General features: G+C 45.9%; 1 pseudogene; it reads left to right on the top strand.

The window, feature by feature from the left end:
* The first annotated feature begins 12,209 nt into the window (after positions 1-12,209).
* Positions 12,210-55,375, top strand: LOC123481185 (annotated as a pseudogene).
* The last annotated feature ends 14,131 nt before the right edge of the window (positions 55,376-69,506 follow it).

Below are 69,506 nucleotides of genomic sequence, written 5' to 3' on the forward strand. Positions count from 1 at the left end.
TAGCCATAACCCCTGCTAGCACCAACACCTAGCCATAACCCTGTTAGCACCAACACCTAAAGCCAACCTGCTAGCACCAACACCTAGCCCTGTTGGTACCAACACCTAGCCATAAACCTGCTAGCACCAACACCTAGCCATAACCCTGCTAGCACCAACACTCAGCCCTGTTAGTACCAACACCTAGCCATAACCCTGTTAGCACCAACACCTAGCCATAAGCCCTGCTAGTACCAACACCTAGCCATAACCTCGTAGCACAACACCTAGCCATAACCCCTGTTAGCACCAACACCTAGCCAAACCCTGCTAGTACCAACACCTAGCCATAACCCTGTTAGCACCAACACCTAGCCAAACCCTGCTAGTACCAACACCTAACATAACCCTGTTAGCACCAACACCTAGCCATAACCCTGTTAGTACCAACACCTAGCACCTGTTAGCACCAACACCTAGCCATAACCCTGTTAGTACCAACACCTAGCCATAACCCTGTTAGCACCAACACCTAGCCATAGCACCCTGTTAGTACCAACACCCTAGCCATAACCCTGCTAGTACCAACACCTAGCCATAACCCTGCTAGTACCAACACCTAGCCATAACCCTGTTAGCACCAACACTCTTGCCAAACCTGTTAGCACCAACACTAGCCATAACCTGTTAGTACCAACACCTAGCCATAACCCTGTTAGGACCAACACTAGCCATAACCCTGTTAGCAAAACACCTAGCCATAACCCTGTTGTGCACCAACACCCTGTAACCCTGGTTAGCACCAACACCTAGCCATACCCTGTACTGCCAGCACTAAGCCTGCCAGACCCTGCTACGACCAACACCTAGCCATAACCCTGTTAGTACCAACACCTAGCCGTAACCCTGCTAGTACCAACACCTAGCCACATAACCCTGTTAGTACCAACACCTAGCTCTTAACCCTGTTAGTACCAACACCTAGCCAGTAGCCCTGCTAGTACCAACACCTAGCCATAACCCTGTTAGTACCAACACCTAGCCACTAACCCTGTTAGTACCAACACCTAGCCATAACCCTGGCTAGCACCAACACCTAGCCATAACCCTGTTAGTACCAACACCTAGCCATAACCCTGTTAGCACCAACACCTAGCATAACCCTGCTAGCACCAACACCTAGCCATAACCCCTGTTAGTACCAACACCTAGTGTAGACCAAATAGCCCTGTTAGTACCAACACCTAGCCATAACCCTGTTAGCACCAACACCTAGCCATAACCCTGCTAGCACCAACACCTAGCCATAACCCTGTTAGCACCAACACCTAGCCATAACCCTGCTAGTACCAACACCTAGCCATAACCCTGTTAGTACCAACACCTAGCCATAACCCTGTTAGTACCAACACTCTAGCCATAACGCTAGCACACACGGCACTAGCCATAACCCTGTTAGTACCAAACACCCCATAGCCTGCTAGTACCAACACCTAGCCATAACCCTGTTAGTACCAACACCTAGCATAAACCTGTTTAGTACCAACACCTAGCCATAACCCTGTTAGTGCACCAACACCTAGCCATAACCCTGTTAGTACCAACACCTAGCCATAAGCCTGTTAGTACCAACACCTAGCCATAACCCTGTTAGTACCAACACCTAGCCATAACCCTGTTAGTACCAACACCTAGCCATAACCCTGTTAGTACCAACACCTAGTCTTACCCTGTTAGCACCAACACCCAGCCTGTAACCCTGGTAGCCAACACCTAGCCACTGTTAGTACCAACACTAGCCTGTTAGACCCTGCCCTATAGCACCAACACCTAACCCTGTTAGGTACCAAACACCTAGCCATAACCCTGTTAGTGCCCAAACCTAGCCCTGTTAGTACCAACATAGCCCCTTGTAGTACCAACACCTAGCCCTAGTTAGTACCAACACCTAGCCATAACCCCTGTTAGTACCAACACCTAGCCCTGTTAGTACCAAACACCTAGCCATAACCCTGTTAGCACCAACACCCTAGCCCAACCCTGTTAGTACCAACACCTAAGCCCTGTTAGTACCAACACCTAGCCATAACCCTGTTAGTACCAGCACCTAGCCATAACCCTGTTAGTACCAACACCTAGCCATAACCCTGCTAGTACCAACACCTAGCCCTGTTAGTACCAACACCTAGCCCTGCTAGTACCAACACCTAGCCATAACCCTGTTAGTACCAACACCTAGCCATAACCCTGTTAGTACCAACACCTAAGCCATAACCCTGTTAGTACCAACACCTAGCCATAACCCTGTTAGTACCAACACCTGGCCATAACCCTGTTAGCACCAACACCTAGCCATACCTGTTAGCCTGACCCTGTTGGTACTAAACACCTAGCCATAACCCTGTTAGTACCAACACCTAGCCATAACCCTGTGTGCCAACACCTACCATAACCCTGTTAGTACCAACACCTAGCCACAACTTAGTGCCAACACCACCATAACCCTGTTAGTACTAACACCTAGCCCTGTTAGTACCAACACTAGCCGTAACCCTGTTAGTCAACACCTAGCCATAACCCTGTTAGTACCAACACCTAGCCACAACCTGTTAGTACCAACACCTACAACCCTGTTAGCACCTAGCAAGCCTGTTAGTACCAACACCTAGCCATAACCCTGTTAGTACCAACACCTAGCCAACCTGTGGTACTAACACCTAGCCCTGTTAGCACCAACACCTAGCCATAACCCTGTTAGTACCAACACCCTAGCCACAACCCTGTGTAGCCAACACCTAGCCATAACCCTGTTGTTCCAACACTACTAGAATACTTCCCTGTTAGTACCAAACACCTAGCCATAACCTTAGTACCAACACCTAGCCATAACCCTGTTAGTACCAACACCTAGCCATAACCCTGTTGGTAGCACTCCATACCTAGCCTCAAGCCTGTTAGTACCAACACCTAGCCCTGTTAGTACCAGCCACCTAGCCAACCCTGTTAGTACCAACACCTAGCCGTAACCCTGTAGTACCAATACCATAAGCCCTGTTAGTACCAGCACCTAGCCATAACCCTGTTAGTACCAACACCTAGCACCCTGTTAGTACCAACACCTAGCCATAACCCTGTTAGCACCAACACCTAGTATACCACCCTGTTAGTACCAACACTCTTAGCCCTGTTAGTACCAACACTGAACCCTGTTAGTACCAACACCTAGCCATAACCCTGTTAGTACCAACACCTAGCCATAACCCTGTTAGTACCAACACCTAGCCCTGTTAGTACCACACCTAGCCGTTGTACCAACACCTAGCCATAACCCTGTTAGTACCAACACCTAGCCATAACCCTGTTAGTACCAACACCTAGCCATAACCCTGTTAGAACCAACACTAGCCATAACCCTGTTAGTACCAACACCTAGCCATAACCCTGTTAGTACCAACACCTAGCCCTGTTAGTACCAACACCTAGCCATAACCCTGTTAGTACCAACACCTAGCCATAACCCTGTTAGTACCAACACCTAGCCCTGTTAGTCCCAACACCTGATAGCCATAACCCTGTTAGTACCAACACCTAGCCATAACCCTGTTAAATACCAACACCTAGCCATAACCCTGTTAGTACCAACACCTAGCCATAACCCTGTTAGCACCAACACCTAGCCATAACCTGTTAGTACCAACACCTAGCCATAACCCTGTTAGTACCAACACCTAGCCATAACCCTGTTAGTACCAACACCTAGCCATAACCCTGTTAGTACCAACACCTAGCCATAACCCTGTTAGTACCAACACCTAGCCATAACCCTGTTAGTACCAACACCTAGCCCTGTTAGTACCAACACCTAGCCATAACCCTGTTAGCACCAACACTAGCCCTAACCCTGTTAGTAACAGCCCTGTTAGTACCAACACCTAGCCATAACCCTGTTAGTACCAACACCTAGCCATAACCCTGTTAGTACCAACACCTAGCCATAACCCTGTTAGTACCAACACCTAGCCATAACCCTGTTAGCACCAACACCCTAGCCCTGTTGGTACCAACCCTAGCCCTGAGAAGCCCTGTTAGTACCAACACCTAGCCATAACCCTGTTAGTACCAACACCTGAGCCATAACCCTGTTAGTACCAACACCTAGCCATAACCCTGTTAGCACCAACACCTAGCCATAACCCTGTTAGTACCAACACCTAGCCATAACCCTGTTAGTACCAACACCTAGCCCTGTTAGTACAACACTCAGCCATAACCCTGTTAGTACCAACACCTAGCCATAACCCTGTTAGTACCAACACTAGCCATAACCCTGTTAGTACCAACACCTAGCCATAACCCTGTTAGTACCAACACCTAGCCATAACCCTGTTAGTACCAACACCTAGCCATAACCCTGTTAGTACCAACACCTAGAACCCTGTTAGCACCAACACCTAGCCATAACCCTGTTAGTACCAACACTAGCCATAACCCTGTTAGACAACACGCCCTGTTGTACCAACACCTAGCCATAACCCTGTTAGTACCAACACCTAGCAAACCCTTAACCTGTTAGTACCAACACCTAGCCTAGCCCCTGTTAGTACCAACCCTAGCCATAGCCCTGTTAGTACCAACACCTAGCCATAACCCTGTTAGAGCCCTAACACCTAGCCATAACCCTGTTAGTACCAACACCTAGCCATAACCCCTGTTAGTACCAACACCTAGCCATAACCCTGTTAGGCCAACACCTAGCCATAACCCTGTTAGTACCAACACCTAGCCATAACCCTGTTAGTACCAACACCTAGCCATAACCCTGTTAGTACCAACACCTAGCCATAACCCTGTTAGTACCAACACCTAGCCATAACCCTGTTAGTACCAACACCTAGCCATAACCCTGTTAGTACCAACACCTAGCCATAACCCTGTTAGTACCAACACCTAGCCATAAGCCTGTTAGTACCAACACCTAGCCATAACCCTGTTAGTACCAACACCTAGCCATAACCCTGTTAGTACCAACACCTAGCCATAACCCTGTTAGCACCAACACCTAGCCATAACCCTGTTAGTACCAACACCTAGCCATAACCCTGTTAGCCAACACCTAGCCGACCAACCGCCCAGACCACCTAGCCATAACCCTGTTAGTACCAACACCTAGCCATAACCCTGTTAGTACCAACACCTAGCCCTGTTAGTACCAACACCTAGCCATAACCCTGTTAGTACCAACACCTAGCCATAACCCTGTTAGTACCAACACTAGCCATAACCCTGTTAGTACCAACACCTGCCCGTAGCCATGCCAATAGCCCTGTTAGTACCAACACCTAGCCATAACCCTGTTAGTACCAACACCTAGCCATAACCCTGTTGGTACCAACACACCTAGCCATAACCCTGTTAGCACCAACACCTAGCCATAACCCTGTTAGTACCAACACCTAGCCATAACCCTGTTAGTACCAACACCTAGCCCTGTTAGTACCAACACCTAGCCATAACCCTGTTAGTACCAACACCTAGCCATTAACCCTGTTAGTACCAACACCTAGCCATAACCCTGTTAGTACCAACACCTAGCCATAACCCTGTTAGTACCAACACCTAACCATAACCCTGTTAGTACCAACACCTAGCCATAACCCTGTTAGCACCAACACCTAGCCATAACCCTGTTAGTACCAACACCTAGCCATAACCCTGTTAGTACCAACACCTAGCCATAACCCTGTTAGCACCAACACCTAGCCATAACCCTGTTAGTACCAACACCTAGCCATAACCCTGTTAGTACCAACACCTAGCCATAACCCTGTTAGTACCAACACCTAGCCATAACCCTGTTAGTACCAACACCTAGCCATAACCCTGTTAGTACCAACACCTAGCCATAACCCTGTTAGTACCAACACCTAGCCATAACCCTGTTAGTACCAACACCAGCCATAACCCTGTTAGTACCAACACCTAGCCATAACCCTGTTAGTACCAACACCTAGCCATAACCCTGTTAGACACCTAGCCATAACCCTGTTAGCACTGCAACACCTAGCCATAACCCTGTTAGCACCAACACCTAGCCATAACCCTGTTAGTGCCAACACCTAGCCATAGCCCTGTTAGTACCAACACCTAGCTGTAACCCTGTTAGCACCAACACCTAGCCATAACCCTGTTAGCACCAACACCTAGCCATAACCCTGTTAGTACCAACACCTAGCCATAACCCTGTTAGTACCAACACCTAGCCATAACCCTGTTAGTACCAACACCTAGCCATAACCCTGTTAGTACCAACACCTAGCCATAACCCTGTTAGTACCAACACCTAGCGAACCCTGTTGGTACCAACACCTAGCCATAACCCTGTTAGTACCAACACCTAGCCATAACCCTGTTAGTACCAACACCTAGCCATAACCCTGTTAGTACCAACACCTAGCCATAACCCTGTTAGTCAACACCTAGCATAACCCTGTTAGTACCAACACCTAGCCAGTAACCCCTGTTAGTACCAACACCTAGCCATAACCCTGTTAGTACCAACACCTAGCCATAACCCTGTTAGTACCAACACCCTGCCATAACCCTGTTAGTACCAACACCTAGAACCCTGTTGGTACCAACACCTAGCCATAAACCCTGTTAGCACCAACACCTAGCCATAACCCTGTTAGTACCAACACCTAGCCATAACCCTGTTAGTACCAACACCTAGCCCTGTTAGCACCAAACACCCAGCCCTGTTAGCACCAACACCTAGCCATAACCTGTTAGTACCAACACCTAGCCCTGTTAGTACCAACACCTAGCCGTAACCCTGTTAGTACCAACACCTAGCCATAACCCTGTTAGTACCAACACCTAGCCATAACCCTGTTAGTACCAACACCTAGCCATAACCCTGTTAGTACCAACACCTAGCCCTGTTAGTACCAACACCTAGCCATAACCCTGTTAGCACCAACACCTAGCCATAACCCTGTTAGTACCAACACCTAGCCATAACCCTGTTAGTACCAACACCTAGCCCTGTTAGCACCAACACCTAGCCCTGTTAGCACCAACACCTAGCTATAACCCTGTTAGCACCAACACCTAGCCCTGTTAGCACCAACACCTAGCCATAACCCTGTTAGTACCAACACCTAGCCATAACCCTGTTAGTACCAACACCTAGCCATAACCCTGTTAGTACCAACACCTAGCCATAACCCTGTTAGTACCAACACCTAGCCGTAGCCCTGTTAGTACCAACACCTAGCCCTGTTAGTACCAACACCTAGCCCTGTTAGCACCAACACCTAGCCATAACCCTGTTAGTACCAACACCTAGCCATAACCCTGTTAGTACCAACACCTAGCCGTAACCCTGTTAGTACCAACACCTAGCCGTAACCCTGCTAGCACCAACAACTCCAGCCATAGCCTGCCAGTACCAACACCTAGCCATAACCCTGTTAGCACCAACACCTAGCCATAACCACTGTTAGCACCAACACCTAGCCATAACCCTGTTAGTACCAACACCTAGCCCTGTTAGTACCAACACCTAGCCATAACCCTGTTTAGCACTAACACCTAGCCATAGCCCTGTTAGTACCAACACCTAGCCATAACCCTGTTAGTACCAACACCTAGCCCTGTTAGTACCAACACCCAGCCATAACCCTGTTAGTACCAACACCCTAGCCATAACCCTGTTAGTACCAACACCTAGCCATAACCCTGTTAGTACCAACACCTAGCCCTGTTAGTACCAACACCTAGCCAACCCTGTTAGCACCAACACCTAGCCATAACCCTGTTAGTACCAACACCTAGCCATAACCTGTTAGTACCAACACCTAGCCATAACCCTGTTAGTACCAACACCTAGCCATAACCCTGTTAGTACCAACACCTGTAGCCCTGTTAGTACCAACACCTAGCCATAACCCTGTTAGTACCAACACCCTAGCCATAACCCTGTTAGTACCAACACCTAGCCATAACCCTGTTAGTACCAACACCCTAGCCATGAACCCTGTTAGTACCAACACCTAGCCCTGTTAGTACCAACACCTAGCCATAACCCTGTTAGCACCAACACCTAGCCATAACCCTGTTAGCACCAACACCTAGCCCTGTTAGTACCAACACCTAGCCATAACCCTGTTAGCACCAACACCTAGCCCTGTTAGTACCAACACCTAGCCATAACCCTGTTAGTACCAACACCTAGCCCTGTTAGTACCAACACCTAGCCATAACCCTGCTAGCACCAACACCTAGCCATAACCCTGTTAGCACCAACACCTAGCCCTGTTAGTACCAACACCTAGCCATACCCCTGTTAGTACCAACACCTAGCCATAACCCTGTTAGTACCAACACCTAGCCATAACCCTGTTAGTACCAACACCTAGCCATAACCCTGTTAGTACCAACACCTAGCCATAACCCTGTTAGTACCAACACCTAGCCATAACCCTGTTAGTACCAACACCTAGCCATAACCCTGTTAGTACCAACACCTAGCCCTAACCCTGTTAGTACCAACACCTAGCCATAACCCTGTTAGCACCAACACCTAGCCATAACCCTGTTAGCACCAACACCTAGCCATAACCCTGTTAGCACCAACACCTAGCCATAACCCTGTTAGTACCAACACCTAGCCATAACCCTGTTAGTACCAACACCTAGCCATAACCCTGTTAGTACCAACACCTAGCCCTGTTAGTACCAACACCTAGCCATAACCCTGTTAGCACCAACACCTAGCCCCTGTTACGCCAGCACTAGCCCTGTTAGTACCAACACCTAGCCCTGTTAGCACCAACACCTAGCCCTGTTAGTACCAACACCTAGCCATAACCCTGTTAGTACCAACACCTAGCCATAACCCTGTTAGCACCAACACCTAGCCATAACCCTGTTAGCACCAACACCTAGCCATAACCCTGTTAGTACCAACACCTAGCCCTGTTAGTACCTAACACCTAGCCCTGTTAGTACCAACACCTAGCCCTGTTAGTACCAACACCTAGCCATAACCCCGCTAGCACCAACACCTAGCCAAACCCTGTTAGCACCAACACCTAGCCATAACCCTGTTAGTACCAACACCTAGCCATAACCTGTTAGTACCAACACCTAGCCGTAACCCCTGTTAGTACCAACACCTAGCCGTACCCTGTTAGTACCAACACCTAGCCGTAACCCTGCTAGGTACCAACACCTAGCCCTGTTAGTACCAACACCTAGCATAACCCTGTTAGTACCAACACCTAGCCCTGTTAGTACCAACACCTAGCCATAACCCTGCTAGCACCAACACCTAGCCATAACCCTGCTAGCACCAACACCTAGCCATAACCCTGTTAGCACCAACACCTAGCCATAACCCTGTTAGTACCAACACCTAGCCATAACCCTGTTAGTACCAACACCTAGCCATAACCCTGTTAGTACCAACACCTAGCCGTAACCCTGTTAGTACCAACACCTAGCCGTAACCCTGCTAGTACCAACACCTAGCCCTGTTAGTACCAACACCTAGCCATAACCTTGTTAGTACCAACACCTAGCCCTGTTAGTACCAACACCTAGCCGTAACCCTGTTAGTACCAACACCTAGCCATAACCCTGTTAGTACCACCTAGCCATAACCCTGTTAGTAACCAACACCTAGCCATAACCCTGTTAGCACCAACACCTAGCCATAACCCTGTTAGTACCAACACCTAGCCATAACCCTGTTAGTACCAACACCTAGCCGTAACCCTGCTAGTACCAACACCTAGCCCTGTTAGTACCAACACTAGCCGTAACCCTGTTAGACCAACACCTAGCCCCTGTTAGTACCAACACCTAGCCGTAACCCTGTTAGCACCAACACCTAGCCCTGTTAGTACCAACACCTAGCCATAACCCTGTTAGTACCAACACCTAGCCAAACCCTGTTAGTACCAACACCTAGCCCTGTTAGTACCAACACCTAGCCATAACCCTGTTAGTACCAACACCTAGCCATAACCCTGTTAGTACCAACACCTAGCCATAACCCTGTTAGCACCAACACCTAGCCACACCAGGGATTTTTCTGCCAATGTAATCCTTGAGCTGACCACTTAAAGTGTTTTTTAATTTTAATTTTCAAACAGTGAAAATACTACATTTTGTGGAAGGAAAAACTGAAACGACTAAACCAGATAATAAGTATGTAGAAGAGATAATAGAGGTATATTTTATGTTCTTGAGAACTAACAACCACCAAAAAATAAAAGCTCGACAGTCAGAGACTTGAAAAATCCCAAAACAATGAATTTATCCGGCAGTTACTCAGTGATTTGCCCCAAACATGAGGCGTCGCATTTACGTAGGGCTTTGCGTTTGGGACAGAAAGTGTATTCCTTTGCCATGTTTATTGTTCAGTATTACTTTAGTGTCTTGTTGCATACAGATGCATGATTTCTCCCGTCACAGCCTTTGAACTCTGTAGCTGTTTTAAAAAAAATCACCAATGGCCTCACGGTGACATCACTAACATTTACATTTACATTTTAGTCATTTAGCAGACGCTCTTATACAGAGCCACTTACAGTTAGTGCATACATTATTTTTTTTTCATACCCCCTGTGGGAATCAAACCCACAACCCTGGCGTTGCAAACGCCATGCTCTATCAACTGAGCTACATCCCTGCCGGCCATTCCCTCCCCTACCCTGGACGACGCTGGGCCAATGCGCACCGCCCCATGGGTCTCCCGGTCGCGGCCGGCTACGACAGAGCCTGGATTCGAACCAGGATCTCTGAGTGGCACAGCTAGCACTGCGATGCAGTGCCTTAGACCACTGCGCCACTCGGGAGTCGAAGGGCCTAACAGTTTCCTTCCTGCCCAGCAGCTCAGTTCAGAAGGACGACTGTATCTTTTGATGTGTCTGGGCGGTTTAATACATCACCCACAGGATCATTATTAACTTGGCCGTGCTTTTAAGCTACTCTGGGCAGAAATCGCTCCACCATTTCCTGGTTGCTAAAATTCTAATAGTCCGCCTAATTTCAGTTAATGTGACAAAACAAGCTCAAGTATAGTGAATCATTTTACCGTCAAAATATTATATTTTCAGCTGTTTTGAAGCTGGTGTACAAAACTGAAAGTAAAAGACGCAAAAACAAAACTCAAGAACAGGAAGCAAAGAAATAGCGCCCACACAGTGCATTCGGAAAGTATTCAGACCCCTTGACTTTTTCCACATTTTGTTACGTTACAGCCTTATTCTAAAATGGATTAAATCGTTTTTTTTTCTCCCCTCATCAATCTACACACAACACCCCATAATGACAAAGCAAAACGGGTTCAATCTTGGTTTCATCAGACCCAGAGAATCTTCTTTCTCATGGTCTGAGAGTCCTTTAGGTGCCTTTTGGCAAACTCCAAGTGGGCTGTCATGTGCCTTTTACTGAGGAGTGGCTTTCGTCTGGCCACTCTACCATAAAGGCTTGATTGGTGGAGTGCTGCAGAGATGGTTGTCCTTCTGGAAGGTTCTCCCATCTCCACAGAGGAACTCTGGAGCTCTGTCAGAGTGACCATCGGGTTCTTGGTCACCTCCCTGACCAAGGCCCTTCGTCACCTCCCTGACCAAGGCCCTTCTCCCCCGATTGCTCAGTTTGGCCGGGCGGCCAGCTCTAGGAAGAGTCTTGGTGGTTCCAAACTTCTTCCATTTAAGAATGATGGAGGCCACTGTGTTCTTGGGGACCTTCAATGCTGCAGAAATGTTTTGGTACCGTTCCCCAGATCTGTGCCTCGACACAATCCTGTCTCAGAGCTCTACGGACAATTCCTTCGACCTCATGGCTTGGTTTTTGCTCTGACATGCACTGTCAACTGTGGGACCTTATATAGACAGGTGTGTGCCTTTCCAAATCATGTCCAATCAATTGAAGTTACCACAGGTGGACTCCAAGTTGTAGAAACATCTCAAGGATGATCAATGGAAACAGGATGCACCGGAGCTCAATTTCGAGTCTCATAGCAAAGGGTCTGAATACTTATGTAAATAAGGTATTTCTGTTTTTTATTTGTAATACATTTGCAAAAATGTCTAAAAACCTGTTTTTGCTTTGTCATTATGGGGTATTGTGTAGATTGAGGAAATGTTTTTAGAATAAGGCTGTAACGTAACAAAATGTGGAAAAAGTCAAGGGGTCTGAATACTTTCCGAATTCACTGTATGAGGATTATTAGACACTGGTTCCAAATATCAGGGAAGCTGCCCCCCAGGAGTACTGTGTTGAAGCATTCTGGGAAGCTGCCTCTCAGGAGTACTGTGTTGAAGCATTCAGGGAAGCTGCCTCTCAGGAGAACTGTGTTGAAGCATTCAGGGAAGCTGCCTCTCAGGAGTACTGTGTTGAAGCATTCAGGGAAGCTGCCTCTCAGGAGTACTGTGTTGAAGCATTCAGGGAAGCTGCCTCTCAGGAGTACTGTGTTGAAGCATTCAGGGAAGCTGCCTCTCAGGAGTACTGTGTTGAAGAATTCAGGGAAGCTGCCTCTCAGGAGTACTGTGTTGAAGCATTCAGGGAAGCTGCCTCCCAGGAGTACTGTGTTGAAGCATTCAGGGAAGCTTCCCCTCAGGAGTACTGTGTTGAAGCATTCAGGGAAGCTTCCCCTCAGGAGTACTGTGTTGAATAATTCAGGGAAGCTGCCTCTCAGGAGTACTGTGTTGAAGCATTTTATTCCTGATGCTGTCAGGGCCACATTCCTTTCCAGGGTTAAGGCTGTGAGTTCAGCCTGTGTAATGTGGTAGTCGGTTGGGTTCAAAGTAACGTCTTCTGATTGTATTATACCATATTCTCCCTCCCTCCCCTCTCAGGGCTCTGAATGAAATGTGGAAGTGTCAGAACATGTTGAGAGGTTTGGTCAGAGAACTGCTGGACCTCCATAAACTACCTGCCGTGAGTCACACACACCACGTACAACACACTCACCTCTTCATCACACACACACACCTCTTCATCACACACACACACCTCTTCATCACACACCTCTTCATCACACACACCACGTACAACACACTAGCACACACCTCTTCATCACACACACACCTCTTCATCACACCACGTACAACACACTCACCTCTTCATCACACACACATCTCTTCATCACACACACACCTCTTCATCACACCACGTACAACACTCACACACACCTCTTCATCACACACACACCTCTTCATCACACCACGTGCAACACACACACCTCTTCATCACACACACACCTCTTCATCACACCACGTACAACACACTCACACACACCTCTTCATCACACACACACATACCTCACTCGCACACACCTCTTCATCACACACACACCTCTTCATCCCACCTCTTCATCATGCTACAGAATGGTGTTGTACCTCTTCTAACCTGAAGTCTCCTCTCTGTAGTCTGAAGCCAACACCACTGCCATGTTTGGAAAGCTGATGACCATTAGCAGTGAGTGGGACACACTTCTCCATATACTGAATGGGTTTGGGGCTGGGTGGGGGAGGGGGGGGTACTCCTGGGTTTGGGGCTGGGTGGGAGGGGGAGGGGCGGGGTACTCCTGGGTTTGGGGCTGGGGGGTTGGGGGAGTACTCCTGGGTTTGGGGCTGGGTGGGAGGGAGGGGGGGGGGTACTCCTGGGTTTGGGGCTGGGTGGGAGGGAGGGGGTACTCCTGGGTTTGGGGCTGGGTGGGAGGGAGGGGGTACTCTGGGTTTGGGGCTGGGTGGGAGGGAGGGGGGGCGGGTACTCCTGGGGTTTGGGGCTGGAGGGGGTACTCCTGGGTTTGGGGCTGGGTGGAGGGGGGTACTCCTGGGTTTTGTTCTGATTTGAGATTTCTCTTGTCTTTTCATGTTGCTGTATAATTTCAGTCTATTGCATTAATGTATAAAAATGCCAATGCTTCCCCACTAAAACACAACCCCCGTAGAGAACCTCCCGGATGCTGGCAAGGCCCAGGACTTCATGAAGAGGTTTAATCAGGTGTTAGGAGAGGATGAGAAGCTCCGAGTCCAGCTGGATACTCTCATCAGCCCCGTCTGCTCCTGCAAACAGGCTGAGCTCTGTGTGGTAAGAATATAATACAACTACACCTACACACACACTACAACACACAACACAAACACCTACAACTACACTACCCTACACCACACCACACTACACTACACCAACACTACTCACTACCCCACACTACACACTACACACTACACAAACACACACACTACACATACACATACACTACACACTACACACTACACACTACACCCTACACTACACACTACACACTACATACACTATATATACACACACTGATACGTACACACACCATTGACTTTCAAACCAGTAGATAGTGAGAGCGCTGATGTCATCCACGTTGATAATGTATTAATGTGTTTCAGACTGAGATTACCAGTAGATATTAATAATGTATTTGAGGGAGATTACCAGTAGATATTAATAATGTATTTGAGGGAGATTACCAGTAGATATTAATAATGTATTTGAGGGAGATTACCAGTAGATATTGGTCATGTATTTCAGAGGGAGATTACCAGTAGATATTGATCATGTATTTCAGAGGGAGATTACCAGTAGATATTGATCCTGTATTTCAGAGGGAGATTACCAGTAGATATTGATAATGTATTAATGTGTTTCAGACTGAGATTACCAGTAGATATTGATCATGTATTTCAGAGGGAGATTACCAGTAGATATTGATCCTGTATTTCAGAGGGAGATTACCAGTAGATATTGGTCATGTATTTCAGAGGGAGATTACCAGTAGATATTGATCCTGTATTTCAGAGGGAGATTACCAGTAGATATTGATCATGTATTTCAGAGGGAGATTACCAGTAGATATTAATAATGTATTTCAGAGGGAGATTACCAGTATATATTGATCATGTATTTCAGAGGGAGATTACCAGTAGATATTGATCATGTATTTCAGAGGGAGATTACCAGTAGATATTGATAATGTATTAATGTGTTTCAGACTGAGATTACCAGTAGATATTGATCATGTATTTCAGAGGGAGATTACCAGTAGATATTGATAATGTATTAATGTGTTTCAGACTGAGATTACCAGTAGATATTGATCATGTGTTTCAGACTGAGATTACCAGTAGATATTGATCATGTATTTCAGAGGGAGATTACCAGTAGATATTGATCATGTATTTCAGAGGGAGATTACCAGTAGATATTGATCATGTATTTCAGAGGGAGATTACCAGTAGATATTAATAATGTATTTCAGAGGGAGATTACCAGTATATATTGATCATGTATTTCAGAGGGAGATTACCAGTAGATATTGATCATGTATTTCAGAGGGAGATTACCAGTAGATATTGATAATGTATTAATGTGTTTCAGACTGAGATTACCAGTAGATATTGATCATGTATTTCAGAGGGAGATTACCAGTAGATATTGATAATGTATTAATGTGTTTCAGACTGAGATTACCAGTAGATATTGATCATGTATTTCAGAGGGAGATTACCAGTAGATATTGATCATGTATTTCAGAGGGAGATTACCAGTAGATATTGATCCTGTATTTCAGAGGGAGATTACCAGTAGATATTGATCATGTATTTCAGAGGGAGATTACCAGTAGATATTGATCATGTATTTCAGAGGGAGATTACCAGTAGATATTGATAATGTATTAATGTGTTTCAGACTGAGATTACCAGTAGATATTGATCCTGTATTTCAGAGGGAGATTACCAGTAGATATTGATCCTGTATTTCAGAGGGAGATTACCAGTAGATATTGATCCTGTATTTCAGAGGGAGATTACCAGTAGATATTGATAATGTATTAATGTGTTTCAGACTGAGATTACCAGTACATATTGATCATGTATTTCAGAGGGAGATTACCAGTAGATATTAATAATTTATTTGAGGGAGATTTCCAGTAGATATTGATCATGTATTTCAGAGGGAGATTACCAGTAGATATTGATCCTGTATTTCAGAGGGAGATTACCAGTAGATATTGATCATGTATTTCAGACTGAGATTACCAGTAGATATTGATCATGTATTTCAGAGGGAGATTACCAGTAGTTATTGGTCATGTATTTCAGAGGGAGATTACCAGTAGATATTGATCATGTATTTCAGAGGGAGATTACCAGTAGATATTGATAATGTATTTCAGAGGGAGATTACCAGTAGATATTGATCATGTATTTCAGAGGGAGATTACCAGTAGATATTGATCCTGTATTTCAGAGGGAGATTACCAGTAGATATTGATCCTGTATTTCAGAGGGAGATTACCAGTAGATATTGATCCTGTATTTCAGAGGGAGATTACCAGTAGATATTGATCCTGTATTTCAGAGGGAGATTACCAGTAGATATTGATCCTGTATTTCAGAGGGAGATTACCAATAGATATTGATCCTGTATTTCAGAGGGAGATTACCAGTAGATATTGATAATGTATTAATGTGTTTCAGACTGAGATTACCAGTACATATTGATCATGTATTTCAGAGGGAGATTACCAGTAGATATTAATAATTTATTTGAGGGAGATTTCCAGTAGATATTGATCATGTATTTCAGAGGGAGATTACCAGTAGATATTGATCCTGTATTTCAGAGGGAGATTACCAGTAGATATTGATCATGTATTTCAGAGGGAGATTACCAGTAGATATTGATCCTGTATTTCAGAGGGAGATTACCAGTAGATATTGATAATGTATTTCAGAGGGAGATTACCAGTAGATATTGATCCTGTATTTCAGAGGGAGATTACCAGTAGATATTGATCATGTATTTCAGAGGGAGATTACCAGTAGATATTGATCCTGTATTTCAGAGGGAGATTACCAGTAGATATTGATCATGTATTTCAGAGGGAGATTACCAGTAGATATTGATCATGTATTTCAGACTGAGATTACCAGTAGATATTGATCATGTATTTCAGAGGGAGATTACCAGTAGATATTGATCATGTATTTCAGAGGGAGATTACCAGTACATATTGATCATGTATTTCAGAGGGAGATTACCAGTAGATATTGATCATGTATTTCAGAGGGAGATTACCAGTAGATATTGATCATGTATTTCAGAGGGAGATTACCAGTAGATATTGATCATGTATTTCAGAGGGAGATTACCAGTAGATATTGATCATGTATTTCAGAGGGAGATTACCAGTAGATATTGATCATGTATTTCAGAGGGAGATTACCAGTAGATATTGATCATGTATTTCAGAGGGAGATTACCAGTAGATATTGATCATGTATTTCAGATGGAGATTACCAGTAGATATTGATAATGTATTAATGTGTTTCAGACTGAGATTACCAGTACATATTGATCATGTATTTCAGAGGGAGATTACCAGTAGATATTGATCATGTATTTCAGAGGGAGATTACCAGTAGATATTGATAATGTGTTTCAGACTGAGATTACCAGTAGATATTGATCATGTATTTCAGAGGGAGATTACCAGTAGATATTGATCATGTATTTCAGACTGAGATTACCAGTAGATATTGATCATGTATTTCAGAGGGAGATTACCAGTAGATATTGGTCATGTATTTCAGAGGGAGATTACCAGTAGATATTGATCATGTATTTCAGAGGGAGATTACCAGTAGATATTGATAATGTATTTCAGAGGGAGATTACCAGTAGATATTGATCCTGTATTTCAGAGGGAGATTACCAGTAGATATTGATCATGTATTTCAGAGGGGAGATTACCAGTAGATATTGATCCTGTATTTCAGAGGGAGATTACCAGTAGATATTGATCATGTATTTCAGAGGGAGATTACCAGTAGATATTGATCATGTATTTCAGACTGAGATTACCAGTAGATATTGATCATGTATTTCAGAGGGAGATTACCAGTAGATATTGATAATGTATTAATGTGTTTCAGACTGAGATTACCAGTACATATTGATCATGTATTTCAGAGGGAGATTACCAGTAGATATTGATAATTTATTTGAGGGAGATTTCCAGTAGATATTGATCATGTATTTCAGAGGGAGATTACCAGTAGATATTGATCCTGTATTTCAGAGGGAGATTACCAGTAGATATTGATCATGTATTTCAGACTGAGATTACCAGTAGATATTGATCATGTATTTCAGAGGGAGATTACCAGTAGTTATTGGTCATGTATTTCAGAGGGAGATTACCAGTAGATATTGATCCTGTATTTCAGAGGGAGATTACCAGTAGATATTGGTCATGTATTTCAGAGGGAGATTACCAGTAGATATTGATAATGTATTAATGTGTTTCAGACTGAGATTACCAGTACATATTGATCATGTATTTCAGAGGGAGATTACCAGTAGATATTAATAATTTATTTGAGGGAGATTTCCAGTAGATATTGATCATGTATTTCAGAGGGAGATTACCAGTAGATATTGATCCTGTATTTCAGAGGGAGATTGCCAGTAGATATTGATCCTGTATTTCAGAGGGAGATTACCAGTAGATATTGATCCTGTATTTCAGAGGGAGATTACCAGTAGATATTAATAATTTATTTGAGGGAGATTTCCAGTAGATATTGATCATGTATTTCAGAGGGAGATTACCAGTAGATATTGATCCTGTATTTCAGAGGGAGATTACCAGTAGATATTGATCCTGTATTTCAGAGGGAGATTACCAGTAGATATTGATCCCCTGTATTTCAGAGGGAGATTACCAGTAGATATTGATCCTGTATTTCAGAGGGAGATTACCAGTAGATATTGATCCTGTATTTCAGAGGGAGATTACCAATAGATATTGATCCTGTATTTCAGAGGGAGATTACCAGTAGATATTGATAATGTATTAATGTGTTTCAGACTGGAGATTACCAGTACATATTGATCATGTATTTCAGAGGGAGATTACCAGTAGATATTAATAATTTATTTGAGGGAGATTTCCAGTAGATATTGATCATGTATTTCAGAGGGAGATTACCAGTAGATATTGATCCTGTATTTCAGAGGGAGATTACCAGTAGATATTGATCATGTATTTCCAGAGGGAGATTACCAGTAGATATTGATAATGTATTAATGTGTTTCAGACTGAGATTACCAGTAGATATTGATCCTGTATTTCAGAGGGAGATTACCAGTAGATATTGATCATGTATTTCAGAGGGAGATTACCAGTAGATATTGATCATGTATTTCAGACTGAGATTACCAGTAGATATTGATCATGTATTTCAGAGGGAGATTACCAGTAGATATTGATCATGTATTTCAGACTGAGATTACCAGTAGATATTGATCATGTATTTCAGAGGGAGATTACCAGTAGATATTGGTCATGTATTTCAGAGGGAGATTACCAGTAGATATTGATCATGTATTTCAGAGGGAGATTACCAGTAGATATTGATAATGTATTTCAGAGGGAGATTACCAGTAGATATTGATCCTGTATTTCAGAGGAGATTACCAGTAGATATTGATCATGTATTTCAGAGGGAGATTACCAGTAGATATTGATCCTGTATTTCAGAGGAGATTACCAGTAGATATTGATCATGTATTTCAGAGGGAGATTACCAGTAGATATTGATCATGTATTTCAGACTGAGATTACCAGTAGATATTGATCATGTATTTCAGAGGGAGATTGCCAGTAGATATTGATCATGTATTTCAGAGGGAGATTACCAGTACATATTGATCATGTATTTCAGAGGGAGATTACCAGTAGATATTGATCATGTATTTCAGAGGGAGATTACCAGTAGATATTGATCATGTATTTCAGAGGGAGATTACCAGTAGATATTGATCATGTATTTCAGAGGGAGATTACCAGTAGATATTGATCATGTATTTCAGAGGGAGATTACCAGTAGATATTGATCATGTATTTCCAGAGGGAGATTACCAGTAGATATTGATCATGTATTTCAGAGGGAGATTACCAGTAGATATTGATCATGTATTTCAGATGGAGATTACCAGTAGATATTGATAATGTATTAATGTGTTTCAGACTGAGATTACCAGTACATATTGATCATGTATTTCAGAGGGAGATTACCAGTAGATATTGATCATGTATTTCAGAGGGAGATTACCAGTAGATATTGATCATGTATTTCAGACTGAGATTACCAGTAGATATTGATCATGTATTTCAGAGGGAGATTACCAGTAGATATTGATCATGTATTTCAGACTGAGATTACCAGTAGATATTGATCATGTATTTCAGAGGGAGATTACCAGTAGATATTGGTCATGTATTTCAGAGGGAGATTACCAGTAGATATTGATCATGTATTTCAGAGGAGATTACCAGTAGATATTGATAATGTATTTCAGAGGGAGATTACCAGTAGATATTGATCCTGTATTTCAGAGGGAGATTACCAGTAGATATTGATCATGTATTTCAGAGGGAGATTACCAGTAGATATTGATCCTGTATTTCAGAGGGAGATTACCAGTAGATATTGATCATGTATTTCGGAGGGAGATTACCAGTAGATATTGATCATGTATTTCAGACTGAGATTACCAGTAGATATTGATCATGTATTTCAGAGGGAGATTACCAGTAGATATTGATCATGTATTTCAGAGGGAGATTACCAGTAGATATTGATCATGTATTTCAGAGGGAGATTACCAGTAGATATTGATCATGTATTTCAGAGGGAGATTACCAGTAGATATTGATCATGTATTTCAGAGGGGAGATTACCAGTAGATATTGATCATGTATTTCAGAGGGAGATTACCAGTAGATATTGATCATGTATTTCAGAGGGAGATTACCAGTAGATATTGATCATGTATTTGAGGGAGATTACCAGTAGATATTGATCATGTATTTCAGAGGGAGATTACCAGTAGATATTGATCCTGTATTTCAGAGGGAGATTACCAGTAGATATTGATAATGTATTAATGTGTTTCAGACTGAGATTACCAGTACATATTGATCATGTATTTCAGAGGAGATTACCAGTAGATATTAATAATTTATTTGAGGGAGATTTCCAGTAGATATTGATCATGTATTTCAGAGGGAGATTACCAGTAGATATTGATCCTGTATTTCAGAGGGAGATTACCAGTAGATATTGATCATGTATTTCAGAGGGAGATTACCAGTAGATATTGATAATGTATTAATGTGTTTCAGACTGAGATTACCAGTAGATATTGATCCTGTATTTCAGAGGGAGATTACCAGTAGATATTGATCATGTATTTCAGAGGGAGATTACCAGTAGATATTGATCATGTATTTCAGACTGAGATTACCAGTAGATATTGATCATGTATTTCAGAGGGAGATTACCAGTAGATATTGATCATGTATTTCAGACTGAGATTACCAGTAGATATTGATCATGTATTTCAGAGGGAGATTACCAGTAGATATTGGTCATGTATTTCAGAGGGAGATTACCAGTAGATATTGATCATGTATTTCAGAGGGAGATTACCAGTAGATATTGATAATGTATTTCAGAGGGAGATTACCAGTAGATATTGATCCTGTATTTCAGAGGGAGATTACCAGTAGATATTGATCATGTATTTCAGAGGGAGATTACCAGTAGATATTGATCCTGTATTTCAGAGGGAGATTACCAGTAGATATTGATCATGTATTTCAGAGGGAGATTACCAGTAGATATTGATCATGTATTTCAGACTGAGATTACCAGTAGATATTGATCATGTATTTCAGAGGGAGATTACCAGTAGATATTGATCATGTATTTCAGAGGGAGATTACCAGTACATATTGATCATGTATTTCAGAGGGAGATTACCAGTAGATATTGATCATGTATTTCAGAGGGAGATTACCAGTAGATATTATCATGTATTTCAGAGGGAGATTACCAGTAGATATTGATCATGTATTTCAGAGGGAGATTACCAGTAGATATTGATCATGTATTTCAGAGGGAGATTACCAGTAGATATTGATCATGTATTTCAGAGGGAGATTACCAGTAGATATTGATCATGTATTTCAGAGGGAGATTACCAGTAGATATTGATCATGTATTTCAGATGGAGATTACCAGTAGATATTGATAATGTATTAATGTGTTTCAGACTGAGATTACCAGTACATATTGATCATGTATTTCAGAGGGAGATTACCAGTAGATATTGATCATGTATTTCAGAGGGAGATTACCAGTAGATATTGATCATGTATTTCAGACTGAGATTACCAGTAGATATTGATCATGTATTTCAGAGGGAGATTACCAGTAGATATTGATCATGTATTTCGGACTGAGATTACCAGTAGATATTGATCATGTATTTCAGAGGGAGATTACCAGTAGATATTGGTCATGTATTTCAGAGGGAGATTACCAGTAGATATTGATCATGTATTTCAGAGGGAGATTACCAGTAGATATTGATAATGTATTTCAGAGGGAGATTACCAGTAGATATTGATCCTGTATTTCAGAGGGAGATTACCAGTAGATATTGATCATGTATTTCAGAGGGAGATTACCAGTAGATATTGATCCTGTATTTCAGAGGGAGATTACCAGTAGATATTGATCATGTATTTCAGAGGGAGATTACCAGTAGATATTGATCATGTATTTCAGACTGAGATTACCAGTAGATATTGATCATGTATTTGAGGGAGATTACCAGTAGATATTGATCATGTATTTCAGAGGGAGATTACCAGTAGATATTGATCATGTATTTCAGAGGGAGATTACCAGTAGATATTGATCATGTATTTCAGAGGGAGATTACCAGTAGATATTGATCATGTATTTCAGATGGAGATTACCAGTAGATATTGATAATGTATTAATGTGTTTCAGACTGAGATTACCAGTACATATTGATCATGTATTTCAGAGGGAGATTACCAGTAGATATTGATCATGTATTTCAGAGGGAGATTACCAGTAGATATTGATCATGCTATTTCAGACTGAGATTACCAGTAGATATTGATCATGTATTTCAGAGGGAGATTACCAGTAGATATTGATCATGTATTTCAGACTGAGATTACCAGTAGATATTGATCATGTATTTCAGAGGGAGATTACCAGTAGATATTGGTCATGTATTTCAGAGGGAGATTACCAGTAGATATTGATCATGTATTTCAGAGGGAGATTACCAGTAGATATTGATAATGTATTTCAGAGGGAGATTACCAGTAGATATTGATCCTGTATTTCAGAGGGAGATTACCAGTAGATATTGATCATGTATTTCAGAGGGAGATTACCAGTAGATATTGATCCTGTATTTCAGAGGGAGATTACCAGTAGATATTGATCATGTATTTCAGAGGGGAGATTACCAGTAGATATTGATCATGTATTTCAGACTGAGATTACCAGTAGATATTGATCATGTATTTCAGAGGGAGATTACCAGTAGATATTGATCATGTATTTCAGAGGGAGATTACCAGTAGATATTGATCATGTATTTCAGAGGGAGATTACCAGTAGATATTGATCATGTATTTCAGAGGGAGATTACCAGTAGATATTGATCATGTATTTGAGGGAGATTACCAGTAGATATTGATCATGTATTTCAGAGGGAGATTACCAGTAGATATTGATCATGTATTTCAGAGGGAGATTACCAGTAGATATTGATCATGTATTTCAGAGGGAGATTACCAGTAGATATTGATCATGTATTTCAGAGGGAGATTACCAGTAGATATTGATCATGTATTTCAGATGGAGATTACCAATAGATATTGATCATGTATTTCAGAGGGAGATTACCAGTAGATATTGATCATGTATTTCAGAGGGAGATTACCAGTAGATATTGATCATGTATTTCAGAGGGAGATTACCAGTAGATATTGATCATGTATTTCAGAGGGAGATTACCAGTAGATATTGATCATGTATTTCAGAGGGAGATTACCAGTAGATATTGATCATGTATTTCAGAGGGAGATTACCAGTAGATATTGATCATGTATTTCAGAGGGAGATTACCAGTAGATATTGATCCTGTATTTCAGAGGGAGATTACCAGTAGATATTGATCCTGTATTTCAGAGGGAGATTACCAGTAGATATTGATCCTGTATTTCAGAGAGAGATTACCAGTAGATATTGATCCTGTATTTCAGAGGGAGATTACCAGTAGATATTGATCCTGTATTTCAGAGGGAGATTACCAGTAGATATTGATCCTGTATTTCAGAGGGAGATTACCAGTAGATATTGATAATGTATTAATGTGTTTCAGACTGAGATTACCAGTACATATTGATCATGTATTTCAGAGGGAGATTACCAGTAGATATTAATAATTTATTTGAGGGAGATTTCCAGTAGATATTGATCATGTATTTCAGAGGGAGATTACCAGTAGATATTGATCCTGTATTTCAGAGGGAGATTACCAGTAGATATTGATCCTGTATTTCAGAGGGAGATTACCAGTAGATATTGATCCTGTATTTCAGAGGGAGATTACCAGTAGATATTGATCCTGTATTTCAGAGGGAGATTACCAGTAGATATTGATCCTGTATTTCAGAGGGAGATTACCAGTAGATATTGATAATGTATTAATGTGTTTCAGACTGAGATTACCAGTACATATTGATCATGTATTTCAGAGGGAGATTACCAGTAGATATTAATAATTTATTTGAGGGAGATTTCCAGTAGATATTGATCATGTATTTCAGAGGGAGATTACCAGTAGATATTGATCCTGTATTTCAGAGGGAGATTACCAGTAGATATTGATCATGTATTTCAGAGGGAGATTACCAGTAGATATTGATCATGTATTAATGTATTTCAGAGGGAGATTACCTGTAGATATTGATCCTGTATTTCGAGAGGAGATTACCAGTAGATATTGATCCTGTATTTCAGAGGGAGATTACCAGTAGATATTGATCCTGTATTTCAGAGGGAGATTACCAGTAGATATTGATCCTGTATTTCAGAGGGAGATTACCAGTATATATTGATCATGTATTTCAGAGGGAGATTACCAGTAGATATTGATCATGTATTTCAGAGGGAGATTACCAGTAGATATTGATCATGTATTAATGTATTTCAGAGGGAGATTACCAGTAGATATTGATCATGTATTTCAGAGGGAGATTACCAGTAGATATTGATCCTGTGTTTCAGACTGAGATTACCAGTAGATATTGATCATGTATTTCAGAGGGAGATTACCAGTAGATATTGATCCTGTATTTCAGAGGGAGATTACCAGTAGATATTGATAATGTATTAATGTGTTTCAGATTGAGATTACCAGTACATATTGATCCTGTATTTCAGAGGGAGATTACCAGTAGATATTAATAATTTATTTGAGGGAGATTTCCAGTAGATATTGATCATGTATTTCAGAGGAGATTACCAGTAGATATTGATCCTGTATTTCAGAGGGAGATTACCAGTAGATATTGATCATGTATTTCAGAGGGAGATTACCAGTAGATATTAATAATTTATTTGAGGGAGATTTCCAGTAGATATTGATCATGTATTTCAGAGGGAGATTACCAGTAGATATTGATCCTGTATTTCAGAGGGAGATTACCAGTAGATATTGATCATGTATTTCAGAGGGAGATTACCAGTAGATATTGATAATGTATTAATGTGTTTCAGACTGAGATTACCAGTAGATATTGATCCTGTATTTCAGAGGGGAGATTACCAGTAGATATTGATCATGTATTTCAGAGGGAGATTACCAGTAGATATTGATCATGTATTTCAGACTGAGATTACCAGTAGATATTGATCATGTATTTCAGAGGGAGATTACCAGTAGATATTGATCATGTATTTCAGAGGGAGATTACCAGTAGATATTGATCCTGTATTTCAGAGGGAGATTACCAGTAGATATTGATCATGTATTTCAGAGGGAGATTACCAGTAGATATTGATCATGTATTTCAGACTGAGATTACCAGTAGATATTGATCATGTATTTCAGAGGGAGATTACCAGTAGATATTGATAATGTATTAATGTGTTTCAGACTGAGATTACCAGTACATATTGATCATGTATTTCAGAGGGAGATTACCAGTAGATATTAATAATTTATTTGAGGGAGATTTCCAGTAGATATTGATCATGTATTTCAGAGGGAGATTACCAGTAGATATTGATCCTGTATTTCAGAGGGAGATTACCAGTAGATATTGATCATGTATTTCAGACTGAGATTACCAGTAGATATTGATCATGTATTTCAGAGGGAGATTACCAGTAGTTATTGGTCATGTATTTCAGAGGGAGATTACCAGTAGATATTGATCGTGTATTTCAGAGGGAGATTACCAGTAGATATTGATCATGTATTTCAGAGGAGATTACCAGTAGATATTGATCCTGTATTTCAGAGGGAGATTACCAGTAGATATTGATCATGTATTTCAGAGGGAGATTACCAGTAGATATTGATCCTGTATTTCAGAGGGAGATTACCAGTAGATATTGATCCTGTATTTCAGAGGGAGATTACCAGTAGATATTGATCCTGTATTTCAGAGGGAGATTACCAGTAGATATTGATCCTGTATTTCAGAGGGAGATTACCAGTAGATATTGATCCTGTATTTCAGAGGGAGATTACCAATAGATATTGATCCCTGTATTTCAGAGGGAGATTACCAGTAGATATTGATAATGTATTAATGTGTTTCGGACTGAGATTACCAGTACATATTGATCATGTATTTCAGAGGGAGATTACCAGTAGATATTAATAATTTATTTGAGGGAGATTTCAGTAGATATTGATCATGTATTTCAGAGGGAGATTACCAGTAGATATTGATCCTGTATTTCAGAGGGAGATTACCAGTAGATATTGATCATGTATTTCAGAGGGAGATTACCAGTAGATATTGATAATGTATTAATGTGTTTCAGACTGAGATTACCAGTAGATATTGATCCTGTATTTCAGAGGGAGATTACCAGTAGATATTGATCATGTATTTCAGAGGGAGATTACCAGTAGATATTGATCATGTATTTCAGACTGAGATTACCAGTAGATATTGATCATGTATTTCAGAGGGAGATTACCAGTAGATATTGATCATGTATTTCAGACTGAGATTACCAGTAGATATTGATCATGTATTTCAGAGGGAGATTACCAGTAGATATTGGTCATGTATTTCAGAGGGAGATTACCAGTAGATATTGATCATGTATTTCAGAGGGAGATTACCAGTAGATATTGATAATGTATTTCAGAGGGAGATTACCAGTAGATATTGATCCTGTATTTCAGAGGGAGATTACCAGTAGATATTGATCATGTATTTCAGAGGGAGATTACCAGTAGATATTGATCCTGTATTTCAGAGGGAGATTACCAGTAGATATTGATCATGTATTTCAGAGGGAGATTACCAGTAGATATTGATCATGTATTTCAGACTGAGATTACCAGTAGATATTGATCATGTATTTCAGAGGGAGATTACCAGTAGATATTGATCATGTATTTCAGAGGGAGATTACCAGTACATATTGATCATGTATTTCAGAGGGAGATTACCAGTAGATATTGATCATGTATTTCAGAGGGAGATTACCAGTAGATATTGATCATGTATTTCAGAGGGAGATTACCAGTAGATATTGATCATGTATTTCAGAGGGAGATTACCAGTAGATATTGATCATGTATTTCAGAGGGAGATTACCAGTAGATATTGATCATGTATTTCAGAGGGAGATTACCAGTAGATATTGATCATGTATTTCAGAGGGAGATTACCAGTAGATATTGATCATGTATTTCAGATGGAGATTACCAGTAGATATTGATAATGTATTAATGTGTTTCAGACTGAGATTACCAGTACATATTGATCATGTATTTCAGAGGGAGATTACCAGTAGATATTGATCATGTATTTCAGAGGAGATTACCAGTAGATATTGATCATGTATTTCAGACTGAGATTACCAGTAGATATTGATCATGTATTTCAGAGGGAGATTACCAGTAGATATTGATCATGTATTTCAGACTGAGATTACCAGTAGATATTGATCATGTATTTCAGAGGGAGATTACCAGTAGATATTGGTCATGTATTTCAGAGGGAGATTACCAGTAGATATTGATCATGTATTTCAGAGGGAGATTACCAGTAGATATTGATAATGTATTTCAGAGGGAGATTACCAGTAGATATTGATCCTGTATTTCAGAGGGAGATTACCAGTAGATATTGATCATGTATTTCAGAGGGAGATTACCAGTAGATATTGATCCTGTATTTCAGAGGGAGATTACCAGTAGATATTGATCATGTATTTCAGAGGGAGATTACCAGTAGATATTGATCATGTATTTCAGACTGAGATTACCAGTAGATATTGATCATGTATTTCAGAGGGAGATTACCAGTAGATATTGATCATGTATTTCAGAGGGAGATTACTAGTAGATATTGATCATGTATTTCAGACGGAGATTACCAGTAGATATTGATCATGTATTTCAGAGGGAGATTACCAGTAGATATTGATCATGTATTTCAGACGGAGATTACCAGTAGATATTGATCATGTATTTCAGAGGGAGATTACCAGTAGATATTGGTCATGTATTTCCAGAGGGAGATTACCAGTAGATATTGATCATGTATTTCAGAGGGAGATTACCAGTAGATATTGATAATGTATTTCAGAGGGAGATTACCAGTAGATATTGATCCTGTATTTCAGAGGGAGATTACCAGTAGATATTGATCATGTATTTCAGAGGGAGATTACCAGTAGATATTGATCCTGTATTTCAGAGGGAGATTACCAGTAGATATTGATCATGTATTTCAGAGGGAGATTACCAGTAGATATTGATCATGTATTTCAGACTGAGATTACCAGTAGATATTGATCATGTATTTGGAGGGAGATTACCAGTAGATATTGATCATGTATTTCAGAGGGAGATTACCAGTAGATATTGATCATGTATTTCAGAGGGAGATTACCAGTAGATATTGATCATGTATTTCAGAGGGAGATTACCAGTAGATATTGATCATGTATTTCAGATGGAGATTACCAGTAGATATTGATAATGTATTAATGTGTTTCAGACTGAGATTACCAGTACATATTGATCATGTATTTCAGAGGGAGATTACCAGTAGATATTGATCATGTATTTCAGAGGGAGATTACCAGTAGATATTGATCATGTATTTCAGACTGAGATTACCAGTAGATATTGATCATGTATTTCAGAGGGAGATTACCAGTAGATATTGATCATGTATTTCAGACTGAGATTACCAGTAGATATTGATCATGTATTTCAGAGGGAGATTACCAGTAGATATTGGTCATGTATTTCAGAGGGAGATTACCAGTAGATATTGATCATGTATTTCAGAGGGAGATTACCAGTAGATATTGATAATGTATTTCAGAGGGAGATTACCAGTAGATATTGATCCTGTATTTCAGAGGGAGATTACCAGTAGATATTGATCATGTATTTCAGAGGGAGATTACCAGTAGATATTGATCCTGTATTTCAGAGGGAGATTACCAGTAGATATTGATCATGTATTTCAGAGGGAGATTACCAGTAGATATTGATCATGTATTTCAGACTGAGATTACCAGTAGATATTGATCATGTATTTCAGAGGGAGATTACCAGTAGATATTGATCATGTATTTCAGAGGGAGATTACCAGTAGATATTGATCATGTATTTCAGAGGGAGATTACCAGTAGATATTGATCATGTATTTCAGAGGGAGATTACCAGTAGATATTGATCATGTATTTGAGGGAGATTACCAGTAGATATTGATCATGTATTTCAGAGGGAGATTACCAGTAGATATTGATCATGTATTTCAGAGGGAGATTACCAGTAGATATTGATCATGTATTTCAGAGAGGGAGATTACCAGTAGATATTGATCATGTATTTCAGAGGGAGATTACCAGTAGATATTGATCGTGTATTTCAGATGGAGATTACCAATAGATATTGATCATGTATTTCAGAGGGAGATTACCAGTAGATATTGATCATGTATTTCAGAGGGAGATTACCAGTAGATATTGATCATGTATTTCAGAGGGAGATTACCAGTAGATATTGATCATGTATTTCAGAGGGAGATTACCAGTAGATATTGATCATGTATTTCAGAGGGAGATTACCAGTAGATATTGATCATGTATTTCAGAGGGAGATTACCAGTAGATATTGATCATGTATTTCAGAGGGAGATTACCAGTAGATATTGATCCTGTATTTCAGAGGGAGATTACCAGTAGATATTGATCCTGTATTTCAGAGGGAGATTACCAGTAGATATTGATCCTGTATTTCAGAGAGAGATTACCAGTAGATATTGATCCTGTATTTCAGAGGGAGATTACCAGTAGATATTGATCCTGTATTTTTGGGAGGGAGATTACCAGTAGATATTGATCCTGTATTTCAGAGGGAGATTACCAGTAGATATTGATAATGTATTAATGTGTTTCAGACTGAGATTACCAGTACATATTGATCATGTATTTCAGAGGGAGATTACCAGTAGATATTAATAATTTATTTGAGGGAGATTTCCAGTAGATATTGATCATGTATTTCAGAGGGAGATTACCAGTAGATATTGATCCTGTATTTCAGAGGGAGATTACCAGTAGATATTGATCCTGTATTTCAGGGGGAGATACCAGTAGATATTGATCCCTGTATTTCAGAGGGAGATTACCAGTAGATATTGATCCTGTATTTCAGAGGGAGATTACCAGTAGATATTGATCCTGTATTTCAGAGGGAGATTACCAGTAGATATTGATAATGTATTAATGTGTTTCAGACTGAGATTACCAGTACATATTGATCATGTATTTCAGAGGGAGATTACCAGTAGATATTAATAATTTATTTGAGGGAGATTTCCAGTAGATATTGATCATGTATTTCGAGAGGGAGATTACCAGTAGATATTGATCCTGTATTTCAGAGGGAGATTACCAGTAGATATTGATCATGTATTTCAGAGGGAGATTACCAGTAGATATTGATCATGTATTAATGTATTTCAGAGGGAGATTACCTGTAGATATTGATCCTGTATTTCAGAGGGAGATTACCAGTAGATATTGATCCTGTATTTCAGAGGGAGATTACCAGTAGATATTGATCCTGTATTTCAGAGGGAGATTACCAGTAGATATTGATCCTGTATTTCAGAGGGAGATTACCAGTATATATTGATCATGTATTTCAGAGGGAGATTACCAGTAGATATTGATCATGTATTTCAGAGGGAGATTACCAGTAGATATTGATCATGTATTAATGTATTTCAGAGGGAGATTACCAGTAGATATTGATCATGTATTTCAGAGGGAGATTACCAGTAGATATTGATCCTGTGTTTCAGACTGAGATTACCAGTAGATATTGATCATGTATTTCAGAGGGAGATTACCAGTAGATATTGATCCTGTATTTCAGAGGGAGATTACCAGTAGATATTGATAATGTATTAATGTGTTTCAGATTGAGATTACCAGTACATATTGATCCTGTATTTCAGAGGGAGATTACCAGTAGATATTAATAATTTATTTGAGGGAGATTTCCAGTAGATATTGATCATGTATTTCAGAGGGAGATTACCAGTAGATATTGATCCTGTATTTCAGAGGGAGATTACCAGTAGATATTGATCATGTATTTCAGAGGGAGATTACCAGTAGATATTGATCATGTATTAATGTATTTCAGAGGGAGATTACCAGTAGATATTGATCCTGTATTTCAGAGGGAGATTACCAGTAGATATTGATCCTGTATTTCAGAGGGAGATTACCAGTATATATTGATCATGTATTTCAGAGGGAGATTACCAGTAGATATTGATCATGTATTTCAGAGGGAGATTACCAGTAGATATTGATCATGTATTAATGTATTTCAGAGGGAGATTACCAGTAGATATTGATCATGTATTTCAGAGGGAGATTACCAGTAGATATTGATCCTGTGTTTCAGACTGAGATTACCAGTAGATATTGATCATGTATTTCAGAGGGAGATTACCAGTAGATATTGATCATGTATTTCAGAGGGAGATTACCAGTAGATATTGATAATGTATTTCAGAGGGAGATTACCAGTAGATATTGATCCTGTGTTTCAGACTGAGATTACCAGTAGATATTGATCCTGTATTTCAGAGGGAGATTACCAGTAGATATTGATCCTGTATTTCAGAGGGAGATTACCAGTAGATATTGATCATGTATTTCAGACTGAGATTACCAGTAGATATTGATCCTGTATTTCAGAGGGAGATTACCAGTAGATATTGATCCTGTATTTCAGAGGGAGATTACCAGTAGATATTGATCATGTATTTCAGAGGGAGATTACCAGTAGATATTGATCCTGTATTTCAGAGGGAGATTACCAGTAGATATTGATCCTGTATTTCAGAGGGAGATTACCAGTAGATATTGATCCTGTATTTCAGAGAGAGATTACCAGTAGATATTGATCCTGTATTTCAGAGGGAGATTACCAGTAGATATTGATCCTGTATTTCAGAGGGAGATTACCAGTAGATATTGATCCTGTATTTCAGAGGGAGATTACCAGTAGATATTGATCCTGTATTTCAGAGGGAGATTACCAGTAGATATTGATCATGTATTTCAGACTGAGATTACCAGTAGATATTGATCCTGTATTTCAGAGGGAGATTACCAGTAGATATTGATCCTGTATTTCAGAGGGAGATTACCAGTAGATATTGATCATGTATTTCAGAGGGAGATTACCAGTAGATATTGATCCTGTATTTCAGAGGGAGATTACCAGTAGATATTGATCCTGTATTTCAGAGGGAGATTACCAGTAGATATTGATCCTGTATTTCAGAGGGAGATTACCAGTAGATATTGATCCTGTATTTCAGAGGGAGATTACCAGTAGATATTGATCCTGTATTTCAGAGGGAGATTACCAGTAGATATTGATCCTGTATTTCAGAGGGAGATTACCAGTAGATATTGATCATGTATTTCAGAGGGAGATTACTCGTGAAACTGACGTTCCCTAAGCAGCCCACCAACCCCCTTCCTGGGAGATGGTTAAGTTCCTGTTAGAACGGATCGCTCCGTCCACATCGACTCCGAGGCCATCAGGTAAATAAACAGCCAGTGTGTGTGTGTAGCATGCTGTTATCAGTGGCAGTCGGTCTGATTTTTATGATTTATTATTTAGTGTTGTGAAGTTAACAAATCATGAACCTTGGTTTGAGAAGATTGTTCCCTGGATAATACATTTCATTTCATACCATCAATCCTGTTGGCCCAACTAACCATATAGGGGCCATAACTTTGTAATACATTGATTACCACAGTTTATCTACCTCTGATACGTGGGTGCTTCGGTGATGATGCCGGAGTAGCCATGTTTTGGAGGATATATTCGTCTGGCGCCGCAAACCGTGTCAATATATCCTCCAAACACCGCTTCGAGGGCATTATACAACGGGTTACCAACATATTCAAATAATCATTGACATATTTTCATTAAAAACTGTTATTTTGATGAATTTATTAATACTATTTCATCCTTCCACGAGATATAGTCCCGACACAAATCTAGGGTCTCTACCCAAGCCGGCTGGTCGTTCGTTTTATCGGTTTGTTTGCTTAGAGACGCGACCCAGTCGTTCAGTCTTTTTGTTCTGTGTCTCTCTCTGCTCAGTGCTCTGGTCAAACTGCTGAATAAGATGTTATATAATGTTATGATATGTTATATATGATATGTAATGTTATATCTCTCTCTGCTCGGTGCTCTGGTCAAACTGCTGAATAAGATGTTATATAATGTTATGATATGTTATATATGATATGTAATGTTATATCTCTCTCTGCTCAGTGCTCTGGTCAAACTGCTGAATAAGATGTTATATAATGTTATGATATGTTATATATGATATGTAATGTTATATCTCTCTCTGCTCAGTGCTCTGGTCAAACTGCTGAATAAAGATGTTATATAATGTTATGATATGTTATATATGATATGTAATGTTATATCTCTCTCGCTCGGTGCTCTGGTCAAACTGCTGAATAAGATGTTATATAATGTTATGATATGTTATATATGATATGTAATGTTATATCTCTCTCTGCCCAGTGCTCTGGTCAAGCTGCTGAATAAGTCTATTGAGGGAACAGCTGATGATGATGATGAAGGTGTCACACCAGATACTGCCATCCGCTCTGGACTGGAACTACTGAAGGTATGGATGGATGGAGGGGACTGGTGGATGAAAGGATGAATGAATGGACAGATGAATAACTGGTTCCCTGTCCTCCTCCTCCTCCAGGTTCTGTCGTTCACCCACCCCACAGCTTCCACTCTGCCGAGACCTGTGAGTCTCTGCTCCAGTGTCTGAAGATGGAGGATGACAAGGTGGCTGAAGCTGCCATACAGATCTTCAGGAACACTGGACAGAAAATAGAGACGGAACTACAGCAGATACGATCGTAAGGGAGGGAGGGAGGGGGGGGGGGGGAGAGAGGGAGGGAGGGGGGAGGTAGGCAGAGAGGGGAGGGAGGCAGAGAGGGGGGAGGGTGGCAGAGGGGGAGGGTGGCAGGGAGGGGATATTCAGAAGCACTGGACAGAAAATAGAGACGGAACTACAGCAGATACGATCGTAAGAGAGGGAGGGAGGGAGGGGGGGGGGACAGAGAGGGAGGGAAGGAGGCAGAGGGGGAGGGTGGCAGAGGGGGAGGGTGGCAGGGAGGGAGGGAGGGTGGCAGAGGGGGAGGGTGGGAGGGAGGGAGGGAGGGAGAGGGAGGGAGGCAGAGATGGCTGGAGGGAGGGTGGCAGGGCGGGAGAGGAGGGGATATTCAGAAGCACTGGACAGAAAATAAAGACAGAACTGCAGCAGATAGGATCGGGAGGGATGGATGGCGGGAGGGAGAGGGGAATGGCCTGATGGGTAGTTAATGCGTGGGGTGAAGGGTCCATTTGGGATTGGGCATACTAGTGCAGGATTAAGAATTCCTGGAATGTCATGGAGTTTTCATGGAATTGTCCCTTGTTGAAAGACGTCTTCTGACCTCAATGGGGTTAAAGAGTCCCTGTAGTACGTCTGTGCTAACCTCCTCTCCTTCCTCCAGTACGTCTGTGCTAACCTCCTCTCCTTCCTCCAGTACGTCTGTGCTAACCTCCTCTCCTTCCTCCAGTACGTCTGTGCTAACCTCTCCTTCCTCCAGTACGTCTGTGCTAACCTCCTCTCCTTCCTCCAGTACGTCTGTGCTAACCTCCTCTCCTAACTCCAGTACGTCTGTACTAACCTCCCCTTCCTCCAGTACGTCTGTGCTAACCTCCCCTTCCTCCAGTACGTCTGTGCTAACCTCCTCTCCTTCCTCCAGTACGTCTGTGCTAACCTCCTCTCCTCTCCTTCCTCCAGTACGTCTGTGCTAACCTCCTCTCCTCTCCTTCCTCCAGTACGTCTGTGCTAACTTCCTCTCCTTCCTCCAGTACGTCTGTGCTAACCTCCTCTCCTCTCCTTCCTCCAGTACGTCTGTGCTAACTTCCTCCCCTTCCTCCAGTACGTCTGTGCTAACCTCCCCTTCCTCCAGTACATCTGTGCTAACCTCCTCTCCTCTCCTTCCTCCAGTACGTCTGTGCTAACCTCCTCTCCTTCCTCCAGTACGTCTGTGCTAACCACCTCTCCTTCCTCCAGTACGTCTGTGCTAACCTCCTCTCCTTCCTCCAGTACGTCTGTGCTAACCTCCTCTCCTTCCTCCAGTACGTCTGTGCTAACCTCCTCTCCTTCCTCCAGTACGTCTGTGCTAACCTCCTCTCCTCCCCTTCCTCCAGTACGTCTGTGCTAACCTCCCCTTCCTCCAGTACGTCTGTGCTAACCTCCTCTCCTCTCCTTCCTCCAGTACGTCTGTGCTAACCTCCCCTTCCTCCAGTACGTCTGTGCTAACCTCCTCTCCTCCCCTTCCTCCAGTACGTCTGTGCTAACCTCCCCTTCCTCCAGTACGTCTGTGCTAACCTCCCCTTCCTCCAGTACGTCTGTGCTAACCTCTCCTTCCTCCAGTACGTCTGTGCTAACCTCCTCTCCTTCCTCCAGTACGTCTGTGCTAACCTCCTCTCCTCTCCTTTCCTCCAGTACGTCTGTGCTAACCTCCCCTTCCTCCAGTACGTCTGTGCTAACCTCCCCTTCCTCCAGTACGTCTGTGCTAACCTCCCCTTCCTCCAGTACGTCTGTGCTAACCTCCTCTCCTTCCTCCAGTACGTCTGTGCTAACCTCCCCTTCCTCCAGTACGTCTGTGCTAACCTCTCCTCTCCTCTCCTTCCTCCAGTACGTCTGTGCTAACCTCCCCTTCCTCCAGTACGTCTGTGCTAACCTCTCCTTCCTCCAGTACGTCTGTGCTAACCTCCCCTTCCTCCAGTACGTCTGTGCTAACCTCTCCTCTCCTCTCCTCCAGTACGTCTGTGCTAACCTCTCCTCTCCTTTCCTCCAGTACGTCTGTGCTAACCTCTCCTCTCCTTCCTCCAGTACGTCTGTGCTAACCTCCCCTTCCTCCAGTACGTCTGTGCTAACCTCTCCTCTCCTCTCCTCCAGTACCCTGATTCCAGTCCTCCATCAGAAGGCTAAGCGTGGAACCCCCCACCAGGCTAAACAGGCTGTTCACTGTATCCATGCTATCTTCTGTAACAAGGAGGTCCAGCTGGCGCAGATCTTTGAGGTAACACACCTCACACACCTCTACACACACACACACAGAGAGAGAGACAGAGAGACAGAGAGAGAGAGAGAGAGACTTTGTTGTTAGAAAGTCTTGGATTTCTTCACATTTTGTTTCCTAAATACTCAAGTCAAAGTGGAAGAAAAAATAAAACTAATATACCTTGATTAGATAAGTATTTCCCTGAGTATTAGATAAGTATTCAGCTCCCTGAGTCGATGCGTGTTAGAAACACCTTTGGCAGCCATTACAGCTGGGAGTCTTGTCTAAGTCTCTAAGAGCTTTCCACACCTGGATTGTACAATATTAGCCCATTATTCTTTTCATAATTCTTCAAGCTCTGTCAAGATGTTGGGGATCGTGGCTAGACTGCAGTTTTCAAGTCTTGCCATAGATTTTCAAGCAGATTTAAGTCAAAACCGTAACTTGGCCACTCCGGAACATTCACTGTCTTCTTGGTGAGCAACTCCAGTGTAGATGTGGCCTTGTGTTGTAGGTTATTGTCCTGCTGAAAGGTGAATTCCTCTCCCAGTGTCTGGTGAAAAGTAGACTGAACCAGGTTTTCCTCTAGGATTTAGTCTGTTCTTAGCTCCATCCCATTTCTTTTTTATCCTGAAAAACTCCTCAGTATTTGCCGATGACAAGCATACCCATAACATGATGCAGCCACCACCGTGCTTGAAAAGAAGGAGGCAGTTACTCAGTGATGTGATGTGTTGGATTTGCCCCAAACATGAGACATCGCATTTAGGCCAAAAATACTATATTCCTTTTCCATTTTAGTATTTTTTAATAATACTTTAGTGCCTTGTTGCATACATATCCATGTTTTGGAATATTTGTATTCATTTAAGTCATTATTGTGGAGTCACTACAATGTTGTTGATCCATCCTCAGTTTTCTCTCGTCACAGACATTAAACTCTGTAACTGTTTTAAAATCACCAACGGCCTCGTGGTGACATCACTAACAGTTTCCTTCCTGTCCTGCAGCTCAGTTCAGAAGGACGACTGTATCTTTGATGTGTCTGGGTGGTTTAATACATCACCCACAGGATAATTATTAACTTGACCATGCTTAAAGAGATGTTAAATGTCTGATTTGTTACTGTTACCAATCTACCAATCACTGCCCTTCTTTATGAGACTTTCTAAAAGCTCCCTGGTCTTTGTAGTTGAGTCTGTGCTTGAAATGCAATACTTGACTGAGGGACCTTCCAGATGTTGTATGGATGGGGGACAGAGGAAGGGGTAGTGGACCTTCCAGATGTTGTATGGATGGGGGACAGAGGAAGGGGGACAGAGGAAGGGGTAGTCATACTGAGGGACCTTCCAGATGTTGTATGGATGGGGGACAGAGGAAGGGGTAGTGGACCTTCCAGATGTTGTATGGATGGGGGACAGAGGAAGGGGTAGTGGACCTTCCAGATGTTGTATGGATGGGGGACAGAGGAAGGGGTAGTGGACCTTCCAGATGTTGTATGGATGGGGGGACAGAGGAAGGGGTAGTGGACCTTCCAGATGTTGTATGGATGGGGGACAGAGGAAGGGGTAGTGGACCTTCCAGATGTTGTATGGATGGGGGACAGAGGAAAGGGGGAGTGGACCTTCCAGATGTTGTATGGATGGGGGACAGAGGAAGGGGTAGTGGACCTTCCAGATGTTGTATGGATGGGGGACAGAGGAAGGGGGTAGTGGACCTTCCAGATGTTGTATGGATGGGGGGACAGAGGAAGGGGTAGTGGACCTTCCAGATGTTGTATGGATGGGGGACAGAGGAAGGGGGTAGTGGACCTTCCAGATGTTGTATGGATGGGGGACAGAGGAAGGGGGGACAGAGGAAGGGGGACAGAGGAAGGGGTAGTGGACCTTCCAGATGTTGTATGGATGGGGGACAGAGGAAGGGGTAGTGGACCTTCCAGATGTTGTATGGATGGGGGACAGAGGAAGGGGGACAGAGGATGGGGGACAGAGGAAGGGGGACAGAGGAAGGGGGACAGAGGAAGGGGGACAGAGGAAGGGGGACAGAGGATGGGGGACAGAGGATGGGGGACAGAGGAAGGGGGACAGAGGAAGGGGGACAGAGGAAGGGGGACAGAGGAAGGGGGACAGAGGAAGGGGGAGTCATTCAAAGATCATGTCAACCCCTATTATTTCACACAGAGTGAGTCCATATAACTTTTTGATTTGTGAAAACCAAATTTGACTTCTGAACTAATTTAGGCTTGCTATAACAAACGGGGTGATTACTTATGCTACTATACATTACGGAGTGTTTAGATCAACGACGACAAATTACAATTACATATTTTTTAAATCCCACTTTATGCAACAAAATGTGAAAAACTACCAAGACGTTCTATAGCACTATGTTTCCATGAGACATTGGTAGAATGATTTGAGGTTAGATGTTTTGACAACTCTGGGACCAGGTTAAGGCCAGGTTAATAGACTTATTTCAGTATTTGTAGGAATGTCCCCCATCCCTCTCTCTCTCTCTCTGCCCCCCTCTCTCTCTCTCTCTCTGCCCTTCTCTCTCTCTGCCCCTCTCTCTCTCTCTCTCTCTGCCCCCTCTCTCTCTGCTCTCTCTGCCCTCTCTCTCTGCCCTCTCTCTCTGCCCCCTCTCTCTCTCTCTGCCCCTCTCTCTCTCTCTGCCCTCTCTCTCTCTCTCTCTCTCTCTCTCTGCCCCTCTCTCTCTCTCTCTGCCCCTCTCTCTCTCTCTCTCTCTGCCTCTCTCTCTCTCTCTCTCTCTCTCTCTGCCCCTCTCTCTCTCTCTCTCTGCCCTCTCTCTCTCTCTCTCTCTGCCCCTCTCTCTGCTCTCTCTCTCTGCTCTCTCTCCCTCTCCTCTCTCTCTCTCTCTGCCCCTCTCTCTCTCTCTCTGCTCTCTCTCTCTGCTCTCTCTCTCTCTGCCCTCTCTCTCTCTCTGCTCTCTCTCTGCCCCTCTCTCTCTCTGCTCTCTCTCTCTCTCTCTGCCCCTCTCTCTCTCTCTCTCTCTGCCCTCTCTCTCTCTCTCTCTCTCTCTGCCCTCTCTCTCTCTCTCTCTGCCCCTCTCTCTCTCTCTCTCTCTCTCCCCCTCTCTCTCTGCCTCCCTCTCTCTGCCCTCTCTCCCTCGCTCTCTCTCTCTCTCTCTCTCTCTGCCCTCTCTCTGCCCCTCTTCTCTCTCTCTCTCTCTGCCCTCTCTCTCTTTCTCTCTCTGCCCCTCTCTCTCTCTCTCTCTCTGCCCTCTCTTTCTCTCTCTGCCCTCTTTCTCTCTCTCTCTCTCTGCCCCTCTCTCTCTCTCTGCCCTCTCTCTCTCTCTCTCTCTGCCCTCTCTCTCTTTCTCTCTGCCTCTCTCTCTCTCTCTCTCTCTGCCCTCTCTCTCTCTCTCTCTGCCCTCTCTCTCTCTCTCTGTCCCTCGGTTTCCTCTCTCCCCTCTCCAGCCTCTCTCTCGTAGTCTCAATGCTGACGTCCCAGAACAGTTGATAACCGCCTCTCTCCCCCCCAGCCTCTCTCTCGTAGTCTCAATGCTGACGTCCCAGAACAGTTGATAACCGCCTCTCTCTCCCCCAGCCTCTCTCGTAGTCTCAATGCTGACGTCCCAGAACAGTTGATAACCGCCTCTCTCCCCAGCCTCTCTCTCGTAGTCTCAATGCTGGACGTCCCAGAACAGTTGATAACCGCCTCTCCCCCCAGCCTCTCTCTCGTAGTCTCAATGCTGACGCCCCAGAACAGTTGATAACCGCCTCTCCCCCCCAGCCTCTCTCTCGTAGTCTCAATGCTGACGCTCCCAGAACAGTTGATAACCGCCTCTCCCCCAGCCTCTCTCTCGTAGTCTCAATGCTGACGTCCCAGAACAGTTGATAACCGCCTCTCTCCCCCAGCCTCTCTCTCGTAGTCTCAATGCTGACGTCCCAGAACAGTTGATAACCGCCTCTCCCCCCAGCCTCTCTCTCGTAGTCTCAATGCTGACGTCCCAGAACAGTTGATAACCGCCTCTCTCCCCTCCAGCCTCTCTCTCGTAGTCTCAATGCTGACGTCCCAGAACAGTTGATAACCGCCTCTCTCCCCCCAGCCTCTCTCTCGTAGTCTCAATGCTGACGATCCCAGAACAGTTGATAACCGCCTCTCTCCCCCAGCCTCTCTCTCGTAGTCTCAATGCTGACGTCCCAGAACAGTTGATAACCGCCTCTCCCCCCCCCCAGCCTCTCTCTCGTAGTCTCAATGCTGACGTCCCAGAACAGTTGATAACCGCTCTCTCTCCCCCAGCCTCTCTTCGTAGTCTCAATGCTGACGTCCCAGAACAGTTGATAACCGCCTCTCCCCCAGCCTCTCTCTCGTAGTCTCAATGCTGACGTCCCAGAACAGTTGATAACCGCCTCTCTCCCCCCAGCCTCTCTCTCGTAGTCTCAATGCTGACGTCCCCAGAACAGTTGATAACCGCCTCTCTCCCCCCAGCCTCTCTCTCGTAGTCTCAATGCTGACGTCCCAGAACAGTTGATAACCGCCTCTCTCCCCCCCCAGCCTCTCTCTCGTAGTCTCAATGCTGACGCTCCCAGAACAGTTGATAACCGCCTCTCCCCCAGCCTCTCTCTCGTAGTCTCAATGCTGACGTCCCAGAACAGTTGATAACCGCCTCTCTCCCCCAGCCTCTCTCTCGTAGTCTCAATGCTGACGTCCCAGAACAGTTGATAACCGCCTCTCTCTCCCCCAGCCTCTCTCGTAGTCTCAATGCTGACGTCCCAGAACAGTTGATAACCGCCTCTCCCCCCAGCCTCTCTCTCGTAGTCTCAATGCTGACGTCCCAGAACAGTTGATAACCGCCTCTCCCCCAGCCTCTCTCTCGTAGTCTCAATGCTGACGTCCCAGAACAGTTGATAACCGCCTCTCTCCCCCAGCCTCTCTCTCGTAGTCTCAATGCTGACGTCCCAGAACAGTTGATAACCGCCTCTCCCCCCCAGCCTCTCTCTCGTAGTCTCAATGCTGACGTCCCCAGAACAGTTGATAACCGCCTCTCTCCCCCAGCCTCTCTCTCGTAGTCTCAATGCTGACGTCCCAGAACAGTTGATAACCGCCTCTCTCCCCCAGCCTCTCTCTCGTAGTCTCAATGCTGACGTCCCCAGAACAGTTGATAACCGCCTCTCTCCCCCAGCCTCTCTCTCGTAGTCTCAATGCTGACGTCCCAGAACAGTTGATAACCGCCTCTCTCCCCCCAGCCTCTCTCTCGTAGTCTCAATGCTGACGCCCCAGAACAGTTGATAACCGCCTCTCCCCCCAGCCTCTCTCTCGTAGTCTCAATGCTGACGTCCCAGAACAGTTGATAACCGCCTCTCTCCCCCCAGCCTCTCTCTCTCGTAGTCTCAATGCTGACGTCCCAGAACAGTTGATAACCGCCTCTCTCCCCCAGCCTCTCTCTCGTAGTCTCAATGCTGACGTCCCAGAACAGTTGATAACCGCCTCTCCCCCCAGCCTCTCTCTCGTAGTCTCAATGCTGACGCCCCAGAACAGTTGATAACCGCCTCTCTCCCCCAGCCTCTCTCTCGTAGTCTCAATGCTGACGCCCCAGAACAGTTGATAACCGCCTCTCTCCCCCAGCCCTCTCTCGTAGTCTCAATGCTGACGTCCCAGAACAGTTGATAACCGCCTCTCTCCCCCAGCCTCTCTCTCGTAGTCTCAATGCTGACGTCCCAGAACAGTTGATAACCGCCTCTCCCCCAGCCTCTCTCTCGTAGTCTCAATGCTGACGTCCCAGAACAGTTGATAACCGCCTCTCCCCCAGCCTCTCTCTCGTAGTCTCAATGCTGACGTCCCCAGAACAGTTGATAACCGCCTCTCTCCCCCCAGCCTCTCTCTCGTAGTCTCAATGCTGACGTCCCAGAACAGTTGATAACCGCCTCTCCCCCTCCAGCCTCTCTCTCGTAGTCTCAATGCTGACGTCCCAGAACAGTTGATAACCGCCTCTCTCCCCCAGCCTCTCTCTCGTAGTCTCAATGCTGACGTCCCAGAACAGTTGATAACCGCCTCTCCCCCTCCAGCCTCTCTCTCGTAGTCTCAATGCTGACGTCCCAGAACAGTTGATAACCGCCTCTCTCCCCCCCCAGCCTCTCTCTCGTAGTCTCAATGCTGACGTCCCAGAACAGTTGATAACCGCCTCTCTCCCCCAGCCTCTCTCTCGTAGTCTCAATGCTGACGCCCCAGAACAGTTGATAACCCCGCTGGTCAGCCTGGGTCATATCTCCCTGCTGGCTCCAGATCAGTTTGCCTCCCCATGAAGGCCATCGTGGCCAACTTCATCGTCAAGGACCTGCTCATGAACGACAGGGTGGGTTTGAGAGCGAAGACACACACACTGACACAAAAACACACACACACACTGATCATGAACACATGCACTGACACACATTAAATAAATACATGTATCTCCACACCTATGGTAGTGCTTGAGACCCTTGAACATACACAGTACTGTAAAGAGTGTGTCTCCAGTCTGTAGGGAACAAGAATGGGAAGCTGTGGACATCTGATGAAGAAGTCTCTCCTGAGGTGCTGGCTAAGGTAACAGCACTATATACATATCTCTCCTCCTCTCTCTCTCCTCTCTCCTCTTCCTCTCTCCTCTCCTCTTCCTCTGTCTCTCCTCCTCTTCCTCTCTCTCTCTCTCTGTCTCACTCTCTCCTCTCTCTTTCTCTCTCTCCTCTTCCTCTCTCTCCTCCTCCTCTTCCTCTCTCTCTCTCCTCCTCCTCTTCCTCTCTCTCTCTCCTCTTCCTCCTCTTCCTCTCTCTCTCCCTCCTCTCCCTCTCCAGGAGTAGAATGCTGTTGCTAGTAAGATGTGTAATCTCTCTCTCTCCTCTCTCTCTCTGTCTGTCTGTCTCTCTCTCCTCCTCTTCCTCTCCCTCTCCTCCTCTTCTTCCTCCTCTTCCTCTCTCTCTCCCTCCTCTCCCTCTCCAGGAGTAGAATGCTGTTGCTAGTAAGATGTGTAATCTCTGTCTCTCCCTCTCCAGGTGCAGGCCATTAAGCTGTTGGTGCGTTGGCTCCTGGGCATGAAGAACAACCAGTCTAAATCAGCCAACTCCACCCTCCGACTGCTGTCAGCCATGCTGGTCTCCGAGGGAGACCTCACAGAACAGAAGAAGATCAGGTACGTAGAGGTCAGACGACCTGTCAGCCATGCTGGTCTCCGAGGGAGTCCTCACAGAACAGAAGAAGATCAGGTACGTAGAGGTCAGGAGGTCAGACGACCTGTCAGCCATGCTGGTCTCCGAGGGAGACCTCACAGAACAGAAGAAGATCAGGTACGTAGAGGTCAGAGGTCAGACGACCTGTCAGCCATGCTGGTCTCAGAGGGAGACCTCACAGAACAGAAGAAGATCAGGTACGTAGAGGTCAGAGGTCAGACTACCTGTCAGCCATGCTGGTCTCCAAGGGAGACCTCACAGAACAGAAGAAGATCAGGTACGTAGAGGTCAGAGGTCAGACGACCTGTCAGCCATGCTGGTCTCCGAGGAGACCTCACAGAACAGAAGAAGATCAGGTACGTAGAGGTCAGAGGTCAGACGACCTGTCAGCCATGCTGGTCTCCGAGGGAGACCTCACAGAACAGAAGAAGATCAGGTACGTAGAGGTCAGAGGTCAGACGACCTGTCAGCCATGCTGGTCTCCGAGGGAGACCTCACAGAACAGAAGAAGATCAGGTACGTAGAGGTCAGAGGTCAGACGACCTGTCAGCCATGCTGGTCTCCGAGGGAGACCTCACAGAACAGAAGAAGATCAGGTACGTAGAGGTCAGAGGTCAGACGACCTGTCAGCCATGCTGGTCTCCGAGGGAGACCTCAGAACAGAAGAAGATCAGGTACGTAGAGGTCAGAGGTCAGACGACCTGTCAGCCATGCTGGTTCTCCGAGGGAGACCTCACAGAACAGAAGAAGATCAGGTGCGTAGAGGTCAGAGGTCAGACGACCTGTCAGCCATGCTGGTCTCCGAGGGAGACCTCCAGAACAGAAGAAGATCAGGTACGTAGAGGTCAGAGGTCAGACGACCTGTCAGCCATGCTGGTCTCCGAGGGAGACCTCAGCGAACAGAAGAAGATCAGGTACGTAGAGGGTCAGAGGTCAGACGACCTGTCAGCCATGCTGGTCTCCAGAGGAGAGACCTCACAGAACAGAAGAAGATCAGGTACGTAGAGGTCAGAGGTCAGACGACCTGTCAGCCATGCTGGTCTCCGAGGGAGACCTCACAGAACAGAAGAAGATCAGGTACGTAGAGGGTCAGAGGTCAGGCGACCTGTCAGCCATGCTGGTCTCAGAGGGAGACCTCACAGAACAGAAGAAGATCAGGTACGTAGAGGTCAGAGGTCGGACGACCTGTCAGCCATGCTGGTCTCCGAGGGAGACCTCACAGGAACAGAAGAAGATCAGGTACGAGAGGTCAGAGGTCAGACGCACCTGTCAGCCATGCTGGTCTCCGAGGGGAGACCTCACAGAACAGAACAGAAGGGTTAGAGGTCAGGCTAACTGGGTTACAAAATACTCCTTGATGCTCATTACTCACATCGTCCTCCTCCTCCTCCTCCTCTTCCTCCTCCAGCAAGTCAGACATGTCTCGTCTGCGTCTGGCAGCAGGAGGCGCCATCATGAAGCTGGCCCAGGAACCAGTTTACCATGACATCATCACACCAGAACAGTTCCAGCTCTGTGGACTGGTCATCAACGTAAGACCGTGTGTGGGAGGAGTGTCGGTGTGGGGATTTTTGAGGAGATGCTTCTGTGTTCTTGTGTCCTTTGTTTTGTTGAACTGTCCCTCTCGTCCTCCTCCTGCAGGATGAGTGTTATCAGGTCCGTCAGATATTTGCCCAGAAGTTACACCTGGCCCTGGTGAAGTTGCTCCTTCCACTGGAGTACCTGGCGGTGTTCTCTCTGTGTGCTAAAGACCCCGTCAAGGAGAGGAGGGCCCACGCCAGGCAGTGTCTGCTCAAGAACATCAGCATCAGACGAGAGTACATCAAGAACAACCCCCTGGCCCACGGTGAGTGGACCAGGCCGTAGCACAACCCCCCTGGCCCACGGTTAGTGGACCAGGCCGTAGCACAACCCCCCTGGCCCACGGTGAGTGGACCAGGCCGTAGAACAACCCCCGTAACACAACTGGTTACTGGACCAGAATGTTATATGGTCAGATAACACAACCGCTTAGTGGACCGTAACACAACCGCTTAGTGGACCGTAACACAACCGCTTAGTGGGCCGTAGTCAGGACCGTAACACAACCGCTCAGTGGACCGTAGTCAGGGACCGTAACACAACCGCTTAGTGGACCGTAGTCAGGACCGTAACACAACCGCTTAGTGGACCGTAGTCAGGACCGTAACACAACCGCTTAGTGGACCGTAGTCAGGACCGTAACACAACCGCTTAGTGGACCGTAGTCAGGACCGTAACACAACCGCTTAGTGGACCGTGAGTCAGGACCGTAACACAACCGTTTAGTGGACCGTAGTCAGGGACCGTAACACTAACCGCTTAGTGGACCGTGAGTCAAGACCGTAACACAACCGCTTAGTGGGCCGTAGTCAAGACCGTAACACAACCGGCTTAGTGGACCGTGACTCAGGACCGTAACACAACCGCCAGTGGACCGTAGTCAGGACCGTAACACAACCGCTTAGTGGACCGTAGTCAGGACCGTAACACAACCGCTTAGTGGACCGTACTCAGGACCGGTAACACAACACTAGTGGACCGTAGTCAGGACCGAACACAACCGCTTAGTGGACCGTAGTCAAGACCGTAACACAACCGCTTAGTGGACCGTAACACAACCGCTTAGTGGACCGTAACACAACCAGCTTAGTGGACCGTGGTCAGGGACCGTAACACAACCGGCTTAGTGGACCATAGTCAGGACCGTAACACAACCGCTTAGTGGACCGTAGTCAGGACCGTTAACACAACCGCTAGTGGACCGTAGTCAGGACCGTTAATACAACCGCTTAGTGGACCGTAGTCAGGACCGTAACACAACCGCTTAGTGGACCGTAGTCAGGACCGTAACACAACCGCTTAGTGGACCCGTAGTCAAGACTGTAACACAACCGCTTAGTGGGCCGTAGTCAAGACCGGTAACACAACCGCTTAGTGGGCCGTAGTCAAGACCGTAACACAACCGCTTAGTGGACCGTAGTCAGGACCGTAACACAACCAGCTTAGTGGACCGTAACACCACCGCTTAGTGGGCCGTTAGTCAGGACCGCTTAGTGGGCCGTAGTCAGGACCGTAACACAACCGCTTAGTGGACCGTAGTCAGGACCGTAACACAACCGCTAGTGGACCGTACTCAGGACAGTAACACAACCGCTTAGTGGGCCGTAGTCAGACCGTAACACAACCGCTAGTGGACCGTAGTCAGGACCGTAACACAACCGCTTAGTGGACCGTAGTCAGACCGTAACACAACCGTGGCTTAGTGGACCGTAGTCAGGACCGTAACACAACCGCTTAGTGGACCGTAGTCAGGACCGTAACACAACCGCTTAGTGGACCGTAGTCAGGACCGTAACACAACCGCTTAGTGGACCGTAGTCAGGACCGTAACACAACCGCTTAGTGGACCGTAGTCAGGACCGTAACACAACCGCTTAGTGGACCGTAGTCAAGACCGTAACACAACCGCTTAGTGGACCGTAACACAACCGCTTAGTGGACCGTGCTAACACAACCGCTTAGTGGACCGTAGTGGACCGTAACACAACCGCTTAGTGGACCGTAGTCAGGACCGTAACACAACCGCTTAGTGGACCGTAGTCAGGACCGTAATACAACCGCTTAGTGGACCGTAGTCAGGACCGTAACACAACCGCTTAGTGGACCGTGAAGTCAGGACCGTAACACAACCGCTTAGTGGACCGTAGTCAGACCGTAACACAACCGCTTAGTGGACCGTAGTCAAGACCAGTAAACCGCTTAGTGGACCGTGAACACAACCGCTTAGTGGACCGTAACACAACCGCTTAGTGGACCGTAGTCAGGACCGTAACACAACCGCTTAGTGGGCCGAGTCAGGACCGTAACACAACCGCTAGTGGACCGTAGTCAGGACCGTAACACAACCGCTTAGTGGACCGTAGTCAGGACCGTAACACAACCGCTTAGTGGACCGTAGTCAGGACCGTAATACAACCGCTAGTGGACCGTGAGTCAGGACCGTAGCACAACCGGCTAGTGGACCGTAGTCAGGACCGTAACACAACCGCTTAGTGGACCGTAGTCAGGACCGTAACACAACCGCTAGTGGACCGTGAGTCAGGACCGTAACACAACGCCAGTGGACCGTAGTCAAGACCGTAACACAACCGCTTAGTGGACAGTAAACAACAGCTTAGTGGACCGTAACACAACCGCTTAGTGGACCGTAGTCAGGACCGTAACACAACCGCTTAGTGGACCGTAGTCAGGACCGTAACACAACCGCTTAGTGGGCCGTAGTCAAGACCGTAACACAACCGCTTAGTGGACCGTAACACAACCGCTTAGTGGACCGTAACACAACCGCTTAGTGGACCGTAGTCAAGACTGTAACACAACCGCTTAGTGGGCCGTAGTCAAGACCGTGTAACACAACCGCTAGTGGGCCGTAGTCAAGACCGTAACACAACCGCTTAGTGGACCGTAGTCAGGACCGTAACACAACCGCTTAGTGGACCGTAACACCACCGCTTAGTGGGCCGTAGTCAGGACCGCTTAGTGGGCCGTAGTCAGGACCGTAACACAACCGCTTAGTGGACCGTAGTCAGGACCGTAACACAACCGCTTAGTGGACCGTAGTCAGGACCGTAACACAACTGCTTAGTGGACCATCTCAGGACCGTAACACAACCGCTTAGTGGGCCGTACTCAGGACCGTAACACAACCGCTTAGTGGACCGTAGTCAGGACCGTAACACAACCGCTTAGTGGACCGTAGTCAGGACCGTAACACAACCGCTTAGTGGACCGTAGTCAGGACCGTAACACAACCGCTTAGTGGACCGTAGTCAGACCGTAACACAACCGCTTAGTGGACCGTAGTCAGGACCAGAACACAACCGCTTAGTGGACCGTGAGTCAGGACCGTAACACAACCGCTTAGTGGACCGTACTCAGGACCGTAACATAACCGCTTAGTGGACCGTAACACAACCGCTTAGTGGACCGTAACACAACCGCTTAGTGGGCCGTAGTCAGGACCGTAACACAACCGCTTAGTGGACCGTAGTCAGGACCGTAACACAACCGCTTTATGGACCGTAAGTCAGGACCGTAACACAACCGCTTAGTGGACCGTAGTGGGACCGTAACACAACCGGCTTAGTGGACCGTAGTCAGGGACCGTAACACAACCGCTTAGTGGACCGTAGTCAGGACCGTAACACAACCGCTAGTGGACCGTAGTCAGGACCGTAACCAACCCAGCTTAGTGGACCGTAGTCAGGACCGTAACACAACCGCTTAGTGGACCGTAGTCAAGACCGTAACACAACCGCTTAGTGGGCCGTAGTCAAGACCGTAACACAACCGCTTAGTGGGCCGTAGTCAAGACCGTAACACAACCGCTTAGTGGACCGTAGTCAGGACCGTAACACAACCGCTTAGTGGACCGTAACACCACCGCTTAGTGGGCCGTAGTCAGGACCGCTTAGTGGGCCGTAGTCATGACCGTAACACAACCGCTTAGTGGACCGTAGTCAGGACCGTAACACAACCGCTTAGTGGACCGTAGTCAGGACCGTAACACAACCGCTTAGTGGACCGTAGTCAAGACCGTAACACAACCGCTTAGTGGGCCGTAGTCAAGACCGTAACACAACCGCTTAGTGGGCCGTAGTCAAGACCGTAACACAACCGCTTAGTGGACCGTAGTCAGGACCGTAACACAACCGCTTAGTGGACCGTAACACCACCGCTTAGTGGGCCGTAGTCAGGACCGCTTAGTGGGCCGTAGTCAGGACCGTAACACAACCGCTTAGTGGACCGTAGTCAGGACCGTAACACAACCGCTTAGTGGACCGTAGTCAGGACCGTAACACAACCGCTTAGTGGACCGTACTCAGGACCGTAACACAACCGCTTAGTGGGCCGTAGTCAGGACCGTAACACAACCGCTTAGTGGACCGTAGTCAGGACCGTAACACAACCGCTTAGTGGACCGTAGTCAGGACCGTAACACAACCGCTTAGTGGACCGTAGTCGGGACCGTAACACAACCGCTTAGTGGACCGTAGTCAGGACCGTAACACAACCGCTTAGTGGACCGTACTCAGGACCGTAACACAACCGCTTAGTGGACCGTAGTCAGGACCGTAACACAACCGCTTAGTGGACCGTAGTCAAGACCGTAACACAACCGCTTAGTGGACCGTAACACAACCGCTTAGTGGACCGTAACACAACCGCTTAGTGGACCGTAGTCAGGACCGTAACACAACCGCTTAGTGGACCGTAGTCAGGACCGTAACACAACCGGCTTAGTGGACCGTAGTCAGGACCGTAACACAACCGGCTTAGTGGGACCGTGAGTCAGGACCGTAACACAACCGCTTAGTGGACCGTAGTCAGGACCGTAACACAACCGCTTAGTGGACCGTAGTCAGGACCGTAACACAACCGCTTAGTGGACCGTGAGTCAGACCGTAACACAACCGCTTAGTGGACCGTGAGTCAAGCGGACTGTAACACAACCGCTTAGTGGGCCGTAGTCAAGACCGTAACACAACCGCTTAGTGGGCCGTAGTCAAGACCGTAACACAACCGCTTAGTGGACCGTAGTCAGGACCGTACACAACCGCAGTGGACCGTAACACCACCGCTTAGTGGGCCGTAGTCAGGACCGGCTTAGTGGGCCGTAGTCAGGACCGTAACACAACCGCTTAGTGGACCGTGAGTCAGGACCGTAACACAACCGCAGTGGACCGTAGTCAGGACCGTAACACAACCGCTTAGTGGACCGTACTCAGGACCGTAACACAACCGCTTTAGTGGGCCGTAGTCAGGACCGTAACACAACCGCTTAGTGGACCGTAGTCAGGACCGTAACACAACCGCTTAGTGGACCGTAGTCAGGGACCGTAACACAACCGCTTAGTGGACCGTAGTAGGACCGTAACACAACCGCTTAGTGGACCGTAGTCAGGACCGTAACACAACCGCTTAGTGGACCCGTAAGTCAGGACCGTGAACACAACCGCTTAGTGGACCGTACTCAGGACCGTAACACAACCGCTTAGTGGACCGCAGTCAGGACCGTAACATAACCGCTTAGTGGGCCGTAGTCAGGACCGCTTAGTGGGCCGTAGTCAGGACCGTAACACAACCGCTTAGTGGACCGTAGTCAGGACCGTAACACAACCACTTAGTGGGCCGTAGTCAAGACCGTAACACAACCTCTTAGTGGACCGTAGTCAGGACCGTAACACAACCGCTTAGTGGACCGTACTCAGGACCGTAACACAACCGCTTAGTGGACCGTAGTCAGGACCGTAACATAACCGCTTAGTGGGCCGTATTCAGGACCGTAACACAACCGCTTAGTGGACCGTAGTCAGGACCGTAACACAACCGCTAGTGGACCGTAGTCAGGGACCGTAACACACCCGCTTAGTGGACCGTAGTCAGGACCGTAACACAACCGCTAGTGGACCGTACTCGGGACCGTAACACAACCGCTTTAGTGGACCGTGAGTCAGGACCGTAACATAACCGCTTAGTGGGCCGGAGTCAGGACCGTAACATAACCGCTTAGTGGGCCGATAGTCAGGACCGTAACACAACCGCTTAGTGGACCGTACTAACACAACCGCTTAGTGGACCGTGAAGTCAAGACCGTACACACAACCGCAGTGGACCGTAGTCAGGACCGTAACACAACCGCTTAGTGGACCGTAGTCAGGACCGTAACACAACCGCTAGTGGACCGTGATAGTCAGGACCGTAACACAACCGCTTAGTGGACCGTAACAGTACAGCTTAGTGGACCGTAGTCGCGACAGTAACACCGCGTGAGTCAGGACCGTAACACAACCGCTAGTGGACCCGTAGTAGGACCGTAACACAACCGCTTAGTGGACCGTAGGTCAAGACCGTGAACACAACCGCTAGTGGACCGTAGTCAGGGACCGTATACACAACCACTTAGTGGGCCGTGAGTCAGGACCGTAACACAACCGCTTAGTGGACCGTGAAGTCAGGACCGCTAACACACCGCTAGTGGGCCGTAGTCAGACCGTAACACAACCGCAATGGACCGTGAGTCAGGACCGTAACACAACCGCTTAGTGGACCGTACTCAGGACCGTAACACAACTGCTTAGTGGACCGTGAGTCAGGACCGTAACACAACCGCTTAGTGGACCGCAACAGTTAAGGACCGTAACACAAACGGCTTAGTGGGCCGTAGTCAGGACCGTAACACAACCGCTAGTGGACCGTAGTCGGACCGCAACACAACCGCTTAGTGGACCGTACTCAGGACCGTAACACAACCGCTTAGTGGACCGTAGTCAGGACCGTAACACAACCGCTAGTGGACCGCAACAGTTAAGGACCGTAACACAAGCGCTTAGTGGGCCGTAGTCAGGGACCGTAACACAACCGCTTAGTGGACCGCAACAGTTAGGACCGTAACACAACCGCTTAGTGGACCGTAGTCAGGACCGTAACACAACGCTTAGTGGACCGTAGTCAGGACAGTAACACAACCGCTTAGTGGGCCGTAGTCAGGACCGTAACACAACCGCTTAGTGGGCCGTAACACAACCGCTTAGTGGACCGTACTCAGGACCGTAACACAACCGCTTAGTGGACCGTAGTCAGGACTGTAACACAACCGCTTAGTGGACCGTAGTCAGGACCGTAACACAACTGCTTAGTGGACTGTAGTCAGGACCGCTTAGTGGGCCGTAGTCAGGACCCTAACATAACCGCTTAGTGGGCCGTAGTCAGGACCGCTTAGTGGGCCGTAGTCAGGACCGTAACACAACCGCTTAGTGGACCGTAACACAACCGCTTAGTGGACCGTACTCAAGACCATAACACAACCGCTTAGTGGACCGTAGTCATGACCGTAACAGTTAAGGTCCGTAACACAACCATAACCACAACTCAAACACATGGTTAATACATAAAGAACATCCTTTATCAATGTTTTTTAAATACTCTCTCCTCCCCCCTCCTCCTTCTCCCCCTCCTTATCCCCCCTCCCCTCCTCCTCCCCTCCCCTCCCCCTCCTTCCCTCCTCCCCCTCCCCCTCCTCCTCCCCCTCCCTCCCTCTCCCTCCCTCCTCCCTCTCCCCCTCCCTCCTCCTCCCTCTCCCCCCTCCTCCCTCCTCCTCCCCTCCTCCCTCCTCCCTCCTTCTCCCTCCTCCCTCCTCCTCCTCCTCCTCCTCCTCCCCTCCCTCTCCTCCTCCTCCCTCCTCCCTCCTCCTCCTCCTCCTCCTCCCTCCTCCCTCCTCCTCCTTCTCCCTCTATAGATAAGATGCTGTCTCTCCTACCAGAGTATGTGGTTCCTTATATGATCCACCTGCTGGCTCATGACCCAGACTTCACCAAGCCACAGGACTTTGAACAGCTCCGAGACCTCAAGGAGTGAGTACGCACACACACACACACACACACACACACACACACACACACACACACACGTACAAAGCCTCTCCTCTTCATCTTTCCTAAATCAGACAGTACATAGCCTCTCCTCTTCATCTCTCTCCTAAATCAGACAGTACATAGCCTCTCCTCTTCATCTCTCCTAAATCAGACAGTACATAGCCTCTCCTCTTCATCCCTCTCCTAAATCAGACAGTACACAGCCTCTCCCTCTTCATCTCTCCTAAATCAGACAGTACATAGCCTCTCCTCTTCATCCCTGTCTCCTCTTCATCTCTCCTAAATCAGACAGTACATAGCCTCTCCTCTTCATCCCTATCCTAAATCAAACAGTACATAGCCTCTCCTCTTCATCCCTATCCTAAATCAGACAGTACACAGCCTCTCCTCTTCATCTCTCCTAAATCAGACAGTACATAGCCTCTCCTCTTCATCCCTATCCTAAATCAGACAGTACATAGCCTCTCCTCTTCATCTCTCCTAAATCAGACAGTACATAGCCTCTCCTCTTCATCTCTCCTAAATCAGACAGTACATAGCCTCTCCTCTTCATCCCTATCCTAAATCAGACAGTACATAGCCTCTCCTCTTCATCTCTCCTAAATCAGACAGTACATAGCCTCTCCTCTTCATCTCTCCTAAATCAGACAGTACATAGCCTCTCCTCTTCATCTCTCCTAAATCAGACAGTACATAGCCTCTCCTCTTCATCCCTATCCTAAATCAGACAGTACATAGCCTCTCCTCTTCATCCCTCTCCTAAATCAGACAGTACATAGCCTCTCCTCTTCATCCCCTATCCTAAATCAGACAGTACATAGCCTCTCCTCTTCATCCCTATCCTAAATCAGACAGTACATAGTCTCTCCTCTTCATCCCTATCCTAAATCAGACAGTACATAGTCTCTCCTCTTCATCTCTCTCCTAAATCAGACAGTACATAGCCTCTCCTCTTCATCCCTCTCCTAAATCAGACAGTACATAGCCTCTCCTCTTCATCCCTATCCTAAATCAGACAGTACATAGCCTCTCCTCTTCATCCCTCTCCTAAATCAGACAGTACATAGCCTCTCCTCTTCATCCCTATCCTAAATCAGACAGTACATAGCCTCTCCTCTTCATCTCTCCTAAATCAGACAGTACATAGCCTCTCCTCTTCATCTCTCCTAAATCAGACAGTACATAGCCTCTCCTCTTCATCCCTCTCCTAAATCAGACAGTACATAGCCTCTCCTCTTCATCCCTATCCTAAATCAGACAGTACATAGCCTCTCCTCTTCATCTCTCCTAAATCAGACAGTACATAGCCTCTCCTCTTCATCCCTATCCTAAATCAGACAGTACATAGTCTCTCCTCTTCATCTCTCTCCTAAATCAGACAGTACATAGCCTCTCCTCTTCATCCCTCTCCTAAATCAGACAGTACATAGCCTCTCCTCTTCATCCCTCTCCTAAATCAGACAGTACATAGCCTCTCCTCTTCATCTCTCCTAAATCAGACAGTACATAGCCTCTCCTCTTCATCCCTCTCCTAAATAAGACAGTACATAGCCTCTCCTCTTCATCCCTATCCTAAATCAGACAGTACATAGCCTCTCCTCTTCATCCCTCTCCTAAATTAGACAGTACATAGCCTCTCCTCTTCATCTCTCCTAAATTAGACAGTACATAGCCTCTCCTCTTCATCTCTCCTAAATCAGACACTACATAGCCTCTCCTCTTCATCTCTCCTAAACATTTCTGATGTGTGTGTTTGTGTGTATTCTGACCGTGTGTGTGTTTGTGTGTGTAGGTGTCTGTGGTTCATGCTGGAGGTGTTGATGGTACAGAATGAGAACAACAGCCATGCCTTCCTGAGGAAAATGGTGGAGAACATCAAACAGACCAAGGACGCAGTGTCCTCACCCTAAGGCCAACGAGGTACACACACACACAGTGTCCTGACGCACCCTAAGGCCAGCGAGGTACACACACACAGTGTCCTGCAACGACCCTAAGGCCAACAGGTACACACACACAGTGTCCTGACGACCCTAAGGCCAACGAGGTACACACACACACACAGTGTCCTGGACGACCCTAAGGCCAACGAGGTACACACACACACACACACAGTGTCCTGACGACCCTAAGGCCAACGAGGCACACACACACAGTGTCCTGAACGACCCTAAGGCCAACGAGGTACACACACACACACACAGTGTCCTGACGACCCTAAGGCCAACGAGGTACACACACACACAGTGTCTAGCATTACCCTAAGGCCAACGAGGTCACACACACACAGTGTCCTGACGACCCTAAGGCCAACGAGGTCACACACACAGTGTCCTGGCGACCCTAAGGCCAACGAGGTACACACACACACAGTGGCCCTGACGACCCTAAGGCCAACGAGGTACACACACACACACACACAGTGTCCTGACGACCCTAAGGCCAACGAGGTACACACACACACACAGTGTCCTGACGACCCTAAGGCCAACGAGGTACACACACAGTGTCCTGACGACCCTAAGGCCAACGAGGTACACACACAGTGTCCTGACGACCCTAAGGCCAACGAGGTACACACACACACACACAGTGTCCTGACGACCCTAAGGCCAACCGAGGTACACACACACACAGTGTCCTGACGACCCTAAGGCCAACGAGGTACACACACACAGTGTCCTGACGACCCTAAGGCCAACGAGGTACACACACAGTGTCCTGACGACCCTAAGGCCAACGAGGGTACACACACACACAGTGTCCTGACGACCTAAGGCCAACGAGGTACACACACACAGTGTCTGACGACCCTAAGGCCAACGAGGTACACACACACACACACAGTGTCCTGACGACCCTAAGGCCAACGAGGTACACACACACACAGTGTCTGACGACCCTAAGGCCAACGAGGTACACACACACACACAGTGTCCTGACGACCCTAAGGCCAACGAGGCACACACACAGTGTCCTGACGACCCTAAGGCCAACGAAGTACACACAGTGTCCTGACTGACCCTAAGGCCCAACGAGGTACACACACAGTGTCTCTGACGACCAAAGGCCAACAAGGTACACACACAGTGTCCTGACGACCCTAAGGCCAACGAGGTACACACACACACAGTGTCCCAGACGACCCTAAGGCACAACGAGAGGTACACACACACACACACACACAGTGTCCTGACGACCCTAAGGCCAACGAGGTACACACACACACACACACACACACACACAGTGTCCTGACGACCCTAAGGCCAACGAGGTACACACACACACACACACACACACACACACACACACACACACACACACAGTCCTGACGACCCTAAGGCCAACAAGGTCCATTTAGCCAGTATGCTAACCATGCATGACACAAGGGGTTAATCATCATTACTACAGGTCCATGTAGCCAGTATGCTAACCATGCATGACACAAGGGGTTAATCATCATTACTACAGGTCCATGTAGCCAGTATGCTAACCATGCATGACACAAGGGGTTAATCATCATTACTACAGGTCCATTTAGCCAGTATGCTAACCATGCATGACACAGGGTTAATCATCATTACTACAGGTCCATGTAGCAGTATGCTAACCATGCATGACACAAGGGGTTAATCATCTTACTACAGGTCCATTCAGCCAGTATGCTAACCATCGCATGACATAAGGGGTTAATCATCATTACTACAGGTCCATGTATAGTATGCTAACCATGCATGACACAAGGGGTTAATCATCATTACACAGGTCCATGTAGCCAGGTATGCTAACCATGCATGACACAAGGGGTTAATCATCATTACTACAGGTCCATGTAGCCAGTATGCTAACCATGCATGAAACCAGCAAGTTTCGCGTGATTGTTGAACATGGGATGAGGGAAAATTTTATTGTAAACTCAGCAAAAAAAGAAACGTCCTCTCACTGTCAACTGCGTTTATTTTCAGCAAACTTAACATGTGTAAATATTTGTATGAACATAACAAGATTCAACAACTGAGACATAAACTGAACAAGTTCCACAGACATGTGACTAACAGAAATTGAATAATGTGTCCCTGAACAAAGGGGGGGGTCAAAATCAAAAGTAACAGTCAGTATCTGGTGTGGCCACCAGCTGCATTAAGTACTGCAGTGATTCTCCTCCTCATGGACTGCACCAGATTTGCCAGTTCTTGCTGTGAGATGTTACCTCACTCTTCCACCAAGGCAGCTGCAAGTTCCCGGACATTTCTGGGGGGAATGGCCCTAGCACTCACCCTCCGATCCAACAGGTCCCAGACGTGCTCAATGGGATTGAGATCCGGTCTCTTCGCTGGCCATGGCAGAACACTGACATTCCTGTCCTGCAGGAAATCACGCACAGAACGAGCAGTATGGCTGGTGGCATCGTGATGCTGGAGGATCATGTCAGGACAGAGCCTGCAGGAAGGGTACCACATGAGGGGGAGGAGGATGTCTTCCCCTGTAACGCACAGCGTTGAGATTGCCTGCAATGACAACAAGCTCAGTCCGATGATGCTGTGACACACCGCCCCAGACCATGATGGACCCTCCACCTCCAAATCGATCCCGCTCCAGAGTACAGGCCTCGGTGTAACGCTCATTCCTTCGACGATAAACGCGAATCCGACCATCACCCCTGGTGAGACAAAACCGCGACTCGTCGGTGAAGAACACTTTTTGCCAGTCCTGTCTGGTCCAGCGACGGTGGGTTTGTGCCCATAGGCGACATTGTTGCGGGTGATGTCTGGTGAGGACCTGCCTTACAACAGGCCTACAAGCCCTCCGTCCAGCCTCTCTCAGCCTATTGAGGACAGTCTGAGCACTGATGGAGGGATTGTGCGTTCCTGGTGTAACTCGGGCAGCTGTTTCCATCCTGTACCTGTCCCACAGGTGTGATGTTCGGCTGTACTGAGCCTGTGGTCAGCCACTGCGAGGACGATCAGCTGTCCGTCCTGTCTCCCTGTAGCGCTGTCTCAGGCATCTCACAGTACGGACATTGCAATTTATTGCCCTGGCCACATCTGCAGTCCTCATGCCTCCTTGCTGCATGCCTAAGGCACGTTCACGCAGATGAGCAGGGACCCTGGGCATCTTTCTTTTTGGTGTTTTTCAGAGTCATATGTTTTCATAACTGTGACCTTAATTGCCTACCGTCTGTAAACTGTTAGTGTCTTAACGACCGTTCCACAGGTGCATGTTCATTAATTGTTTATGTTTTTTTTTATTTTTTTTATTATTATTTATTTATTTCACCTTTATTTAACCAGGTAAGCCAGTTGAGAACAGGTTCTCATTTACAACTGCGACCTGGCCAAGATAAAGCAAAGTAGTGCAATAAAAACAACACAGAGTTACATATGGGGTAAAGAAAAAAAACATAAAGTCAGAAAATACAACAGAAAATATATATACAGTGTGTGCAAATGTAGCAAGTTATGGAGGTAAGGCAATAAATGGTTCATTGAACAAGCATGGGACAAGCATGGGAAACAGTGTTTAAACCCTTTACAATGAAGATCTGTGAAGTTATTTGGATTTTTACAAATTATCTTTGAAAGACAGGGTCCTGAAAAGGGACGTTTCTTTTTTTGCTGAGTTTATTTCTTCAATTAATCAATTTATTGACCCTACCAACAGTCAATCGAATCGATTCTGGGAAAAACTGGCGTTGAACTCTTTGCTGACTTGTGGTGCGTTGTCATGGTTACAGAAGCTGTACATCGGTGTGACGTGGCGTTGTTTGTGATCGTTAACAAGTCGACCGCCTGTCACCTGGACTCCCCCAAAGACCCCGTCCTGCCCACCAAATTCTACACCCCGCCTGACAAGGTACAAACACACATCATACACACGCACAGAAGAGCGTCATGCAAAGTTAGCATAAATAACTTCTCTCTCTCCCTCCAGGACTTCATCAACGATAAGGGGAGTATTTGTCCTCAGAGGTCAGGACGGTGCTGCTCACAGGAAAGGTGACAAAACACCTTTACCTGTTTTATGTACCTTCTAATATCAATATTATATTGACCTACCTTTTAATAAACGGCTGCATTTCTGATGTTGTGGTATTGGTCAATTCTCTAATGTATTCTCACATCCTTCATCTCTCGCTCTCTCTGCCCCCTCGCTCTCTCTGCCCCTCGCTCTCTCTGCCCCCTCGCTCTCTCTGCCCCCTCGCTCTCTCTGCCCCCTCGTCTCTCTGCCCCCGCTCGCTCTCTCTGCCCCCCTCGCTCTCTCTGCCCCCTCGCTCTCTCTGCCCCCTCGCTCTCTCTGCCCCCTCTCTCACCCCCTCTCTCTCTCTCTGCCCCCTCTCTCTCTCTGCCCCCTCGCTCTCTCTCGCTCTCTGCCCCTCTCTCTCACCCCCTCTCTCTCTCTCTGCCCCCCCTCTCTCTCTGCCCCCCTCTCTCTCACCCCCTCTCTCTCTCCTCTCTGCCCCTCTCTCTCACCCTCTCTCTCTCTCTGCCCCCTCGCTCTCTCTCGCTCTCTGCCCTCCTCTCTCTCACCCCCTCTCTCGCTCTCTGCCTCTCTCTCTCTCACCCCCTCTCTCTCACCCCCTCTCCTCGCTCTCTGCCTCTCTCTCGCTCTCTGCCCTCTCTCTCTGCTCTCTGCCCTCTCTCGCTCTCTGCCCCCCTCTCTCTCACCCCCTCTCTCTCTCTCTGCCCCCCTCTCTCTCTGCCCTCTCTCTCACCCCCTCTCTCTCTCTCTGCCCCCTCTCTCTCACCCCCTCTCTCTCTCTCTGCCCCCTCGCTCTCTCTCGCTCTCTGCCCCCCTCTCTCTCACCCCCTCTCTCGCTCTCTGCCCTCTCTCTCTCTCTGCCCCCTCTCTCTCACCCCCTCTCTCTCTCTGCCCCCTCCTCTCTCCCTAGCCAAAGCCGCTCCTGTCCTGTCTACAGTGAATAAGGCTCTGACGGGTGCCAGGCAGAAGGGTCTACATCAAGACTGCCGGCTCAGACACCACCAGCAACACTAGTACCAACTCACAACCCAGCTCTCCTGCTGCAAAGATCGGTGCACACACACACACACACTGGGATACTGCAATGGAAGTAGGTATGTTTAATGCCATAGATGAAGAGGAGAGGCTATGTACTGTCTGATTTGGGAGAGGATGAAGAGGGAGAGGCTATGTATCTGTCTGATTTAGGAGAGATGGGAGGCTATGTACTGTCTGATTTTGAGAGGGATGAAGAGGAGAGGCTATGTTCTGTCTGATTTAGGAGAGATGAAGAGAGAGGCTGTGTCCTGTCTGATTTAGGAGAGGGATGAAGAGGAGAGGCTATGTACTGTCTGATTTAGAGGAGATGAAGAGAGAGGCTGTGTACTGTCTGATTTAGGAGAGGGATGAGAGGAGAGGCTATGTACTGTCTGATTAGGAGAGATGAAGAGGGAGAGGCTATGTACTGTCTGATTTAGGAGAGATGGAGAGGCTGTGTACTGTCTGATTTAGGAGAGATGAAGAGGAGAGGCTATGTACTGTCTGATTTAGAGAGGGATGAAGAGGAGAGGGCTATGTACTGTCTGATTTAGGAGAGATGAAGAGGAGAGGCTGTGTACTGTCTGATTTAGGATAGGATGAAGAGAGAGAAGCTATGTACTGTCTGATTTAGGAGAGATGAAGAGGAGCGGCTATGTACTGTCTGATTTAGGATAGGGATGAAGAGGAGAGGCTATGTACTGTCTGATTTAGGTGAGATGAAGAGGGAGAGGCTATGTCTGTTTATTATACTGTACTATAGATGACAGTGGGCTGGGCATCCTGTGGGCTGGGCATCCTGGGGCTAGGCATCCCTTTGGGCTAGGCATCCTTTGGGCTAGGGCATCCTGTGGGCTGCGTAAGCATCCTGTGGGCTAGGCATCCTGTGGGCTGGGCATCCTGTGGGCTGGGCATCCTGTCGGGCTGGGCATCCTGTGGGCTGGGCATCCTGTGGGCTAGGCATCCTGTGGTCTAGGGCGTCCTGTGGGCTTGGGCGTCCTGTGGGCTGGGCGTCCTATGGGCTGGGCGTCTGTGGGCTGGGCGTCCTGTGGGCTGGGCGTCCTGTGGGCTAGGCGTCCTGTGGACTAGGCATCCTGTGGGCTAAGGCATCCTGTGGGCTGGGTGTCCTAGAAGAAGTTTGACACTAAAATAATAAAATCTTTACATCTAAACACACACCTTAATATAGAGCACACACACACTTCCTGTTGATGTTGACTTCCTGTAGGGATATAGTGATGGAGTACTGAGAGCGGAGCGAGAGAGAATGAAGAGAACCTCTGTTATCACCAAGACGACTCGACGGGGAAGAAGGTGAGAAGAGAGAGAGAGGAGGGAAGAGGGGGTGAAAGAAGAGTCTCTCAATTCACCCTGTCTGTGATCCCTCCTCATCTCCTAAACGGCCCCTCAGACTCTCACATTATCTCCTAAACTGACCCCCTCAGACCTCCTCACTTATCTCCCTAAACTGACCCCCTCAGACCTCCTCACATTATCTCGCTAAACTGACCCCTCAGACCTCCTCCCCCTCATCTCCTAAACTGACCCCTCAGACCTCCTCACATTATCTCCTAAACTGACCCCCTCAGACCTCCCTCACCTTATCTCTAGCTAAGCAATCAGACCTCCCTCACCTTATCTCTCAATGACCTAGACCTCCCCAGACCCTCTCACCTCATCTCCTAAACTGACCCCTCAGACCTCCTCACCTTATCCTCCTAAACTGACCCTCAGACCTCCTCATTATCTCCTAAACTGACCCCTCAGGACCCCCTCTCCCAACCTCATCTCCTAAAGCCCCCCCTCAGACCTCCTCACCTCATCTCCTAAACTGACCCCCTCAGACCTCCTACCCTTATCTCTAAACTGGACCTCAGACCTCCTCACCCTATATCTCCCTAAACTGACCCCTCAGACCTCCTCACCTTATCTCCTAAACTGACCCTCAGACCTCCTCACCTTATCTCTAAATGACCCCCTCAGACCTTTTCCACCCCAATGAGTTTTGGAGAAGGAGCCGAGGAGAGAGGATGCAAGAAAGGAGGAGAGATGAATTGAGAAAGAGCCCAGCAGTAAAGCCTACCTTTTTGGTTTTGGACACATTTGAGCCCAATGTTATTGTGTTGGGTTGCTCATCCTTTTAGAGATTAATTTAACCCTGGAAAACCTCACAATTTAACCCTGTAAAAACCTCATTAATTTAACCCTGTAAAACCTCGAGCATGTTAGTTAATTTAACCCTGTAAAACCTCAGCATGTTAGTTAATTTAACCCTGTAAAACCTCATTAATTTAACCCTGTAAAACCTCAGCATGTTAGTTAATTTAACTCCTGTAAAACCTCAGCATGTTAGTTAATTTAACCCTGTAAAACATTTACATTTTAGTCATTTTAGTGAGTGCATACATTTTAATACTGGCCCCGGGTGGCAATCGAACCCACAACCTGGCGTTGCAAACGCCATGCTCTACCAACTGAGGCTACGGGACTAAAACCTCAGCGTGTTAGTTAATTTAACCCTGTAAAACCTCTGCATGTTAGTTAATTTACCCCTGTAAAACCATCATTTTAGAGTTAATTTAACCCTGTAAAACCTCTGCGTGTTAGTTAATTTAACCCGGTAAAACCTCGTGTTTAGTTAATTTAACCGGTAAAAACCCTCTGCGTGTAGTTAATTTAACCGGTAAAACCTCTGCGTGTTAGTTAATTTAACCCTGTAAAACCTCAGCAATGTTAGTTCATTTAACCCTGTAAAACCTCTGCGTGTTAGTTCATTTAACCCCGTAAAACCTCTGCGTGTTAGTTCATTTAACCCTGTAAAACCTCTAAGTGTTAGTTCATTTAACCCTGTAAAACCTCTCGTGTTAGTTAATTTTAACCCTGCAAAACCTCAGCTGATTGAAAGAAGTTAATTTAACCCTGTACAAAACCTCTACATGTTAGTTAATTTAACCCTGTAAAAACCTCTCGTGTTAGTTAATTTAACCCTGTAAAACCTCTACATGTTAGTTCATTTAACCCTGCAAAACCTCTGCGTGTTAGTTCATTTAACCCTGCGAAAACCTCTGCGTGTTAGTTCATTTAACCCTGTAAAACCTCTGCGTGTTAGTTCATTTAACCCTGTAAAACCTCTGCGTGTTAGTTAATTTAACCCTGTAAAACCTCTGCGTGTTAGTTAATTTAGTTAATTTAACCCTGAAAACCTGAGCGTAGTTAGTAATTTAACCCGAAAAACCTCTGCGTGTTAGTTAATTTAACCCTGTAAAACCTCTGCGTGTTAGTTCATTTAACCCTGAAAACCTCTGCGTGTTAGTTAATTTAACCCTGTAAAACCTCTAGTGTTAGTTAATTTAACCCTGTAAAACCTCTGCGTGTTAGTTAATTTAACCTGTAAAACTCTCTGCGTGTTAGGTTAATTTAACCCTGTAAAACCTCTGCGTGTTAGTTCATTTAACCCTGTAAAACCTCTCGTGTTAGTTCATTTAACCCTGTAAAACCTCTGCATGTTAGTTCATTTAACCCTGTAAAACCTCTGCGTGTTGGGGTTCATTTAACCCTGTAAAACCTCTGAGTGTTAGTTCATTTAACCCTGTAAAACCTCTACGTGTTAGTTAATTTTAACCCTGTAAAACCTCTGCGTGTTAGTTCATTTAACCCTGTAAAACCTCTGCGTGTTAAGGTTCATTTAACCCCTGTGAAAACCTCTGCGTGTTAGTTCATTTAACCCTGTAAAACCTCTGCGTGTTAGTTCATTTAACCCCGTAAAACCTCTGCGTGTTAGTTAATTTAACCCTGTAAAACCTCTGCGTAGTTAGTTAATTTAACCCTGTACAAACCTCTGCGTGTTAGTTCATTTAACCCTGTAAAACCTCTGCGTGTTAGTTAATTTAACCCTGTAAAACCTCTGCGTAAGTTAGTTCATTTAACCCTGTAAAACCTCGTGTTAGTTCATTTAACCCTGTAAAACCTCTGCGTGTTAGTTCATTTAACCTCTGTAAAACCTCTGCGTGTTAGTTAATTTAACCCTGTAAAACCTCAGCGTGTTAGTTCATTCTAACTCCTGTAAAACCTCTCGTGTTAGTTCATTTAACCTGTAAAACCTCTGCGTGTTAGTTCATTTAACCCAAAACCTCTGCGTGTTAGTTCATTTAACCCTGCTAAAACCTCTCGTGTTAGTTCATTTAACCCTGTAAAACCCTCGTGTTAGTTCATTTAACCCTGTAAAACCTCTGCGTGTTAGTTCATTTAACCCTGTAAAACCTCTCGTGTTAGTTCATTTAACCCTGTAAAACCTCTGCGCATAGTTCATTTAACCCTGTAAAACCTCTGCGTGTTAGTTCATTTAACCCTGTAAAACCTCTGCTTAGTTCATTTAACCCTGTAAAACCTCTGCGTGTTAGTTCATTTAACCCTGAAAACCTCTCGTGTTAGTTCATTTAACCCTGTAAAACCTCTGCGTGTTAGTTCATTTAACCCTGTAAAACCTCTGCGTGTTAGTTCATTTAACCCTGTAAAACCTCTACGTGTTAGTTCATTTAACCCTGTAAAACCTCTGCGTGTTAGTTAATTTAACCCTGTAAAACCTCTGCGTGTTAGTTAATTTAACCCTGTAAAACCTCTGCGTGTTAGTTAATTTAACCCTGTAAAACCTCTGCGTGTTAGTTCATTTAACCCTGTAAAACCTCTGCGATGTTAGTTAATTTAACCCTGTAAAACCTCTGCGTGTTTTTTTCTTCTGTCATTTTTTTCACTTCATCATCCTCTTCTCCCCTTCCTCAGGAGGACACAGCGACCTCTGACCTCACCACAGGTCGTCTCCCGTCCCCCAAACCTCGCCGCCAGGACGCCCCCAAGGTCACACACCCTCCCCTCCTGGCCAATGAGAGAAGGGAAGGAGGGGCAGGCAAAAGGCAGGAAGAGGGCGGCACAGCCCAGGACTCCGCCTTCCCTGAGGCAAACTCCATCAAGATGCCCAAAGCTGAGGATGTGACACAGATACTAGACCTGCAGAGGTGAGGGGGGGGAGAGAGAGGGGAGGGGAGAGAGGGGGAGAGAGAGGGGGGGGGAGAGAGAGAGGAGGGGGGAGAGAGAATGAGAGGAGCAAGGGAGGGTAAGCGTAAGATAAAATTTGTCACATCTGTAGTCCCCACCTTTCAGTGTTTTCTTGTTGAGTCCAGTCAGTCAGTCGGGTGCCTTTACCTTTCACTACAGGCTCCCCTGAGCAGAGAGAGAGAGACAGAGAGACGCAGACCTGAGAGAGAGAGAGCTAGACAGAGAGAGAGACAGAGACGCAGACCTGAGAGAGAGAGAGATAGACAGAGAGACGCAGACCTGGAGAGAGAGAGAGCTAGACAGAGAAGACAGAGAGAGACCTGAGAGAGAGCTAGACAGAGAGAGACGCTTGACCTGGAGAGAGAGAGATGGACAGAGAGACGAGACCTGGAGAGAGAGAGAGATGGACAGAGAGACGAGACCACGGAGAGAGACGAAGACCTGGAGAGAGAGATATGGACAGAGAGAGCGCAGACCTGGGAGAGAGAGAGAGATGGACAGAGAGACGCCAGACCTGGAGAGAGAGAGAGCAGAGAGATGGACAGAGAGACGTAGACCTGGAGAGAGAGACGAGACCTAGAGAGAGAGAGAGATGGAGAGAGAGAGACGCAGACCTGAGAGAGAGAGAGATGGACAGGACGCAGACCCATGAGAGAGAGAGAGGAGAGGAGACATGCAGACCTGGAGGAGAGAGAGACGGACAAAGAGAGATGCAGACCTGGAGAGAGAGAGCTGAGGAAGAGACGAGACCTGGAGGGAGAGAGAGCTAGACAGAGACGCAGACCTGAGAGAGAGAGAGAGATGGACAGGGAGAGATGCAGACCTGGAGAGAGAGCAGAGAGACTAGACAGAGACGAGACCTGGGAGAGAGAGAGCTAGACAGAGACGAGACCTGGAGGAGAGAGAGAGATGGACAGAGAGACGCAGACCTGGAGAGAGAGAGACTAGACAGAGAGACGCAGACCTGGGAGAGAGAGAGATGGACAGAGAGACGAGACCTGGAGAGAGAGAGATGGACAGAGAGACGCAGACCTGAGAGAGACAGAGAGAGATGGACAGGGAGAGATGCAGACCTGGAGAGAGAGAGAGCTAGACAGAGACGAGACCTGGAGAGAGAGAGAGCTAGACAGAGAGACGAAGACCTGGAGAGAGAGAGAGCTAGACAGAGAGAGCAGACCTGGAGAGAGAGACGCAGACCTGGAGAGAGAGAGATGAGAGGGAGAGAACTACGCAGACCTGGAGAGAGAGACAGACCTGGAGAGAGAGAGAGATGGACAGAGAGACGAAGACCTGGAGAGAGAGACAGACCTGGAGAGAGAGAGAGATGGACAAGAGAGACGCAGACCTGGAAAGAGAGAGAGGATGGACAGAGAGACGCAGACCTGGAGAGAGAGACAGACCTGGAGAGAGAGAGAGCGTAGACAGAGAGACGACGGAGACCTGGGAGAGAGAGAGCTAGACAGAGAGACGAGACCTGGAGAGAGAGGAGCTAGACAGAGAGACGCAGACCTGGAGAGAGAGATATAGACAGAGAGACGCAGACCTGAGAGAGAGAGATGGACAGGAGAGACGCAGACCTGGAGAGAGAGACAGACCCTGGAGAGAGAGGAGGAGGATGGTTGCAGAGAGACGCAGACCTGGAGGAGAGACAGACCTGGAGAGAGAGAGATGGACAGAGAGACGCAGAGACCTGGAGAGAGAGACAGACCTGGAGAGAGAGAGAGATGGGACAGAGAGAGACAGACCTGGAGAGAGAGAGAGATGGACGAGAGACGCAGACCTGGAGAGAGAGAGACAGACCTGGAGGAGAGGAGAGATGGACAGAGAGAGACAGACCTGGAGAGAGAGAGAGATGGACAGAGAGGAGGCCAGACCTGGAGAGAGAGACAGACCTGAGAGAGAGAGAGATGGACAGAGAGACGAGACCTGGAGAGAGAGATGGACAGAGAGAGACAGACCTGAGAGAGAGAGAGAGAGAGAGAGAGATGGACAGAGAGACGCAGACCTGGAGAGAGAGAGATGATAGACAGAGAGACAGACCTGGAGAGAGAGAGAGAGAGACTCATAAGTTTGTTTGGTTTCTACCCTTCCACTTTCTCATAATCATGTGTCCATGTGAGGCTTTATATTACATGTAATAGGAACAGCAAGGTCATTTGGCAGTTTGGATATTGAAATGCCACAGTAATCCTTACCCAAAAAATAGCTGTTTGCTGCTTAACGTTTTTAGCATTTTGGAGCGTTCATTCAACTGGGAAATTGTTGCCTAAGGGAACCGTTGAGTTGAACTCACCTCGGGTCCAGGTGGCGAGAGGAACTGGTCAACAACGTACTGGGATCGCTGGAGAGCTGAGGGTGGAGGCTTTCCTTCCAGCCCTGTGCTAACACATCATCTGATTCAACTAATGAAGCAAGTGGGCTCGATGGTGTGTTTAGTGCTGGGTTGCAACAAAACCCTGCAAGCGTTCCCAGTGGAACCAGGGTTGGAGTAGACGTTTAGTGATGATTCAGAGAGCAGATAGTGTAGAAACAATGAGGTTCGTTTTTAAATTTTAAAAGAAATTAAACTGTCCATTTTTTGGGGGCCGTTTATATAGAAGAATAGGTGGTCTGTGAGGGATTACCGTGTGTGTGTATACCGGTGTGTGTGTGTACCATGTGTGTAAAGTGTGTACAGCAGTGTGTGTCTGGTACCGTGTGTGTGTGTGTACCGTGTGTGTGTGTGTGTGTGTACCGTGTGTGTGTGTGTGTACCGTGTGTGTGTGGTGGTGGTGTAAATGCGTGTGTGTGTCCGTGTAAGATGTGGAAGTCTCTTGACATGATCCTCTCTGTTTTCGGTAAAGCGAAAATCACTGCAGCCCAGGATCAAGACTGTAGAGAAACACTCTCTCCTCTCTAACCCTGTAAAGCTCTTCTGGTCTCCCTCCCTCCCTCCCTCCCTCCCTCCCTCCCTCCCTCCCTCCCACACACACACACACCACTGACTCGTCATTAGGAGGATAGGAAATGCCTTGTGTAGTCTGATTTGCAGGCTCGTAATATCTGAAACGTTGTTTTTCCCTCTTTGTGTTTGCAAGTTGCTCTGCTTCCTTTTGTGAGCCGTTTTTGTTTTTAAAAAGAAATATTTCCAAACCGTGTAATCTGAGCTTTTTGATGACAAACAAGTTGTTGCTTATTAAATTCCCCCAGGATATCTGCGCCTGCGTCTCCTGTCTGCTGTCTTCTTCCTCCTCCCCCTACTGGCCCTTCCTCTCTCTCGGTTCTCACCATCAGTGTGTGTATTTTATATGTTTTTAAAAACTCTGGCTATTAGTGTACTTGAGTCATATATACTGGGTTTTGCTGTCTGGATAACCACATACAAGTTATTTTACCACACTTGTTAAAGGAGTCGGGAAGGGAAGGAGATGCAGGGGGTTAACCTGATGAACAGACAAATAGACAAACCCACTTATTGCTTTCCTTCAGATCTTTTTAGTAGTTGGAACATTGAGAACTTTGAAATTAAAAATTTGTATTGAATTTGGGTCTGGTTGATTCCTCCATCGATTACTGAAGGGTGGAGAGGGGGTTGGTCTTCGATTTTTTTTTAATGTTGGCAGCATCTTTTACACATTTCATGCAAAAAGTGCCGGTGAGAGCTCCAGCTGATCTGTGTTCGCTTGCTCACCCTGGCCTTCCAAGGGGAGATTCATTCTATCCCATTCCAATTATCACGCCTTAGGTAAATGTTTCTTCGCTTATGTTGAATAAAGGAAGTATTTTAAAACAACTTCAGAATCTCACCAGACCTGGGGGAAATTCAAATGTTTGAACAGTTTAGAGCTGTTAAATTGAATTAAAAGAGGGCATTTTTCTCCTCTTTTACACCTTTTTCCAATTTAAGTTTAGATTTTAGTCAAGCGTTCTATTCTGCCTCGATAATTACCACCTCTGTAGCTCAGCTGGTAGAGCACGGCTTATGTAGCAGCCAAGGTAGTGGGGTTCGATCCC

This window comes from Coregonus clupeaformis, unplaced genomic scaffold, assembly GCF_020615455.1.
Source record: "Coregonus clupeaformis isolate EN_2021a unplaced genomic scaffold, ASM2061545v1 scaf2635, whole genome shotgun sequence".
NCBI classification, from domain to species: domain Eukaryota; kingdom Metazoa; phylum Chordata; class Actinopteri; order Salmoniformes; family Salmonidae; genus Coregonus; species Coregonus clupeaformis.